The following is a 70,909-nucleotide window of genomic DNA, read 5'->3' on the forward strand; positions in this document are numbered from 1 at the left end:
AAGAAGATGGATGCGTCTTCCATCCATCCTTGTAACAATGCAAAACCTTATCCAAAATAGCTAGACGACACGGGTCGTCACATACTCTTCCGATTAGCCCGTAATCAGCCTTCAATAAATTATGAACCGAGTTCGCTTTGATACCATTTGTAACAACTCAGGGCCTCACTCAAAATGGCTATATAGAAGATATTTTTTGGATTCCTCAGTCCTGTATAAGTATCCAATATCTCTTTAGCAAATAATCAATGTGGGATTAAACACACGCTCGTACGGTCGTCACAATCCTCCGATATGTTTAATAAAATATGGACAGATTGATGGAAATGATTTTCTATTTAGAATAGAATGAATAAAAGGCAGAATGGATGATATTTATATGATATTTTTATTGAACTACTTTATAAAAATATATTATTATTACCATTAATTTATAATATTTATAATAAAGAATTAGGGCAATATATTAACTTATAATCTTTGTAATTTATAATTGTATAAAAAATTATATAAATATATAATTTTAATTTAATTTAATTTAATAAATCATTGCATAAACTAATTATACATGAACTAATTTATTTATATATGTTAATTATATAAATAACTAATAATTTATAATTTAATGAGGGGTAATTTATTTTGGTAAAAGAGTGAAGAAGTGTTACGATTTTGTCAAAAGATTAATGAGAAATAATTTTACAACATAGAAACCCACCCTTCACATACTCCATTCATGCTTCCTTGTATCCTCCAAATTTGAAAGGATACAAATTGGTGAGTCAAGATGGATGGGCGATCCCTCTTTTTTATCCATTTTTTCTAAATTTTATTAAATCAAATGGTGGATCGAGACCATCTATCTTTTTTTTTTCTCCTGTGACCCTAGCCAAACACACGTTACCAAATAAAGGAGTTGGTTCCCCTCCTAACCTTCCATCTTACCAGTGTTAAAGTAGGCCTTAACCTTCAAGGAGTTGGGATTTATGTTTGGCTCGTATGTTTTTGCTTTTTAGTTTTCTTTTTCTTAACCTTTTATCTTTGGATGGTACAAGCACTCCTCTCATTTATCATTGTCAAGAATGGTTAAATGAGGGAGGTAGATTCACGAGAAGTTTTAACTTTCACATGAGATGAGCATTTAGAGTTAAATCCTAGGAAAGTTGTTCCCTCCGACTAAATTGAAGGAGCAATATTTAGTTGATTAGTTTTCGTGATATTTTAGTTTTATGTCCAACTGACAAACCACATACTGCCACTTGGAGGTACTGAAAGATTGCAAATATCAGAAGGATGTTTTCAAAATAATATCTATTCTGAATTTTAAGGAATTAGCAGCTGCATGTGTGCCGTTTATTTGTTCATTATTCTTTCAATGGAGATAATGTTATTGTTTATTTTTATGGCACATGGTCATCATGTAAAATAATAGTCATAATCATATTATAATAGTAGAATTATAATTTTGAAAGTCACCCGCTTGTCGTACTAAAATATTGCACGAGAGAGAGGGAGGAATAAAAACTAAAAAAAAGAGCTGGTATTTCTATAATTTTGTGCAAGAAAAACTAAATAGTACACCATACCAACCATCTCATTCTGTTTCTGCAAATCTTATTCATCATGCACTTGTCTCGATGATTGATCCACAAAAAATGAAATAAAATGATTGACATGATGCATGGCTACGTTAAACAGCACTCGCCGTGCAAGGGATGGAATAGACGTAGGAAATTGAAACAAGCAAAAGCACTTGTTGCACGATTTTATTTAGCATTTATAGAATAGACATAATAATTATGTCATTGCTGCCGCATTAGCATTATCCTATTGCAATGGATGTTGTATAACAGAAATAATTGATGTTATTTGACTTTTTTTGCTGTTCAGTTAGTTTAACTATCATTATTGTAAAGATATGTGTTAATATGTGAATATGACAAACAAATAATTTCATATGCCAACTCACAAAGCTAAGACCGGCTGGCCAATTTCATGTCTATATTAGCAGAAAACGTATACTCATGGACTGCTTTATAATGTGATTATTTCATTGTGCAACCAATGAAGCCAAACCCATGATTATTTCATGGTGCAAGCCAAAAGTAGCCAAATAACCATTTTAAATGAAGAAAACATGAAAATGGAGGAGATATAATATTCTTATAAAGAACCAAAGCATCAGTTTCTTACGGAGGAAACACAGCCAAATGCCATGCATAATACATGGCATGAGAGACAGAAGACTAACTAGACCCTAATTCTCTTGACATCACTCTCTGGTACACTTGTATCATTCCCATTGCCCCTGATCGGATTTGCTGCTTCTTTTGTTACCTACATGAGAATCTTGGTATCCTCAATGATCTGTGATATAACCAAATCAACATAAAGATCTACAGAACAGTTACCGACGCAGTTCAGCAATGTAAAACATCACCGCTAGATAGAATTAAACATCAACAGAATTTGGGTCACATAAGTGTTTGATTTCTCTTTATTTGGATATAATTGAGAGCGATTAAGAATAATCGAACTTACAGTTTCATCAGGAACAACAGCGTATCTTTCAGATGGTGAAATCCAGACTTTGCCTGTCAGATGCAGGAAAGCAGCATGATTAATTCTGTTAGAAGATCTATAGTAAACATCCCAATCTATCAAGAATAAGTAGTACTAAGTATCTCAACCTGTCAAATCCACTTTCGAGGATGCTAAATCCTTGCAACCTGACCCATCCGCACTTAAAACCTCGATCATCTTGGGAATGTTCCTTCAGGTTACCAACAGAAAGTGTCAATGTTACACTTTTCGTATGAAATTGTGGTTCTTAATTGATGTATCATAACTGATCAACTTTTAGTGTAAGTGATAAACTTTTCTACATGGCATTGTGGTTCTTAATTGATGCATCATAACTAACCAATCTTTTTCCATTTTCATAAAGAAACAACATTTAAGGCAGAGTAACAAGTGATGCAAGATGGCATCATTTGTAAACAGATTAGAGTTAAAATCCTAGACATTGAACTTGCTAATCCAGCAGAACATGTCAGATGATATAATGTGTATATACTTACATAGGGAACATAGAAACAAATACAAGCATTGCCTTCGTCATTGGGCTTAGCTAAATTGTTCCCATTTTGCTACATATGTCCTATCCAGAGTCCAGGTTTCTGAAATAGCATTGTCAAAGCATGCAACACTAGCATGATGGGAATCTGCTTTGGTTTCATCTCTACTACCCCAATAAATAAAGCTCCTTATCTCATTGGCACCATCCTGGCCTATGCTATACAAGATCAAACCAACATAAGAGATCTCTCCTCCATCTGTCCATTGATATTACTGCTGACCTTTCTCTTTGTTCCATCGTCTGCCATTTTACCTCTCAACTCCTGAGAATCCTCAATCTGTTATGCCCAAGCTCATGGAACCACTTCATCCCACTTTCAAATCCACAAATACAAAATGCATGTCTTAGTTCCCTTATAATTTTTAGAGTCCTTTCTGACAAAATATATATGTCTGCATCTTCATCTCTGTGATGCTCATACTCATAGGACCATTTCCTTGCCTCAATTTCTTAATCTATATAATAACGCCAAACTTTTTATTGTTTTATCAATATTTTCCCTGCAATGTTTAGCATATTTCCTAATGATTGCAGTTGCATCTCCACTTCATCCATCCAACTTGAGCTTAGCGTGGACATATCACTATTTCTTTATCCATGCTAGAATAGATATAGAATGTCCAAGTGATTTGCCCAAGGAAACTCTTCTCCCTTAGTTCCATTAAATCCTCAACTCCATGTAGATTGCTAGAAAAGTTGCACTGCATTCACTCTATCCTGATCCATCCATAATCTATTAAATGTTCATTCTACGATAGAGACCTCCAAACTAATTTCAACTTCTTTTTAACATGATTAATCAGAACTGCTAGAGTTGAGAGCATGCTCTCCTAGACATCACCAATTAGCACATTCTATAAAGCAAGCATGAAAAAAGGGGCTTCTGCCTTAACTCCCCAGTTTTTCAGAAGAATCCATGTTTTCACCTCTAAAAAGCATGCTTCTTATACTACTAATACACCATGCTCCAATATGATCTTCTCAACAAGCATCATTTGTTGGATTTCATCTTTGCCATTAGATTATCACCTAAATGATTTACCATCCTAGCATATATTTTTTTTTTTAAAAAAATCTTCTAACTAGTTTTGATTTTTATTTTACTAAAGTGTGCTATGAGAAATTTGAAGCATACAAATCTACTTTAATTTCAGTAATGAAGACTATTTGGCATTTTACATCGCCATTTCAAATGTCAAATTCATTTACAAATATAAATTTGGCATTCTGAATGCCAAATGCATCAGTGTGTGCAAATAACAAAATACAGTTGCTGACTTGTCTAGGCATTGACTCTTTCCAGAGCAGCTATATTAGCATGGTAGTCTCAATTCGTCAAAAGATTATTTTTCCCAAAGAAATTTTAAAGCAATACTTTATTCAGTGAGCGATAAAAAGGATCAAGTTGCAACTAACTAGTTATTGATTTTTCTTTAATGTCTTGGTTCAAAAACTATGCTAACATTTGAAATTCAGTGTGGCATTGCTCACTTGCAAATATGATCTTAGATCCTTAAAAAAAGGGCAGAGCTACATTTAACACCAGCACTATCAAAAATGTCAGAAGTCCAACAGCATTATCATCTCTCAACCACCTACAAATAAAACCAGGATTTTAGTTATTACCAAATAATCAAAGGATAACATCGAACCAGGATTTTTAATTATTACTAAATCATCGAAGTATAACACAACTCGCTATTTCAAAAGTTATGACAGCTGCAAATGCAATTACCGGTCAAAAATATCTCCATGGCCAAGCTGTCCACTGGTACCCCTTCCCCATGAAAATACGTTTCTTTTTTCGGTAAGAGCAAGAGTGTGCCTCCATCCACATGAGATTTGGACAACTTTCTGTAGACAGGCCAGCAGAAAATAATTAGGAAATGTAGGAGTTCTAGTCTTGGATAACAAACCCCAAGCTACAACCATAATTAATAATATTTAACCCAATTACTTGGGGCTGACTTTATTAATCTGTCTTCACTTTTATTTTTATTAAAGACTAATACAGCAAGCTATCACTGGAGAAATATTTCCAAGCGCTCAATTTAACATCAAATGAAGATTAGACAAATCAGAGTTTTAAGAAATGACAATATACCTGTTCATCTGGAAATTTAACTTCTACTGGAGAGCAGTGATCAACATTATCACCCACACCAAGTTGTCCAAACTAAGCAAGAGAATATATGGGGACCATAAGTAGCAAATCAAAAGAGACTCTAAAGTTGTTATAATGGTTAGAGTATAAAGAATAAGCTGTAAAAAATTATATGCATCAGTGGTCATTTACAAAGAAGTGAGAAGCCTGGACTCCAACTATCAATCCCCTGTGTTTTTGACACTTTTTGACTCATTTTACTTGCCCATGCGTCATGTAACAGAATTACTATATGTGATGTTAATACTTGTGCATATGAAATGGGACATAGGCAAACATGTGCTATCAATATATGAAATTTTGAATTAGCTAATCAAAGCTCCAGTACTGCATTTTGGTGTAGTATAACTAATATATAGGTTGCAGAACTAGAGGCTGCAAAACTTGTCATACCTGGCTACACCAAAGCACAGAACCACTCATAAATGATTCAGCTTTGGGGTAATAAAGAATGGATTCAGAATTCAGAGTAATGCAGAAAATTCACCAAATTTCTGAAGACTTCATGGGGCAAAATCAGGAAATGCTAAGAGTGAAACATGTAAATTTTGATTTTTTCCTGCTTCTTCTGACGATTGCATTGAGGTCCATAAATTAGTTGACGATGTATAGTGCTTAATATTTGAAAAAAGCTATTTTCAAGTTTTAAACAGGTATAAATCCTGGCAAGAAAATTGTTTCTAAGATTCAAAGATCGTTCATCTAGGTTTTGTTACTAAAAAATCTTGCATTTGTTTGATAAAGCGACTAGAATGAATTTTAAAATCTCTACAGCAAAAATCAAGGGAGGTTACATAAATATCTCAGTATGGAAAACAATTGAGCACCTATTTTAAGTACTCCAACCAGGGTCCGTGAAACCGTCCCGAACCGGACGGTTCTGATCGTACCAAACCGTCCCAACGGTGGACCGGAATGGTTCCGGCAACGGAAACGAAACCCATTGCCGGAGGGAGAGAAGGAGAAGGAAAGAGAGGCAAAGACAGAGCGAGCGGAGGATAGAGGGAGAGAGAAGGAGGGTGGCAGAGGCCGGCAAAGGGCCGTCGGAGGCTAGCGCCTGAGCAAGAGGCAGAGGCCGCGGCTAGGTCCCCTGCTTCGAATCTTCTCTCTCCCTCCCTCTCTCCCTTCTCTCTCTCTCTCTCTCTCTCTCTCTCTCTTCCTCTATCCTGTTCACCTTCTCTTCTGCCTCCTCTACTGTGTAAGTATATGCCCGGCATGGCATGACGTGGGCCCATACCAACCTGCGCCATCAGGCAACCGGTCCGGTGCCCGATACCGGCACAGCAAACCATGACTCCAACAAACAAAAATGGCCTTGTTTCCTGCTTGAGTGATTGAAAATGAAACAATGAACAAGTTATTGGCTCAGTGACCATAAAGCATGCAGGGATACAATCATCTACCTGCTAATAATTATTAACTCCATCTGTATTTTATAAAACAAAAGAAGTAGAAGATTGGCTTTGTTGCAGGACCTAAGCAACTGTCTTTCTGAACCAATAGTTCTTAATAACTAGTTTGATTTAACTTACATATCTGGCATCTTAGGAGTAGAAATAAGCGCAAGTTCAATCATAAGTATCAAGCTAGTTGAAATAAACAAGCTATGACCTCAACATCAAGAAATATTGTTTACTACTTTCTAATATCCATTAAGCTCCACACTATTCATTCTAAAGGTTTTCAGACCTGCATATACATTCATTTCACAAGAAACAGCCAGGAAAATAAAGAATAACATATGGACTAGATAATCAACGACTATAGAACTGATTAGTTACAAAAGAGGAACATAGATTGAGAAATAAGAGAACCTTATTCCATCCCCATCCGTAAAGCCTTCCATCTGATGTGAGTGCCATCGTATGTCTCCATCCACCTGATATCTAAAGACAAACAAACAAAACCACCAATTATTCAGAATTGTGCTAAATTCACTCCAAAATTGATGTTCCATATAGTTTATAACTAAGAAATGAAAACAACTCAGATTAATACTTTCTTCTTCTTTATACCATATTTAGTATAGAACACGAACAATAATAAGTCTAACTGACAAATATGATAATGAATTAGAAATGAACACGAAATACTAAAATACATGAGAAATCAATCTGGCATTTTAATATATCAAATGAAAGACAAGCTTTCCCAATTTTTTACAGATTACTAGGTATCAAGAACTTCAGAAAATGATTAATTCTGGTCAAAAAATGCATTGGCTAGATCTTTAGGGATATAACCATAACCGTGAACTGAGACAGATCACAAGCTGGTGCTAATATGAAAAATGAAACTAATGACATGAATACAATCTTCCTCTTACTGATCAACATATCAGTTCTTATGAAGAATGAAAACTAAGACAAAACAAATTCATCAGCTTCTAGAAAAATAATAGAATGAGAGAGGTACTTGCAAGTTGCAACAAGTATAAGCACTTATTGGCTATCAATTTTCCACACTCCACAAATTCTCAGCATCTAGAGACAAGATTAACAATGTTTTTATTGAATTTTAAATATTCTTTCTAAAGAATATATTTCATTATAGAGACGATAAATGCTAAGCAAAAAGGTTGCGCTTACGTAGAAAGAAACGAGAGTTTTCACTCTCAACAGTTGCACATAAAAAAGTTGGCTTTAATCCATTAACATTTTACAGCTTCATAGATAAACTGGCAAGCATCAACAGAGAAGCCTTGTGGGGCATGCTGAATGAGAATCGTGTAGCAATAATTGGTCAGGGTGGTTAGAGCAGTGTTACAGGCTTAGTATGGACGTGAATGAGTTATGGAATAAGGGTTCAGTGACTAGTGGATCAAAAACATTGTAAGTATATGCAGTTTTAATGGAATTTGATGTCAATGAAACAAGATACATCTTGTTTTGAAGAATAAATAATGAAGGGACTGAAAAACTTGATATTCCATAAATTTTGTAAGTGGCCTTATGAATTTCGCCATTGTCTGATATAATTTTATTATATGGAAGGCACATAGGTCGTAGACTCTAATCATCCTTAAAATAATATTGACTTAGGGCAATAGCTTGCTCTAGAAGACTCACTGAGCTGACTATGTCTTGAAGAATGTCAAGTTTCAAGAAGATATTCTTCATGTAAGCATTTACCACTTAAAAGTATCACCTTTAAAAAACTTAAGAGAGCCCGATAATTCGTGTTAAGGAATTTATTCTCCTTGCACCATAATTGCAATTACCAAAGTGTCAGAAAGCATTAAAAGTAATGGAATATAGGTATAAACAAACAAGAAATACGATGAAAAGCAAGTATAAAGACCAGTATGTTGTAGAGGACAAGAAAGCAATTGAAGGTGAAATTTGTAACAGGTTTTCTCCTTTTAAAGTATCTAGTTACAGGTAATTGACAGCTTACGACTTGACATGGAAGGTTAACTTTACAAGAATCATATTGCAAAAAGTAAGAAAATCTGCAATCCAACTCCTGGCTTGGTGGGTCTAAGTTACTGGTCTTTCCCCTTATTGGATTCAAAAGTCATCGACGAGCAAAGCATGAACTTTCCCCATGACATCCATTCCCTTGCTCAACACCTATAGAATGTGAAATGCCAATAGTAGACTAAAAATCTTCGTTGTGTGTAAACAAGGGTTCCCTTCCTCTAAAACAAGTGTACAAAAGGTTTTTAACATCCTTACAAGTAACTGAAATATTTAATTTTAATTGGGATAAAAAAAAAGATTGAAGAATCACTCTAAATTAATATGTTAATTAGAACCTGAGAAATGCAGCTATCTTTTAATGCCTCCAACTGATGCGGAATAAGGTGATCCTCAAAGTCTCCATGCCCTAGTTGACCATATTTGCTCCATCCAAATGTATATAAGTTTCCAGAGGCAGACGCAGCTATGGTATGACGCCACCCACATGCGACAAGCACCATTTTCTGTCCCTAGATACATAAGATAAATGAAGCCAAAAACATCAGTAACCTCAGAAATCAGCAGGCACAAGAAATTGACATAAAATGATGATGGTGTGACACTAATTCAAATTTCAAAAAATATTGCTAATATAATTTGCCACAGCCATTTGTATATACGATAAGAGAAGCCAAAGCATTTTACAATATGTTATTTTTTCTCACTCTCTTAGAATATTGACTCAAATAGTCATTCAATTGCACAGCCCACAACCAGATCTCTCAGGCCAGGATTATGCAATCAGAAGCTTAGCCATTCATATAACATATGAATACGAAATATTAATAGAATTTTAAGTTTGTGTTCAAGCATCATGATCATATGTCAAGTACAAAAGCTCCAGGCTTCCAGCATTTGTGAAGGAACTTGTCTTATTACAACAAATACGTTATTATATAAAATCCAAAATAAAAATAAATTAGCTAATGGATGGTTTGCCATTTTCACTTTTATAGTAAGAATCTTGTATGTGTTTATAAAAGTAGACAAGCTTTGTGATTTTCTTCAGTCAAGAAACAAAAAAGAAAAGGAAACATAATCCCACTTTGGTTCTTTACCATAACCATACAAACAAATCTTTTACCCATCTCTAAAAATGGAGGTACATATCTACACGAATATAAAAGTGGTATTCAAATACGTCTCGATAGGCACAAAAGGTAGCAAAAAGGTATTCTTAGAGGAAAACTATATGTCACAGATGGTCTTCGAGACGAGAGGAGGGTGAGCTTTGAAAGGGTCCAAAATTAATGCTTGTACTACAAAGGTATTCTACAGGAAAACTATATGTCAGATAAGATCTTCAAGACAAGAGGAGGGTAGACTTAATGTTTGTACTAAATATGCTTTTTCAAAATTTGTTTTGACTTGGTGAAGAAGAGGTTCTGGATTTTGAGGCTTAGATGGTGCATGCCCAAGTAATTGAATAGGTAATTTAATGGTGCATTGCAAAGTATTTGAATCTAGATAATTTGTAGCAGATGATTCTCCCTCCCTTTCTCTTAGAGAGAGAGGGGGGGAGGGAGGGAGGGAGATTTTATATCATATCTTGTAGCATAGTCAGTTTCATGATTCCGCCATAAATATAAATGCAGTCAAGAAACAATAGAGAATTACAGTTACCAACTAGAGCCCCAAAAGGGGAAAATCATCACAGAGTTCCTTACCCTAGCAATAAATTTAACTTGATAGTGTCCAGAAAAATGGGTTGCACATATTCCAGGGAGATCCATTTGAATAAAAAAAATTATATATGAAAAATTCTTAAACAGTAGGCAAAGAAACCTGACGTAAAATAATTGGGTGCAAGCATAATTAGCATCAGATCAAAGATAAGACCTTCAAGTCTGAACAAGGATAAGTAAAATAAAACTCAATGCATGATTAAAACTCTGAAGTAGTAATATGAATCCAGTGCATAAAATATTAAAGAAAAAAAAGCATACCTCTATAGCAGAAACTTTCTCTGGGACTAACCGATCATTACGGTCACCTAAACCCAAATTTCCATACCGGCCCCATCCCCAACCATAGAGCTCACCATCTTCAGTAACTGCAGCAGTATGTTCAGCACCTGCTGCAACCATTTTGACAGCAATTCCCTAGCAATAACCCAAGGATGGATACTCAAATGCATATAAACCATTTCAAAGGAGTACTTCCACCTCAAAAATACAATTAAAATGATATGCACCAGATGTCATTCAATGTTTAGAAAAAAAAATTACACTTCATCCCATTAAAAAAAAGAAAAAAGAAAAAAAAAGAACTATCAGTTATCAGGCTGATTATGGCTTGTTCTATCTTCATCCTTTTATCCAGCGCTGACTATTTCATTATAAACAGAGGAAGAAATGTAGATCTTCTTAAGAAGTAGGAAAATCATCAGAACATGGAGTTGATATGAATGCCCACAAAGAAGAGAACAAAAAGTTTCTCAGTTCTAACAACTTGCAGGAGTTATGTGGAACCATCTTTAAATACAGAAAATATTCCCAAAAAAGTAAGAGAAGCCATGTTTGAAGTGAAAAATATGAGGGCTCACATGGAAATAGTGGGTCAAAATATACAAGATCCAGTAGCATCTGATCAAGTCAGCAGCATTCAAATCAAGCTGTAGGAACTAAATAAAAATATGACAAATAATTTTTCAACCAATATGCAAAAACGAACATTTTCTTGTTATATCAATACAGTCGGCATCTCAAACCCAGAATTAAACATAAAAGCCACATAACTAGTAATGATTTGAGAGACAGAGATTCAACTAAACAAATGTTAGGGCTGACATTTTTTGAGAAGGGCTTTGCTTCGTTTCCTACAGTCAAACTTATCCAAGAGCTTAGTATAGAAACTAGGTTACTATCTTCTTTATCTATTTGAAGTTATAATCATTAATTGATTATATACTCGTAATTTCACAGAGAGATGATTTATCTAGGCAATCATGTCAAACAAATAGACAGCTATAGGACACATTTCATATCATAAATCAAGTCATTAGGACACAAGTAATATCCTTCATGATATGCATTCTGAGCAAGGAATTAGGAAAGATGTATAGCCTATTTTACCTGAAAGGCTTGAATCTTTTGAGGTACAAGAGAATCTTCAGTGGTTCCAAGACCCAGTTGCCCATTTTGGTTCCGCCCCCAACTTCAACAAATAATTATAACAAAATATGCAAATTTAGTGGAGTATAACACATTGAAGAATTTAGTCAACAAAATCCTTCCAAAAATCTAACACAATCCGAGGGATCAAGGACAATAATTCTATTTTCTGTTAGTTATCCCTTCACAGAAAATTAAGTAGAAGAAAATGAACATTAGATCATTCATTAAACATGAGTCACAACATACTAAAAAGGACAAAAAGAGACTCCTTAAATTAGGATGGTTCTTTGAGTTATTAATGTTCAATGCCACATCAAAATGAAATCAAGGTTTGGCTAAGATCATCTAATATGACATAACATATAAATACAAACACGTACATTGAAACATGTTTATGATGCAAAAGATCCTCCATCATGTAATTGTTAGTATCAAAAAAAGACGTGCTCTTGGAATTTTTCAATTTGTAGCATTGTTGACTACAGATTTAATTGTCTGTAGCATTGTGTTTGTCCCAAAATGTTGGGAGCAGCTTGTAGTTGTAGATCAAGAGTATAGCGCACAAAAACTGCAATTAGCAACGAAAGATATTAAAAAGACTGCGACAACATAATAAACTTGATACAGACCTTTGCACCACCCCATCCACAGTCACAGCCAAACAATGGCTATCACCACAAGCAATCTGTTTAATTTTTAATCCTTGTAATGCTTTGATTGGTTGTGGAGTAAAGACATCACTAGAATTTCCATGCCCTAACCTTCCAAAATCACCCCTGCATGTACAAGAAGAGTGCAAATACTAAGAAAAACATTCATACAAGTTTTGCATTATAGATAATTTTAGCAATGCCCCTTGGAATCAAACTGGAAGCTTTGTTCTCAGAAAAACACAAATTTAAAACTGAATAAACGGGGCACCGATAATTTGGTTTCTCAACTTCATATTAATCATATTATCTACTCATCTTCACTGCATGATCAGCTATTAATCTCATTTGACAATTGGTTATAGAAGTTATATTGACAGTTACAATTTGAACTTTTTCCAAGTACATGGTAAAAATGAACAATAGACTAACGAAAAATAGCCCATAACTTTAAACATCTAGTAAAATGTGCATTTCAGGATCACTAGATAATAATCATAATTTATCATGGTCAATTAGGACCACTAATTACTTTCCATGGGTTCTCAGTAAACCTCCAAAATTTTGTAAAACTTCTAAATATATGCTACGAAGCCTCCAACTTAAGTATATAAAAGTGATTGAGCAGCATAGAGAGGAGATAACATCCTAGGCTCCTAGCAAGCTAATATGAAAATTGGGAGCATGAAGAAATAGTTATATACATCTGATGGAGGTTAAAGAGGCTCAAATGAATTAGCAAAGATCAAAAGGTACCTATCATCCATTTGCTGGATGACGATTTATTTATTATTGCCAGGTGAATAGCTGCGGATATAGATGTTTTGCATGCATGTTCTAACTGAGCAAATGAATCACAATATTACTCAAACATCTACCATTTTATAAAACAAATCAAGTAAGCATGTCCTCAGCATATGTAAACAATGAAAAAGTTGATCCGCTTTCTATATTTGACCAGCAGCCAATATGTATAGGACGCCATTCAACAAGTATACAAAACTCGTGAAATTTAACATGGCGAGTGAAATGTAAAGCAATTTTCAAATCAACCCGAAATGTGCAACAGCAAGTAATGACAATTTTATAAACTGGCAACCCATAACAGAAATTGAACATACCATCCCCAGCTGTAAACTTGCAATTCTGATTCAGAATATGCTGTTGTATGATCAGCTCCACAAGTAACAGACACAAAGCCTGGGTTATTCAATGCACTTAATAGTGTCGGAAGATGTCGATCTTCAGCATCTCCATGGCCCAACTGTCCATCTTCACCCCTTCCCCAGGAGCAGACCACATTGTCAGCTGTTACATACCAGTTCACCAGCTAAGAATCTTGTAACTGATGCCACGATATGTGGCGTACTTCCAAGTCAGCAAAAAAAGAACTACCAACAATATGCACGTGATAGCCCAAATAAACAGTAAGGAAACAGTTATAGAACTTATCTGCTATTCAAACAAATGATAACAATAAGAGAAAGAAAACTCTCCAAAATAGCTGTATCCATATTGAAAGGAATGCTTTGTTCCCAACGAGTTGGCCACACAAGTGAAAACTTCAAATTCCAAAAGCCCATACAAGTTTTTTTTTGAGGGAAATATTGGGCTTATGCCCAACCAGAAAACCCATACAAGTTAAATTTTAGATATTTAAAAGATATATATAGATCTGTAAAGAATATCTTTCTATGAACAACTAGCTAAGCAAAATTATATAGCAAAAATCATGTTATGAAATTTTGGACCTTGCAAGGACATATATGACACACATATAAAAAATACATAGGCACATGCATACTATGTGTATGTGTGTATGTATGTGTGCGCACATGCGTCTGTGTCTATGTACGTAAGTAGGTTTATACATCTGTATGCGTATATAAATATGCGTATGTGTCTACATACATAAGTACGTTTGTACATCTATATGCGTATATAAATACATATACATAATCAAATACATAAAGATACACATTAAAATGCATATGTACATATGTATTTATGAATGTATGTACATGTATGCATATAGCATTTAATCATAGATAGATATTAACATGACACGCAGCAGAACAGAGCATATTAAATATGGTTACTGCAGAAGATTCAAAATCACAAATTTAGCATGGAACATTATGTGTAGAAGATTTCAAGCCAATTTCAACAGTGCGAATTGCACAAGTTGTAAAAGAAAATTAGATCTCTTTTACCGAATCTCAACCAGAGTGTTTACTTAAATGGTTGAAAAGGGCCTCTTTTCTTCGAGCTAGCACAATCCAGCCAAGTGCCCTCAGCCCAAGTGGCTTAATTTTTCCTCGATACAATTGAAGACTGATGATAAAATTTGTCAAGGAGAAACTCGAATCAACAGCGTAATACAATATGCGGCCACTTTTTGTCTAATTTGCTAACAACATGAAGCTTCTCTCCACCAAGTATGCAACGAAGTTTCAAGTGTCGCGTAAACTAAGAAGCCTCATGCAAGCTTCATGGGGTTGTTCACTCGGATCAAGGTAAAGTCAAAAGACAGTTTCACAACTGGCTCTCTTATCTAGTATTCACGCTTCATATAAATCGGGTGCTGCGATCCTGGCCAAGACTAGTCCGAAACCTCGAGGAAGCCCTAGCTGTAGTAAAAAAAACTCGAGAATTTTAAAACCCTCATGAAGCAAAGGTAAAACAGGGAATTCAAGAAGCCGGACAAGCAGGCATCTGGGCATATCTAGACCGACAATTCTTGCGCAGTCATCTTCTTGAGGGAAAGAAAAAAGAAAAACACACACACACACACGCTAGTTCCAGAGGAATTTAAAGAATATATATACACACACAAGAACGATAGAATTAATACTAATCGAGCTGAAGAAACGGGTTACTCGGCAAAATGCAGCACATAAAGCTCTCTGATCCACTTCCAAGAAGAAACTCATAGCTTTTCAAGCAACCCTAAGATGAGGGAAACAAAAGAAAGAAAGAAAAGAAGAGAAGAGAGAAGAAATTTGTACTGACAGAGAAGCGCGACGGAGTGGCTGGCTCCGGCGGAGATCAGAACGACCTCGATAGGAGCCGGTGCCGGTGCCGGTGCGGTCATGTCATCGCCGGCGCCTTCTTCTGCCATATCCACCACGACGCCCGAAGATATTCGGGTTGCCGAGAAAGGAGCAGAGGAGTTCGGGTTGGGGAATGGGAGGAAATATCTCAAGAAAGAGAGAAATATATTGAGCACGGATCCTGGGTGGTTGGGTTACGAGAAGGGGAGGGAAGTAGCAGAGCTTCAGGGTTTGCCGGTGGAGACGGCCGGGCGTAGAAAAGAACAGAAGAAGAGACAGATTTGAAGGCCTCCGCATTGAATGAGGGCGGGGGGTGGCCAACCATATTCGTACCTCTCGGTCGCTCTCGCTCTCCCTCCACCTCTCGATTCCCAACCACACCTTAACGCAGAGACTCGTCCTTTTCCGCATCTTCCCCATTCCGGGCGGAGATCCTGTCACCGGTCCCCGGTGAGAACATCCTCAGCGTCGACACGCGGTGCTGGATTTTTTTTTTTTTTTTTGAAAACGATGTGTAATAATTTATGTTATGCTCGCTCCAAAATGAGCATGTCGACCATAACCAGTAAACTGGGTCGTTTCTAGTGGTTTTTGTATTTTTTTGAAAAAAAAATTGGGATGGATGGACAAGTTTTATATATATATATAAGTCGAAGAGACATAAACATCGAATATATCCTATAGTAGAAGAAGATTTAGAGGAGACGGTATAGTCTCATGCTTGCGTCAAAGAGTACCGAAGCAGCAGAAATTTTCACACGGTATTCTATAGTGACTCTAGATCCACTAAATCACCACAGTAGAGTCGCCTTCAAGCTAAATACGGTCCCTCCCCAAAAATGATTCTAGCATAGATAATACTCTTCTAGACTGCCCTCAATTTCGCATTAGGAACAATGACATCAAAAGTACGGTTACCATCAGTCAGTCGCTAGCAATCTAAAGTCAGAGCCTCTGATCACAAATCTGGCTCCAATTTTGAATAAATTATATATATATAATTATATATGTATACATGTATATGTATGTGTGTGTATGATTGTTATATTTTGTATAGACTGGGATCCTCTACCGTTTAGTGGGGAGAGTCCGTCTTCCGGTCAGGATCATTGGTGATTCACAACATCATCATCAGACAGAATCTATTAGTATATACGAACTGTTGTTGGATCCCATTCTATCCGTACGGCAACAATTATAAATGGCTGTGATTGAAAGACATATCCTCTTCAATCCTAGTGAAGATAGAATAGAAATCCATACTTTCTTGGCTCAAACTTCAGCCTTGGATGAATGATATAAAGAGCCCTTACTAATAAAGTCCTAATTATGACTTCTTCTTTGTATAGGCCGTTTATATATATATATATATATAATAAAAATCTATTTTTACAGCAGTGAACATAGAAAAATGTATCCACACGTAAAAAGTATATCTTATAGTTTCAAAGTAAATTAACTGACAATGGACGTGTGAGAGTAAGCAGTAATAGCTACAGATGCATCAAATAAATACTCTCATTTTTTAACTAGCATGTTATTTGAAGAAAAGTAATGTGATTAAAATTTTCTGTTTAATAAGAAAATTATTTATTTGGGTAAGAAAATTGGAAATATAATGAATGGGATGGACAGGAGGAAGGCTCAACAAATTGGGTGGCACGAGGGATTTTTCCGCTTGAAGCCTCCACACGACATGATGTCAAGACACAGGAATCCACCTCAAGGTGACGGGACCCGGCCCAGTCCCCTTCTTCCTCCCCTGTTTTTCTCCCCCATCGTGAGGTTATTCCACATTAAGGTCATTCAAATCCATTTATTGTGGGGTCCGGGTTCAATTAAACTTTGAACGCGATGCCTCACGGCGTGGAAAGGCTCACAGCCTGCAATCCCCGCCTGTAAGTCGTACATGGGCTCACCTCACCCACCATAGTCTTAGAGCCTTCTTCTTCTTCTTCTTCTTCTTCTTCTTTTTCTTCTTCTTCTTCTTCTTTTTTTTTTTTTTTTTTTTGACGGGTCTTCATACAATGCGCGTATGAATACATCCAAAAAAATCAAAAAATACAAATGCGCGTATGAATACATCCAAGAAAATCAAAAAATATAAGCTCGCGGAGTGCTAGTGACAGTTCCCCTCTTCTGACCACAGGGCGTATCCTGAGTGGTAGGCCGCGTAAGCAGCCACCGAGTCAGCCGTCCCGTTGGCCTATCTGAATACATGCTTGGCCTCGAATGCCACATCATCCCTTACCATCATCCCAATATCCCGGATCAGGGGATGGTCTGTGCTCTCACCACTCGAACCCCTCCAAATCCACCCAATGACCGTAGCCGAATCGCCCTCTAGAATGATCGAACCAGCCTTCAGCACCTGCCGCGCATGGCGAAGTTAGAGCCTTCCTTCCATGATCAAATGTAGTAACATAATTGGAACAAAGGTTAATTAGCAGACCCATGTAAAAGTGATCATCCATCAAAAGATAAATATATCTTCTTTCATCTCCTACATCTCATTATCCTACAGTGGCAATAGACATGAATCAAACTTGATTAAGTCGATTCCTTTACTGCAAGGAAGTCGTATGCTTCACTCTGCAATAGCTTCGAAGCATGGCCGTGTATTAATACAAGGTGCAGGTCATGAGGTAGAGTTGTCAATTATGGAAATAACACTCCAATCGAGCATGCTTTGGTAGATTTTTTGAGGCCCATGGATGTGAACCTAAAGTTTAGAATTGTCTCTATGATAGCCTTGTAGGGCTCGACTACTTGAAGGACAAGAGTGGGAAAAAAAAAAAAGCAACAAGGAAAATGTATGGTCTAGGATTTCGGTGCACATGAATTTGCGTAGATTGGCAAATTCATATCTAACCATGACTCGAGCTGATTTAGACCTAAATAACAACAATAACAGTTAATAAGGAAGGCAGAATCCATTAACATAGACCTGGTTTCAGATGCTAGTGATTCATCAAAGTTAGGATTGAATCAGTCCTGCTTTCATGCCCATTTTGTAGCCTATTAATTTATTAACAAAATCTAGGCTTAATTTTTTATCAGGCTTAATTGCCTAGAAGATCTAAGGCCTACTTAAGATAATTATATGCTTAATAAAAAGTCCAGTCACCATCTAACCTAAAGGATGTCCGAGGCCAGAATTGGCAGGAACCTTGCTACATGGATCTTGTGACAGAGACATTGTAAAACTAAATGTGAGCTTGCTTCACTATTGTTACACCTTTGGTATATAAGAAAATATAAAATATATAAATAAATATATCTCATTCTATAAGCTTAAACTTTCAGGACAATTGGTGATTTTAACGTGGCATCAAAACAAAGGCCTTGAGTTCGAACCCCCAAACCCGGTCCATTGCTTTGTCTCAGCCAGATGTCCAAAGATCAGACCCTAGCCTTGATTCTTTGATGGTAGCAAGATGACAAGGTAGGCTGCTGTGAGACCTCCCTCATGAATCAAACACTCCTTCTCACCTTACCGCTATTAGAACCGTCAAGAAAAAAAGTTTGGTGATTATTAATTAATAATTCGAATGCATGAATGTTTTTTATTAAGCCAGAATGATTCATTCCCTGAAAATCCAAGATGTGATTCACTTTAGTCTCCTTTCTTTCAAGTAACATATTGACAGTGCAGGGGAAGAAACTGCGTTCTTAATTTCTTTAAACTTTTGGACAGAAAAAAATTACTACGTATCACCGGTATGGAGCTTCCGAATTGTTCCTTCTATATTTATGCTGTTTAGTCTGTGAGGCAGAGCAATAACATAGCTGTAAATTGGTTAACTTATCTGATCAATGGTTCTAAATTACTTAAGCAATTAATGTGAATAAATTACTCGACCAACTACACATATTAAAGCATATCTCCCCAATCCCCACTAACAAAAAAAAAACAGACACACCAATGGGGGACAACAATTTAAGATATAAGTTTCCATCAAATATCGAATACGACAGGTAACATTTGGGTTGTCTTTTCCCAGAGATAAAGGATGGATGGGGCCTAGCCCATAAGTGTTGATGCCATTATAGATAAGGCTGCAATTTTAAATCTGACCCAACCAATTAGCTATTTTGGAGGACCCATGAAGCTGGGTTGGGTCCTAAAATTGGACCCATTCTATTTTCAAGGTCGGATCTGGGTTTATTGAATTTAGACCTGATCCGACCCATTTGAAATTTGAGTAATTTTGGATTTTCAATCCTACGACCCGACTCGAATCTATAAAATTATTTCAGCCCACGGAAGTGCAAACAAGTTCTGAAGCCATAGATGAGTTGATCTGAATCGGACTCGAACTGAATCTGAATTTTTTGGATTGGGTCCGAGTTATACATGGACCCAACCCGAATGACCCGTTGGGTGAAAAATTGTAGCGGTGGATCCGACCCGATTTTCTATTAAATTGGGTTTGAGTCCATATTAGAACCCGAACAAAGAATCGGGCTGGGTCAGAGACACTCAAATCACCCAACCCAACCTATTTGCACCCGTAATTACACATGAACAACGAACATCCCCACCCGAAATCAGGTATCAAACATGTCTTTTAAATTGCACATGAAGACATACTGCGTGTGAAAAATTTTCAAAGATCAGATGCATTTTCTTGAAGAGTTGAAATATTCCATCCGCAGCGCTCAACCTCTTGAATGGTAAACAGTTGACAACCACCACCACCAGCCGAGGATAACTGGAAAAGGTTGGTGGTAATTTAAAATGGAAAGTTTAATAAAGGCTATTTCTCCAATATATCTTTAAATCCGCAAGCAGCGAGCCTTAACCGGTGAGCCCATCATCATCTTTGCAGCACCGGCAAATATAATTCAAGAGATTTACATAACATTATTTTGTTACATTATCTAGAACTGCAACTGTACATGGAAATCAGTAATAGATCCGAGGTTGACATTTAGGAGGAGGAGAAAGAAGTATATATCAAGGGAGAAATCAAGGCGCCATTGGCAAACCTAAGTTCAACTGCAGAACTTTCCATTCTTCCACCCAGAGAGTGTAACTCGAACGTGGAGCCAGCACGTCTATGGAGACCTCTTTCCTTTCGACCATTTGCTTCGCGTAACACTCGAATCCTTTCAAGCTCTCCAAAAGTTGTGGCAGTTTTGCAGGGTCGCTCTCAGTCCCAGCGTCCTCCAGCCATTCTTTCGCCATCTCGACCTTCGCCCAGAAGCACGAGTCCTGCGTCAATCCTGCGAACTTGCTCCTCTTGGCATTATCTCCCTCGCGAGAATCTTTCTTCCTGTCTCTCCACCACCCTTCGAAGACTTGATGCCTCCTCTCCCTCCCATGAATCAAGTAGTGGCCATTCTTCTTGTGCTTCTGGACCCTGTAGTACTCCGCGATGTCTAATGGTTCGACGAGGAGCCTGTAGAAGTGAGCTGCGTTGACCCACTTGCCTCGCCTGTTGAAGTCATGAGGCAGTTGATTGCTTTGGAGCATGTCGATGAGATCGTCCCAGAACTGGGCTAGCCGATGGCGATTCATGTTCGTCCTGGAGTCTTTCTTGGGGGCCTTCCTGAGCTTGAAGGAGTCGTAGTAGCCCATGTCGTCATCGCAGGAGGCCTTGTACCATTCAATCTGGGCACGCCATGGCGTTATCTTGGCCAGCTTCATTGCTAGACCGGCGCTGTTCAAATTCGGATTGCGTCCCATTCTCTTCGACATCTTCAAGCATTCACGTGCCTCCTTCGTAGCTCCCATGTCCTGTCGATCCTCTCAGAAAGAAATGGATGACAAATTAATTCTCCTCTTCTTTCTTTCATCGGTCTAGCATTCAAAGTACTCCATTCAATTTGAGTTAGGCAAGATATCAGTACCGAATCAAAACGGTATAGTATGACATAGATTGAAGAATTAGAATATTAGACTACCTGGATTCCGATCCCAGATGCCTCGAGTGCCAGCGAAATTCCTGCACAAAAACTAGACTCCGGCGCCTCTTCAATGGCGATTCTCTTCTTTAGCAGCAGGTTTTCGAGTATTTTCACGAGAACATCGCCGTACGAGAGATGCTCCTCCTCAATGCTAGAGCTTGCGGACCCTGTGATGAATGTGGAGTAGAGCATTCGTACCACGAGGAGTGGATCATCGAAGCAGACAACCCCTTCCCCCGAGCACAACGCATAGTTCCCGAATGGCCAATATGAGCTCCTTCGCTGAGCTGCATCAGATATCTCTTGCTCGACTGCTGCTGCTGCTGCTGCTGCTGCATCGATGTGCCTTGAGATAAGTATGTGCAAGTGTGCCTCCTCCTGATCGGACAACACTGATGCAGGCCTTGCAACCTGAGGACGCTGCAGCAGGAGTTGCCATGGCTGCAGTAAATGGGTCACTAACTGAGGAGGGAGCAGGTTGAGTGGGCAAAAGAGGAGCCTCGGTACAACGTCGCGCCGAGTAACGACATGGCAGAAGTTACCACACCATCTCTCCCTCTGAACAGCTCGAGATAGAGCTTCATTTCCGAGCAACGGACTTCCGAATGTGATGCAGAGAAGAGTAGAAGGTGATGGATAAGTAGAGCTGGATGATGAGCAAAGGAAGTGAAGGGCAGCGAGAGAAGCGAGGGTGCCTCCGATGGAGTGGCCTGTGAATATAGCTGCCTTGTTTTTGATCTCTCTTGCCAGCATCTAACCATGTTGAGAAGAAGGTTACATTTTAGACCAACTATATGAATACTTTGTTATCAGGTTCCGTGAGTTGCAGGGATAAATGCTGATGCTGTTTTATGTATATATATATATATATATATATATATATATATATATATATATATATATATATATATATATATATATATATATATATATATATATATATATATATATATATATATGGTTCCAGAATGGTTTTAGTGTTAATTTGGGCTTACAATCAAAGAACAAAGGGGCTCATAGCCGTAGAGTGTAGGCAATATCTTCATCAACCAATGTGGATTGATGTATGGAATTTATGATGGCAGATGCAAAAGAGCTGAACCTGAACCTGAAGTAGAAATTCTCAGCCAAGTGATCAAATAGGGCTGCTGCCTTGGGCTTTTGAATCACACAGTAGTAGTTAAATGTCTTCATCTGGGCAGACTGCAATGTTTGTCTAAGATATTGATCACAATGGAAGAGTAGGTATGGGTCTAAAATTCCGTGGGTCCTGTGAAGTAAAGATCACATGCTTTGAGAAATGTGGAGCAGAACAGAGACCAAACCTATTCAAAGTCTTACCCATAGAAACTTTTTGAGAGGGAGACTCCGTATGGATGCAACTCTTACTCAAACGAAGTACAAAAAATACGAAGTTTTTTTTCCTTTATAGAACAAACACATATCTTAATTAAAGCGATAAAGATCAAATATGTGTATCAAAATGCTTCTCTGATTGCTCAGACATCTATGTTTAACCGAGGAACAATTAAATCTCATTTCGTTCTTTCCTTTAGATCCTCTTTTGCTTGTAGAAGATTCTAACCCTGAATACGAAGAAGCGAAAGAAGCTTTTCCTTCATATGCTCCATAAGACTTAATTACTATGCCTTTTTTTTCAAGTGGCAGGTCAGAATGAAGCTGGTGAAATCTTTGACCCCAAGGTGGGGATGCCTTGTGAACTCCTGCACTTGTGGCTGGAGCATTTGTTTGACCCAAGCTACAAATTATCATTGAACTTGACTGAAAATTAAATTAGGACTTCTCTTTCACTTATCTTACAGCACGGAATTTGATGATATTGATGAGATTTAGAAGTATGTGAAAAATTTCCAATTTCATCTTCTTCTCAATGTGTTTCTGATAATGATGAATTTTGGATCCCTTAATGTGTAACTGCACTCTCCCCATTTTGGTGTTGATAGATGTTGGTGTGTCAAGTACATCCTTAATATAAGTTAATTACTTTGTATGAACTTTCAATTTTACCTCATATATCATCACATTTTCGCAAATATTTGTCCTCAAACTTTGAAATGGTAGATAGATGACTAAAAAAAAAATTGTTTTAGAGCAATATGGATGGCAGATCAGACATCCACATGGGAGGAGCCTTTAGGCATGCCTCCAAATTAAATCTTGACCAAGATACACCTAGGGCTGTTAATGAGCCGAGCTGCTCGGGCTCGGCTCGGGTTCGGCTTGGTAAAAGCTCGGCTCGGGCTCGACTCGTTAGTCAAACGAGCCCGAGCCCGAGCCCAATATGAGGCTCGTTTACACCTGAGCTCGAGCCCGAGCAGCTCACGAGCCCAAACGAGCTCTAGTCTCCCACTGAAAAATTTTTATTTTAGCACCATAATTCATAAAAATCTGACCACATAGAGAAAAATAGCTTGTTATCGAGCCCGAGCTCGAGCCCGAGCCCGATTACAAGCCCGAGCTCGGGCTCGTTCTGGAGCTCGTAATTGAAACGAGCTTTACGAGCTCAAGCCCGAGCCTTTGCTTTGCCAAGCAAGCCCGAGCTCGAGCCCAATATAAAGCTCGTTACCGAGCCCGAGCCCGAGCTTCTGTGAAACGAGCCAAGCCGAGCTTTCCCAGGCTCGGGCTCGGCTCGGCTCGTTAACAGCCCTAGATACACCCATGGAACGTGTGTCATCATTTTCTTTCTCACGCAATCCCGTGCAGGACTAGCCATTCCCACTAAACGCCATTAGAGATATATAACGAAAAAAAAAAAAAACAAAGAGAGAGAGAATTAAAAGTGGGCAAGCGGAGAGTCAACACTCACCTGGAATTCATTGGTGTGAAACAGAGCAAGAAAGAAATGAAGGATGGCGGCGTGGACGAGCACCGGCTCGCCACCATTCCCCTCGCCACCCACCAACGGCGAGAAGAGCCCATGCCCGCCCCCGCCGATCGGGATCAGGCTATGGGTCACCGGCACCCCGGTCTGCACACCGGAGAACGCGACGTAGACCGCGTCATCGCACCGCTCGAGCGTAAAGCTCGAGCCGCCGGCGTTGGCACGCATGCACTGACTCCAGGCTTGGGTGAGCGGAAGGGAGGATGCCAAGAGAGCCCCCAGCACATGGCTCGTCTCAAACCTTTAAACACAATAAGAAGAGCCAAATTATAGTTTCTCTCTCTGTGTGTGTCTCTCTATCTCTCTCTCTCTATATATATATTGGTTGTAATTGAGTTTGTAAATGAGATAATAAATCAAATATGGAAAGGAGAAGGAAAGAGAGGAGATGGAGCTACTTACATGGAGTTCTCTTCTTCCTTTCTTCCTTCCATCGTTTCAAAGGTGAAGCGGGTTGGCTCTTGGGGATGCCGTTGAAGGGTTGGGGGGGGCGGCGTTTACTCCCATTCCCCGTTTTATTATGTGTTGGACGAAGACCTGGTGGACCCCGTGGCATGTAATGCTTTACTATGTAATGCATGCATTCGTCCGAAAGACCATGAATCACACGCCTCGTGCTAAATCTAGAGCCAAACCATCCTGACCCACTTACGATCGCCATGGTGGTAAGAGGGAAGCCCAAACATCGGCATGCATCATAAAAAACAGAAAGACCGTGACTCTCATGAGTCATGTCTCGTGCCCAACTCACGAGCTAAAAAGGTCGAGTCCACAATTCCCGTCCCTCGTGTTAGACCAAGTCTCAATTTGACCCGCCCACTTGCGATCATCGCGGATAGAGAATGGGGCAATAATTTTGTCTAAAAGACCAGACCGTGAGTCCCACGCTTAAAGAGCATTTGCATGGTGACCAAGACCCTTGTTCGGGTTTCCAATACCATCCCTTAGAATGGGCTAGAAAAGGGAGCAAGGTTGAACCATTAGTTCGGTTCACGAATCCAGCTAATGGCCGTGACCCCACGCAAGTTCTCAAGATGGACTAGAGCTCGACACTTTGACGAAAGCCTTGTCCTCTCCGTGGGTGTAGCCGAAGGGCGAGTCAATAGCCAAACAAGTCACGCAACAAGGTGGCTTTCTTCACCATTTAATACGCCAATACGGACCTCCTAATAGACAGGTGTAGCATAGAATATGATCCTCCCCTCAAAAGACCACATAGCAGAAAAGACGTCGAGTGAAGGGAGTCCTGGCTCGATGTCGTACTTAAGCTTCAGAAAAGGGAAAATGGTTCATAGAGAGAGAATTTAAAGGGATTCAAACAAGAGAAGACCCACTTGGAGACCCCTACTCATTAACTCAAATATTTGAAGTGGAATTTCTATTCTGATGCCAGGATGATCGACTTGCAAAGCAAAACGTTTATGGTTCAACAATGCGACATGACGCATTCGGGAAGGGGAAAGAACACCTATATCACAAATAAATTACATAAACTTTATGCTACTACATTCCTCGCCAAAATTGTACGAGATCAGCAAATGAGAAGCAGGAACATCTTGTTTTGGCAATAGAAACAGGAACAAATTTGGAAGGTTGCTTACAAGGAGATTGATATTCTAATATATGCTGTCACAAACACCTTTTCTCAACAGCATTTCTATCACCGTCATTCGCTCTGCAGGAACCAAGTAATACCATATATTATCATTTTTTTTTGGGGGGGGCTTCAGTCAACAACAAACAATTTATTTCTCAACTAACGCTTGCATAATTGCAGCATCTTGCAAAATTATGAAAAATTCTACACAAGTTGAATGCATTTATTCAATCATGCCAACCTTCCAACCAGAAAGTCTCACTTGGTTGAACTATAGTCTCCAGAAGCGACCAAGATACAAGATGCTTAACCATGATACCTAACAATAATTTCTCATGAAGAACCTGAAAATTCAAGGGATTTGCTTCATTCAAGAAAAGATGATTTTGCATTCCAACGTTCACTAGCTTTGAAATTTGAACAATCCTTAGGAGACCACATAAAAAAGTAGGCACGCACAGTTCATTCTTTGTGAGACCTATTACAATATTTACAACATCATCTGCTATAATCATGAAACTAGCAGTCCAGCGCCTTTAGTATAAACCGTATAAAGTAATCAACTACCTTGGTGTAAAGTCAGCTATCTGTACTAAATTGATGACTAAAAGATGCTACTGTGAAGCCTAAATTTAAGTAGGGATGCACATCAGACAGGTCTTGCAGAATATTGAAAATCCCAAAGATGAAAGAAACGCATGCTAACCATGCCAAATCCAAGTGACTATATTCGGACCGAAATGGTACCAGTGAAGGTTATATAATAGTTCTTTCCACAATGACATGACAGAATTCTGTGGAAATAGCAAAAACAGAAGCATCCTCTTACAGATAATTAAAAGTAGCAAAAGACCAATACAGAGGGAGAATGTGCTATAGGTTAGGGCGCTTCCAAGAGCAATTAGCTCCAAATGCTTCCTAGTTAAAAACAATTAAGCACCTCCCAAGAAAACATCAGCACCATCGATCATAATCTACGATATTTGAACCATGTACAAACAAAAAAAACACATATTTTGTCCTCTACCCATACATCATATGAAACAATACCAACTATTTCTAACAGTATGACAAATTAGTCTGATCTATAGTTTAAAAATATCCAAATTTGCTAAAATTTGATATGTAAATACTTTAAAATATTTAGATGAAGATCAGCAATTTGGAATTGCATATTCTATAGGTTATACTATATTTTTGCTCACTAATTATATTTTTACCATTCATTTTTTTTCCTGGATTGATGAATAGGTAAAAAAACTCAAAAATAATAAAAAATATTGTTCAAGTATTTTATATATCTTAGATCATGATCATCAATAATGATTTTCGACTTTGAGAGATTCCTCATTATTTTTAACTAGGAAGCCTTTGGAACCAAATATTTTCAGAAGTAACCCAGCCTAACCCTTTCTGTATAAAACTAAAGATAGTGGAGAGGCCGATGATAGCCTGTCAGGTAAGGCAGCTGCTTTATCTCTAACTATTAATAACCCCTCTTTGTTGGCTGGGAAGTCAGCCACCGTCTTTATCACACACACACACACACACACACACACAGAGAGAGAGAGAGGTTTTTGTAAGTCACATGATTCCCACTTCTATAAATATATAGCTAATAGAACACACCAATGTTGATTTCTCAGAGCTTAGATGAGAGAAACTACAATTAAAAGTAGAATTTCTTATCTATCAATTTACCTAAATAGAAGTCTTTTGAAGAAAATCTAGGCCCGAACATTTTGTTGGTTGATGGTATTGCCGCCATCTATCATCATCCACTTGAAACAATCATGCAGATCACAACCATCCATCAAATACTCCTTCCACTCGCATCGGTTAAAGACATTCTGAAAACTTGCAAGGGCACAGCAATATCTTCCACCAGAAGGGTCATATCAATCACATGTGCCAAGTGTTTGTACATGATCATGTGCTGCCTGTAAAATAAAACATTAACAGTCAATGAAAAAGAAACCAACCAAAACAGTCAAGTGACACTAAAGTTTCTAAATGATTCCAAAGACAAACTAAATTTCATGCGCTGAAGAAATAACAGTTAACCAAAAAAAACAAAAGAAATAAGGCAGAGTAAGATTAAAAGACTTGCCGAAACAGATGGGGTTTGGCCTGAAACAATCTGAAACAGACTGAAACTTTTGGTTTTTGTTAATTTCAGCTGGTTTCAGTTTGATTATGACCAGTTCTAGCAATTTCAACCGAAACCAATCAGAAGTGCCAAAACTCTAGAAATGGGCTTTTATTGCTATTTGGGGACTGACCCCGTGACTCTTTCTTAGTATATGGAATTTTAAGAGCAATGAAGCATTGTTGATGTCACCACAATGATCCACTTGTTTCCTTTTGACAGTTGCTGATGGAAGATGCCATGGACATTCGCCCCTCCCTAACAAGTCACTGAACACCCACCTCTAGCAAGTGCACTCTCTCTAACAACAATTTGAAGGAGGAATTGACCAAAACTCCACCACCTCTAGTAATTGCTCCCTCTCTCTCTCTCTGACCAAAATTCCACCATATTGAGACAGTGATGATGATGCCACGACCTTTGTTTATTTGAATGACCCACCTCATAAAAGTATGGTACTAATAGATAGGTGCAACTTATTTTATCCCCAATAATGTCTATGCTTAATTACGTGATATTTTACATTGATTCACAACAGATTGGCACATTCCTATAAATGTATTTAGCTTCAATAGAGTTTAGTTTTAGTCTAAAGCGACCCAAACTACACAAATCATGATCAAAGATAACTCAAAATACAATCAAATGATGTAATTAACTTTCATCTCTCTTAATTTTTCTTTTTTTTATGGATTTTATTCAGACTTTTTGGACTAAAGGTGAATCCACTGAAACTAAAATGACCCAAACTCTACCCAAGGGGGCCAAAACCGAATTCATGAAGAATCCAGATATAACACAGAGAAATGATATTTTATACCTATGCGTTTGATTTTTATGGTGCATATAATTCTTCAGAGTCCATAGGGGATGACCAATAATGAAGTAATGATTCCACTGTCAATCGTCGTGTTGCACTAAGCATTGAGATGAAAAAGCGACACCCATCTATTTTGTATTCTTCCAGAGGATCTCTATGACCGAAGCTCCGAACATTGACCTGTAAACAACTTGTGCAGTTTTCTTGTTTAAAATGTCTGGCTGAATAGAACAAAATATATGAGACCATGCTCGGATGCACAAAGATGTATGGAATTTACCGCTGAACTGAGCCTGTTCATATTAACCAAATGGTCCCTCCAGAAACAATCTAGTGTCTTCACAATTACTTCTCTCTGTAATCCAACAACAAAACGAAACAGCAATAAGTGTTTCCATGCACATGCATTATAGTGGAACTGCATAAGTTGTCTCCTGCTGTCCTCATTGTAAGAAGTTTCAACAGACAGATACAGCAGCCTATTTGAATTGAAATGAGATAAAAGGCAATATAACAGCAGTCACAGCTAAACTACTGAAACATCAATTCAGCCTACCCTGAAATCTTAAACTGGTGTCAATAGTTCCAGTTCCAGGCTTTTGCCTATCACAATGGCACTATGGCAGCGAATGCTGCTGAGCACAAATATGCGCATGTACCAAAGAAAGAAAAACAGGCATATCTTATTTCTCATTGTTGATAAAAATGTCAGACAACACAATCTTAGGCAGCAGTCAAGTGCACAATCAGATGCCCGCATTAGTTTATATGGTAATTATTGTGTTTTCATCATTCCCCAGGATTTACTAATGTGACCTGAGCAGTTCATACTTTGATTTCTTTTTCTTTAGCTGCTACCTTGTTATCCAAGAAAATAGATAAGGCCATTAAGTTTCTCAAATTAATTCTCAAAAATGGAGGAAAGAAATACATATGAATTAAAATTCATAAATGTACCGGAATAACTTTTTAAATATCAAAATATATTAAAAGGTTTAATTAGGTCCATCTGGTCATCCACCAAAAGCTTCTCAAATTAATTTTCCAAAATAATATCTATAGTCACATCCTAAGCTATCTTATTTTTAAAAAAGAAGATGATCACGGGCAGCTGCTGCATCACTTATTGCTTATAATATACATCTCATGAAAAATTTAATAAAAAGGGTGCATCCAGGGAATTTTCACTTTTCCAGTTTTCAACAATTGACTTTAAAGTTCTGTATAGTTATATTTTAATACCCAGAGACACTTTTATACATTATTATGTCCACAATGGAGTTTAGCATTCAGGACTATTTATGGCGAAAAAAGTCAGAGATTAAGATACTCTTCTCTTAAATTGGAAAGTCGTCACATACAAAAGTGAGATGCAAATATTATATGCTAGCTTTAACTCAAATACATACAAGACAAAAGAAAATATATTCATACTCCAAAATCAGTGAGGCAAGGTTCGCCGTACCGGTACCGAACCCCGTACCGATGCCGCACTAGTATAGGCGTACCAAGTGTCGGTACGATACGGTACGGTATGTGGTACGCCAGACGTACCGACATTGGTGTACCGATACCGGTACCCATCAGTACGGGTACAGTACGCTCGGTACAGCGAACCTTGCAGTGAGGTTTACAAAATTTAAATATATATTGAACCTATATAAATATCCAAAGTTGTAACAAGTGAAGGTGAAGAATGCCAACAAAAGAGCCCTAAACCAGAGACATATGCATCAAGCTTGTTTTGATATATTGACTAAATAAGCTTCTCTTATGAAGCCAATAATTCTTTTACATCAAGTATTAGAAAAACATATTTCATTGGAAGACATCTCAGATAAATATGTAGAGGCTCAAAGTTTAATAACTAATGTTTTTTGGTTACATTCAACGACTAACATTAGGAAGCAGTTGAACTATACCTATGGTAATTTTGGTCCATTTTCATGCAGCAGAATTACTGTACTGGTACTTACTGGGTGAAAAACCTACATATGCATGCTAGTAAAATACTGGAACAACATGTGCCTAGAATCGAAGAAAGAAATAAAATTGACATTCAAAATAGAGAAGGAAAGAAGCTACTGATGAACACCTACCTTATCATGAGATGACTAAAATTCTTTGTCGCTCAATGTTTTCCATTAAAAAAAGGAGTAAATTATAGGCCATCCTAACTAGGCAGCAGTAGTTGCTTAAATTTTGGTTTATAACTAACCTAAAACGATCATCATAAACACGTGAATTTTGCAAAGCACTCTATACTCTCTTCTCGCAAATTGAACATCAGCCAAATATTATTTATTAATCAATTTTCTTTCAAGAATATCAAATTTCTGCATCATGGATTTTTATTGTTTCATTGCTCATAATGTATCAAAGAGCTAATTGGGAGCAGCAAACAAAAAAGATGTTAAAAAATAAAAAATTCACAAACTATTGTATCCAAGGTACGCCAAACCGGTACCGGTCGGCATACCGGTGAAGATCCAGACCGGTTTAGTACTAGTCGCCGTACCGGTGGAGACCCGCACCGGTACACCTTTGTACCGCTCAATTCCGGCCCTAAAAGCATACCAGTGGAGATCCGGACCGGTTCGGTACCCGTCGCCGTACCGGTGGAGACCTACACTGGTACACCTTTGTACCGCTCAGTTCCAGCCCCTTTAGGGCCGGAACCGTTTTCCACCGTTGTACCGAACCGGTCAGGAACCGGACCGGTCCGGTACGGGCCGGTACGGCATACCATGATTGTAGCACTGCTCTTTATAGTGCTGAATAATGCAGTAATACCTACAGATGATAAATGGAAATATACAACTTACATGAAGAATGAGAGAAATGAAACAACCCATAAATGTATGTTACCTCAATTTCTTGAACATATGTATCATCATAACCAGAATCTTGTACAACTTCTAAATAGGAAGCAATTAAGAAGTCCCCAAGATACTTGCGAATAAGGTTGCAAGTCCCTTGGTACCTTCCTTTCCTACATTTTGTGAACCATAAAACTCTCAGGTTAGAAGAGTATGTGCACATGTACACACATGCACATAAATAGTAATATACAATTGAATGGAACTCACTTTGTTGTATCATCAGTACAGATAGCAAGCCAACGTTTCAAAGAAGAATTTTTCTTGCAAATTCCCCTGAATGTACTTGGAGGTATCGGCAAGTTTGGAAGAGAAAAAGTGTCAACCTTTATAGAGCCTAATCCACTAATCTGCTCAATTGATGATAATATAACCTGCTCCCTGATCCCTGCAAATGATTCTGGAACACCATTATGTGACGTCTGTTAGATGTTTTTTATTGCAGGATTACTGGCAAAGCAAAATGACAGGCACTTAAGATAATACAAAGATATTGCTTTGCAGTGGTAATTACCAGCCAATATCTTTCCACCAATTCCGACAAACTCATTAAAGAGCTTTCCAAGTCTCCAGTTGCTTGGATGCTATAGAACAGAGAGAAGCTATATGAGAAAACACGAAATGTTAAGAAATGTCCAAACTAGACATTTCAAAGAAGATTAGGTACCTTAAGTGGATCAATATTTCCGAAAACAATTTCATCTACTACTGCTTGCATGTACCTACAAGCAAATTTTTCTTCAGCAACTTTTCACAGGGGAAGCAACAGGCAACAAGAAGAACTTACCTTGAAACCAACATTTTGAAACTAGAAACATGTATACAAAGTCTGAAAGAGAGCAAGTAAAATTTGGCCTTCAATTTTTAGAAGTCTTCTTTTTGTGCAACATTGAAGGAAATATATGATCAAGTTAACATATTGCATTCACTGTACCTAGAACCTAGTAGATCAAATAACATCACAACACTATTTCCAGTTGTTGGTGCACTAAATTACAGCAAATAGACAAATGTAATATTGAATTTTCAACCTACTTGCAAGACACCATATTTATTTTTACATCCACTTGAAACAAATTTAACCATCATGAAATCCTAGAATGTCTCAGTAATTTAGTGAACTACATATTGTCTAGTCTTTACAACTTTAAGAATTAGTATATATTATAAATATTGCATTGTTTACAATAGTCATATAAGAGTTGGACAACAACCAATGAAACTGGGAATAACTAGAAACTGGGAGGACAGATCATTGGCATCCACTGCAATATGGTTTTCTTGAACTGCCTGAGGTTTCGTGTCAAAATATGAGCAAGTGTATGGTATACTTTTAAATTTCACGGACTTGCACAAACAAGATTTTCAAATTTATGATAATCTTATTTTTCAATCCCCTCCGCTGCAAAGAGTCAATTCAGTGATGAGTTAACACTTAGCACCTAAGACAAATGCATGCACGCATGTATGCAAACATATACAGCTATAACAAACCCACAACAAAGGATAAGTCAACATGGTTAATTGAAGTACCCAACCCAGTACCAAATGCCATATTGTAGGCCCACAATAATATCAGCCTGATGTTGTGAGAATTTAGAGACGCCTGAAAATTTAAAAAAATTCTGCTATTTCTAGATAAACGTAAAGCCTGAAATCCACATATTCTGAGATCTAAGTGCAAACCCACATTATTTCTTGAGCAAGCTGAATGAGTTGATTATCCGACAAACAGATCTGACCACCAAGCTGATTTTCTTGCAGGGAGCTAGTCCCAGAAATGATAAGGCTCTAGACAGATCTGACCATGAACTAAAAATTATAGGAATTGCCAGTACATTTGATTACTAGATTCTGCCAACAGCAGAATCTACAAACTGTATAATCATCTAGGTACCCTCTCCTCCATGTTATTTTAAACAAGCAATGTATCCTTGTTTTACACCGACAGAGAAAACTAACCCTTGGGCAAACACCCTTCCAGATGAAACTACCCATCTAACAAGGATCCCCAAGATCCAAAAAGTGTGTGCAACATGAGGAAACCATAAAATCACGAGCAGATTTGGTTTACCAGACCCTTTTTTTTTGCAAAAGATGTTAAAAAGAGACTCAACTTGCTTGTTCATCAAGGTACAGATTAATAAGGATGGAACTGTACAAGATGCAAGAGAATGCTAATAAAGAGTCAGTCATGGAAGTTTTGTATGACTTTTGACTATATACAAAATGTCTCAGATATTGATTGGAAAAAAATAGTTAAAGACCACCAAATTATATTTCTAGTGCATACTGCAGGAGATGATAAAATTTCTACAATACAATGACCTTTTCTTGCAATCTATTCATGCGCTAACTAATGCACATCAACATGTTTTCATGGACGTGTCCTCATAATACAGATAAACATCAAATTTCAGAACTTACTGAAATATTTGTTCACGGCAGCTTTCAGAATCACCTGTTAAAATCAACTGCCTAAGGTTGTAGACATGCTTTCTTTGGACCTGATGAAACTAGGAAATTTTTAGTTAGAAGACCTAAATTACCAGTAACAAGACATTCTGAACATAAGAATAGTTAATCATGGGGAAGAAAAAATGGAATTGCTTAAAAAACAGAACCAATTGTTGAATTTTGAAGGTAGTAATTGATATGATAATTCAAAAAAAAATATGCTAAAATGCACAAGAGACAAGTATGATTCTACTGTTACAGGCTTACAGCTCCAGAACCAATCACAACTTCCCTTTGTGTTCATAGATTAAAAACCCATTAACATTTGCTGAATCAGATTAGATTAGTACATAAGCAGCATATTAGATGTATATGCAGACCATATACATCTAATATGCTTCTGATGGAACTGCCACCTATCGTCTGACCAGCTTTTTATTTTTGAGTGCCGCACATCTATGATTTAGAATGGGTTCACAGATATATTGACTCCATTCAAGGATTCATATACCCCAGGTTATTAGTTGCTGCAATACTTGAAGGATAGCTTGTTCCATTGGCCAAGCAACCATCAAGCTTTAAAAAAGAAATTGCAGCATCCTCGTTAATTGATTTGCCAAATATTTTATTTTTAATATCAGATTTCAGTTTCTTACAGTTAATGAAGAAATGCATAAAGTTTCTTATTTCTTATGCCTTGCAGGATTCGTGGGAACCTAAGCAGATCAATTGAATAATAATAGACCCAATCATCAGCTTAACCAGCACAAGCCTCATAAAGGGGATAGAGGAAAGCACAAGTCACTTCTTTTGAAGGACAGAGAACAAGAATGTGGTTGGCATTTATTGCAGTATCTTTGTTAATTTCACCACCATGGTATTAACAATACAAACATGAAACTTCCTTTTACTTCTGCTATATTCATCCGCTTGAGCACATCTGTGTCAATGTTCTCTGCATCCAGTATCCTGCCCAGTAGGACAATATTACTCCTCTTGTGACTTCATTTTTATCACTATATAAGAACTTTGCAAAGAATGATCTTCCAGCAACAATGAGTCCATCATGGTGGCTTATTTAGAGTACATGGTAGCAGAATATGGCAACTAATGACAATCAATATAAGTAACAAAACCAATTCAATGAAATTAAAATTCTGTCACCAGTGAAACAATTATATCATGGCTACCTCCAGGACTTCATCAAACTCAACAAGACTCTTCCTTATTCCAAAAAAGTACTTCTCTGCATTTATTTGAAGTGCCAAAAGCTGCATATTCATAAATAAGTTCAGCAGAGCATTGAAAAACATATATTGATCAGGAAAAAAGGAACAAGATGGTATCACTAAGAAGACCTGTTTTACAATGGTATGGCCCTCAATTGGTATGTCTTCATTATTTGTAATCTTTGATATGAGTTTCACTGCCCACTCAGTATCAAAATTGAACTTCTGAAACATCTCATCCTGTAGGCTGTTCCATTAGAACATGATTCAGTTTCTTTGTCACAAAAAAACAAACAGGCCGAACTGAATATGTACAGATGTCGTAGACTTCTTTAGTCTGAATATGTCAAAATGACTTTATGGTATAAGAAACAACATCATAGAAAGACAGTATCTCTGAAAGAGATGAGAAACGGGAGCAAAGGAATACAGTTTCCAACTATGGATAGAACATACTGTCCACCATTCTAATAATAATTCTAATTTCAAAAATCTAGTCTCAAAATAGATCTTAGACTGCTAACAATTATTATGCCTACAAGCAATTTGAAAAATAAATAATTAAAGATTTACACTGCAGTCATGCTATGGTTGTATGTGATAACAAACCCATGTGACATTAAAAAAAACACACAAATAGCATTAAACAAGGAAAGATCATATGAAGGGTGAGATCAATACTTGAGCCGGTAGGACTGTAGGAGCATATAAATGACAAGGGAAATGAGAACAAGAGTAACGCAAGTCACACACCATCAATGCAGCCATCTTAATGGACTATAGTGTGGCATGATGAGTATTTATCATTCAATAAATGGCAATAGGATTAAATCCAGCTTGGTTAAAATGAAATGAAGCTGATAAACCTGTAGTGTAGGTTGAAATATATGCAATTTGGATCAGGCTTAGGTCAAGAGGGGAAAAATCAATGTAGTTCTACAATGGAACTCCCAAACTTAAAAGTTTAGTTCATTATCAAATAGAAATTTAACTTTTTAAAGGTTTCAGATGTGCTATCTTCTGAACAGACTCTCTTTTAGGAAGTTTACTTGATTACCTGCATCAATTGCCTTCTTATGTATTAGTATACTTTGTTCTATCTTCTTTCATCCATCACATCCTTAAATGGTGCATGGTGCAATGAATTGACTAAATGTTCGGTAGGGATTCAGTTCACAGAGAGCATCTAGCAAGATAGCCATTCCTTACTAATGTCCTAGCTTTTGGTTAGCACACTCATGCAGAACGAACACCATTTCATTTTTAGTATAGCACACAACTAATTCAACCCCTCTTTCTACTTTCCATTCTTTTTCACCACTTCCCCTTTGTAAGCTGAATTCCTGACCAGAAGTTATTCAGCTCGGAGGCTGACCAACCACAAGAAAATCGAGACTGCTTTGAAGAAAAAGTGCTGGACGCATACTTCCCCCTTGTAACCAACTAACTAATCCTGCTATCGGCCTAGCAAACTTGAATTTGTGAAGTTATAACTCCTACTTCCTTTTTCTTGAGTCTCTCTTATAGTGGCACTTAAATATAGCCAGCAACTCCAGTAATGTAGTACTTCTTATCGATATCTAATACTATACTATATTAAAATGAGTGAGGAGAAGCTTTTCGGTTTGTCAAATTTACTCTTGGGTGGAATTTCAAATATTCTCATATAAAACTTTAGTATATATCATGGTATGCCGTACTGGCCCGAACAGGACAATACGGGGCATATCGTACCATACTGATTCGGTACCGATATCCGATATAGATGTATACCCAAAAAATAAAATCTATACTGTATCATACCGACACTGTGCTAGTGTGGCACTGGTACGGGGTCCAATACCGAGATGGTGAACCTTTGTATATATGACAGCTATGTGGTATGGGCAGTTTTGGATAGAAAATTAGTTGAAAAGATGAACTCCAGCCAAATTTGTCTTTTCGCAAATTCTCTCTCCCCAAAACTATTTGATTTGTCAATCTAAACATGCATTTGCACATGCTTGTCTACTAGTGAAGAGAAAAACAGGGGGCAGGGGATAGCTACATTCTTCTTATTGAAGCCACAAATATAACAAATATATTTTGAGGGTAGCAACATCTATGGCCAAAGCACATTCAATATTCGAGAGATCAAACTGCTACCGCATTTTGTTGATAAAAAAAAGGGCAGCCCAGTGCATGACGCACAAATCATTGCGAGGTCTACGGAGGGTCAGATGTACAAAGCCTTACCCCTACGTGCAGAGGGGCTATTTCTATGTTTTGAATATGTGAACTTCGGCTCACAATGGAGCAACCATACTATTGCATTGATTGAGGCTGACCCTCACCACATTTTGTTGATAAACTTTTCTAAATCGGTAGTGAAATAGTACCTTACCATAAACCTTGTAGATCCAGGATCACCTTGTCTAGCTGCTCTCCCACGAAGCTGAAAAGAAAACAATATGAGCTTGGGTGACTCAACAACAATGGCTTCCATGAAATTTCTGGCATGACAAGAGATATGGTTCTCTAAAGATTAAAAAAAAATAACATAGCAGGACTACGTTTTCAGTCAACAAAAAAAAATTACCTTCACTAGATAAGCTTCTATAAATTCCACTAGATGAATATAATATTTACAAAATGCAGAATCATTACTAGAGGGAAGAACTCGGTTTTGCTAACAGTTTGATGATAGTACACAAAAAAAATCCAAAATTAAAAAACTCCACTAAAAAGACAGGTCATAGATATGCTTTACTATCATAATAATAAGAGTATAACACATATTACCTAATGTTTCATCCCAGCAAAGGGATCTCTTGATGGCATATCTCAATAACCCAATTATAGGTTCATTTCAAAAAAATTTGTAAAAGAATGCACAATTCACATGCATTAACATAAGAAACAGAAAACTGGAATTCAGATTCTTAATTGAAAACACAAGCCTCTAGCAGCTACTTAAGGGTAAAGACAAGACAGCACATGAAAATGATTAGTTTTCCTTTAGTGCCAGCTTCTGAAAGTACTACCACTATGACATGTTGTCATTACAGAGCTGAAGAGAATCACCACCTACATCAGATTTTTAGGAAAGACAACTGACAGAAGATCCCAACAATTACGTCAGAACATTTTTTTAAGGATATTAAATTTTGCGCCTACAAATACAATTTGATGGAAGTAAGTTAATTGAAGTAGATCATTCCATAGGCATACTTGTATCACACTCAATCCATAATGGCTACTAGAAACATAATTAGGCATAAGAATCAAATATCATTTAACCATATTAAAACCAGAATACTAGTGTAATTTTCAAACCATCAATGTAGCAGTGGTGGAAACAAAATACGTTGCAATAATCATACATAAGCTGAATTTGCATAGCTATAAGCTAGCTTATATTAGAGCTAATGACATGATGGTAACTCACCTGATTATCTATTCGCCTAGACTCATGTAAGGATGTCCCAATCACATGAAGCCCACCCAACCTTTTCACTTCAGCCCCTTCGTTCGAACAATGTACTTCACAATCTTTCAAGACCGTGAGAAAAGCAACCGCAATTACAGGCTTAAGGGGATACATCCCAGGGTCCTCAGCCAACTGCTTCTCTAGTTCTTCCATTTCAACTGTCTGACTCATTTGTATGGACTCCGATATAACAGACTTTGCCTTTCTATACGACCAATCATTTCCCTCGCTTTTGCATACATATTTTGCTACAGAATTTATACTCAGGATAAATGAAAGGACACAATATAGCAATTTTTTTCTTGCAAGACTGGTTTATAAACAACTCCAGTATTATATTTAAGCAGGATGACAAACAGATTGATCTTAAATGAACAATCAATACTTGAGAAAAGATTTCTAACCCATAAGCGCAGCCTTTGCAAGCAATGCTAAGGAGGATGGTCCCACCTTTATCTTTGACAAACCCTATACAAAAGATTGGACCCAAAAGAATTAGAACAGAATACATACTTGAAGATAAAAGATAAAACCCGTGGGTACCTTTTGAGAAATTGGCTCCCCATCAGTTTCAACATTAGGAGCTTCATGTGTCATAAATGGGAGCAAGCTATCTTCTATAACTTCTTTTGCAAGCATCTTTAGAAAGTAAAACATACATATACATGTAAATAAGTAAGAAAAATTGAGCTTCTAAAATGAAAAAAAAAAAAAGATGGATATCCTGCATTAGGTAATCACTGAAAGGAGAATTGATATAATTCATAATTACTACAATGTGCTCATGCAAAGCCAAAGAGAATTTAATATCCACCTACTAAATGATCTTCGGGAGGACTACTTATTAATCCTCTATAATCGCCGATAAAAATGACTTATAAGTAAGTTTTTTCTCCAGGAGGCAAAATAATCTAGGCCCCATTTGGGGGAGCTTTTGGAGGGCCAAAAAGCACTTTTTGGCCCTCCGAAAGCACTTTTAGATAAAATAAGGATGTTTGATAAAAATTTCAGAAAACCGTTTTAGTTTTTTCAGAAAGCTAAAAATAGCTTTTTGGCAGAAGCTCCATTTTGGAGCTTTCCGGAAAAGCACTTTTAAGCCCGATCGAAAAGCTATTTTTTTAACCAAAACACCCGTGATAAAATATAACAATTACACAAAATGTTCCTTTAATAATTGTTTAACCAATTTTATCACCTAGCTAGAAAATTTGTTATATTATAGAAAATTAATTTACGATAATAACTATAATATTTTATATCTTTATTATTGTATTATACTATAAATATAATATTATATTACATTATATCATAATACATTGATATGTTATGTTAAATAATTTAATATTATATTAAATTATTATGCTATAGTATACAATATTATATTACTATATTATAATAATAATATTTTATATTACAGTAATATTATATTATATCATGTATTTATGTATTAATATATATTTTATTTTATTATGCTCTGTTGTATAATACTATGCAATATCCTTTATGGTCATTTTATCATACCAAAAATACTTGCTAGTTTGTTTACCAAACATGTTAAAGTGCCACAATACTTAGAAATATAGTTATCAAACAGCAAACAGCTTTTTTATAAAAGCTCTACTGCCAATAGCTCCCCCAAACGGGGCCTTAATATGATATAAGGGAGCGATATAAAGTGGACAGACCTTTGGGTTACCACCCAAGATTATATCGGTGCCTCTGCCAGCCATGTTGGTAGAAATTGTAATTGCATATTTTCGACCTGCTTGAGCAACAATTTCAGCTTCTCTTGCAGCATACTGCAAACAAATGAGAAAATGAAAGCTACAGCAATACGTAGAGAGGAGTATGGAAAAGGTGTTGCCAAATAAAAACAGATTTAAGGACAAGTTATGAGATTCAGATAATGTTGGAGAACCTTAGGCCTTGCATTGAGGACGTTATGGGGAATATTTCGATCTTTCAGTAGATCAGATAAATACTCAGAATTCTCAACACTGTAACAAAAGGAGAAAACAGATATGATTGCAAGTGAAATATTACGCAAGAAAGAAAAAAGACAAAGCAGAGATAAATGCACATCATCCTTCATCATCGAAGCCATGGTTGGATACTACAAACTTAATAATTCTCAATAAATTGAACAGAATAGCGACAAGATTAAGCCAATCATTTAGGAGTTCACTACATGATCTACACACTATCTGATAGTATGTAGAATAGCACAATCACTCGCAGAATAAGATCGGCCAGCCCAAAGATCACCACAAACAAGCACCACAATTTAGTTGATATGCAAGAACATAAAAATTGGGAAGAACAAAATTTCCTTTTTTTAATTCAAAGGTAAGTGTAAAGCCAAAACAATAAGACTCGCCCTCTCGCGCGCGGGCGCAGACATCTCAAATAAAACTTTTTCGCTCCGTCAGGACCCAAGATAACTGATCACTACTACAGGACACCTCTCTCTTCAACATAAGGGCAAGCTCTCTGAAAGGTGTGTTAAGGTATTTTGCTACTTCCATCTCAGTCTTATTTTGTTCTCCTTTATGTTTGTTACTCTTTGACAAGCATCTAGAAGCCCTCCTCACATCTCAGTTTCTGACTAACACTGCACATGTCTGCATCATCTGAAAAAGGTTCGCCGTACCGGTACCGAACCCGTACCGGTGCCGCACTAGCATAAGCGTACCGAATGTCGGTACGGTACGGTATGCGGTACGTCAGGCATACCGACGCTGGCATACCGATACCGGTATCCATCGGTACGGGTACGGTACGCCCGGTACCGACCTGTACCGATCGGTACAGCATACCATGTCTGAAATGATGTTCACTTCAACATCTACTATTTGGAAAACTTCCAAGATCCCTCCCTATGTAGATGTTCTTACCAATAACCATGACCGAGCACTATGCATTAACCATTAACATTTGCCACATAACAGTATCTCATTTTCTAAATGCTTAGATCCTAAAATCAAGAACTCATACATGACAAACAAAGCATTTGCCCATTTTCGAGGATGTAGAAGTATACAAATATAGAGAAGACAGATATTTTGTGCAAATTACAAAACTATCACTGACAATGTAGAGGCAGTAATACTCATATGATGATAAACAAAAATGTAATCATGTACGCAGATCTGTTTGTACCTGTTTTATTGATAAGTTGAAATTCAAAACTAATGAAACAAGATACAGTTGTTAACTGTTGGGATGCGCCAACACTACAAACAAAAGTCCCAGAAGCCTCTCTTTTCTAATTCCTTTGAGAAACTTCAATCTCTAGGCCAGCTAACTGCCAATTAACTAAATAATTGACTATGCTTTTGAGTAGGGATATCAATACTATAATTCAAAACCAATGATCTCATTAATTAACCTACAAGACTGAAGAAGGGTGCATTGATAAACTTCAAAATATAATGGAGTGGTAAAAGTACTTTTTAGGTATGTCAAATGAAAGCCGATTTTCCATATACAAAAGTCATGAATTGTCAGCCTTAACAAGGGTGTGGACAGTTTCCATGACGCATCCAGACAATTTTGCTGAATTAGCAGATTTTCCTGAAAACATAAGGGGTTTTTAATATGGTCACCACATGGATATGTGTCAACCGTCTGGAAAGGTGGTTCCTTTGGTTTCAATACAAGCTCAACCTTGTGATGATTTATGAGATGGCTGCTTGATCCTTGACAGTGCAAAATTTAATGTATATTTGATCTGACAAAAATTAAAACAAGGAACTGACTACAGCAGTATCACAATTTTCCATTAGCTTAAGTTTCGCATTTCAAAATCTTAATTGACATGCTCATGTCTGCATCTCCAATATGCACTGCTGAAGCCAATTACACGTGATTCGTGTGTTGAAGGATCCCAAACATGTCAGAGTCACAATGTCATGAGCCTACTGCTTGAATTATGCTCCTGCATATGGCAGCCAAGCAATTGATATTGCTTCTATGCTGTCCATCTTTCTGATTTCCTTGCAGAATAAAAAGGCTTCGAGGTGACTTCCATTATCACATGCCCGCTGCACATGACAGACTATACATGTAGACCATTCTAAGATTGAACTTTTGTTATAAAAATGAAATAGGAAACCTTTGTTAGTGTTGTAAAGAATAAGGAACATGCAGGAAACTGAACTATTACACTGCAAGTAGTAATGAACCCAAAAAAGGAGAATCTACCTGTCTCAGTAAGCTTGTGTGCAATTCAAAAGCATATTCTAGCACAAAATTTTGTGAACTTTCCATCTTTCTAACCCCGAACAACAAACCTACCTCACACCCAAGATTGAGTTACCTGATCAATCTTCCATGGGTAGTACAAAAACCCATCCAGGCCACAGAAACCTATCCAGGCCTCCCAAGTTTCCTCATTACAAGATAGCCAATTACTACATATTTATGGAAAAAATATAAGCATAATGTCAACACTCAGCAGTGTGATACGACACCCACAATACAAAGAAGAGGCCAGGTATCCAAAATGTCATATGCGGTAAGGTTTTTTTTAATACATGTTCAAAAAATTTAATCTGATGAACCAAATTGGTTACTATAGGCATGTATGATGATTCCTCTGCATGGAGGTTTACTAGACATTAGAACAATTAATTAGCAAGGTAGCTATCACAAGTCATGAAAGCCACCTTATTTTTTATGTGACAGTACCATTATCGCTAACAAAATAAATAGCTATTCTTGAAGCAATAGGAAGGCATTAGCAGCTAATTTAGATGCAACAAAGTCAAAGAGTAACAGTGGAACCACTTCTGTAAATAGGATTCAAGACAAATGGAAAGAACATATCTGCAATGCAAATCATGCTTCATGCAGTGCTCAACAATTAAATGTCATTAAGGATGAACCAAAAATAAGAGGATCCAGATGCCTATCTTAGATGCACTCCAAAAGAACAAACTAGCTAAATACAAGTAACAAATCTTAGTCCATTTAGTGGTCACATAATGTGAACACGATCTTGGTGAAATGTTGCATGAAATATGAGAATATAGATGTTCAGTGGAAGAATATAGTTTGACTAATCATTATTACACATTTACTTTCCATAAAAACTTATATGTGAAGCCAATAAGCTGACCATCATGTACCTGCCTGATGATATTTCAATTGTTCAAAATATTACCTTGTGGTTCCAACTAAAACAGGGCGACCCAATTGAAACATTGATTCAATTTCTGCCCGAACATACTCCCACTTCCCACGTGCAGTCTGATAAATCATTCAAAGCACATCCAAAGCATGCTAAACTGTAAGCTTTTTTCACCATAGGAAAGGGAACAATTATAATAAAGTTTTGCACTTGATGCTTGTAAGGAACCTACTGCAAAAGCTTGAATAGGTAAGTCACACCGGATATTTGGTAAATTTGTAGGGACTTCAAGAACTGGCGTATGAAACATTTTCAGGAATTCCTTCTCCTACATACACAAATAATGGAACATCAGCTTTAAAAAGGACCGTATGAAAGCCAGAGCTATAAAATCACCTGGAACTAAGCATTATGTCAACCATACTTCAGTTTTTGCAGTTCCTGTCATCCCTGAAAGCTTTGGATAAAGCTTGAAAAGTGATTGATATGTTATTTGGGCAACAACAATTGAATCAGCCTGATAAAATCAAAATTGGCATTACATCAAATCTTCCAAGCAAATTGCATATAGATTAAAAGAATATAAATTTTGTCTATGAGAAACTTTTTAAGATAAAAGAGACCAACAAATACCTGGATTTTTAGGCCCTCTTTAGCTTCTACTGCTTGATGAATACCTTCAGACCATCTCCTTTTCTCTTCAACTCTCCCTGTAAGCTAGAGAGAATCAAAACTTTAGTAATACTCATATGGAAAAATATAGAAAAATCCTGTCTTTTTTTAAACAATTGGCCCAAACAATTAAATCTTGAAATGATGAAAAGCAACCATACATTTAAATTACTATTGACAAGTAGGCTGAGAGATAAGGGCTATTATTGTACTGCTTATCCACCAAAAGTAAGAATACAAGAGAAGGCCAGACTTCAACTCAATACTTCCAGCCCATTGGTATTAGACCTCATTTGGATGAGTAGAATATAGTATCAAGTTTCTTCACTATAAAGCATATACCACCTATTGGTCACATTAAGAAGAAGAAGATTCTCTAAAAAATATTCATACACACTGATTATTTGAGTGTATGGTTGAAGTTATTAAAAAGTATTGCCCCCCAAGCAATTCACCATGCCCAATTTAAGTTAAAAATGAATTGTTGGATCAACAAACTCAGTAAAATTGTTCCCATATTTCAATTATTACAAAAAGTATAAAGGAACATGATTTAAATTAAATGAGCAGTAAGCAGTGAATTTTGCATCTACAAAACAATAATAAGATAATCAGTTAACTTCCAATTGACATAATCAATTTGCTATGATGAAATTATTGTGATAAACAATATATATAAAGGGTATCCCCAGGATGGTACATGCCTCCACATACCTTTGGATTCATACAAACAAACTAAAATGGCTTGGGTTCATTAGTTTGCCTGCTGCGCATGGTTTACTTGCTTCCATAGGATCAAAAAAATAGCATTTCTACTCAGAAGACATAAGTGTTAAAATTTGTCTTGGAACAATAATTTAAGAAAGGTGAGTATAGTGTTTCTTCTATCAGATTATGTTCCAAAAAGGCAAAAAAAACATTCATTTTTGAAATAAAATTTATTGCACAACAGATTTATGAATAACCCATAGAGTGAATAAAACCGAAACAATGGTGTCTCTCTTAATCTTGTAGTTGCTCTCTCTCTCTCTCTCTCTCTCTCTCTCTCTCTCTCTCTCTCTCTCTCTCTCTCTCTTTGTGTGTGTGTGTGTGTCCCCCATGTTTGCTCTTGAAAGCCTATGTCACCCACGCCCCTAACTCCTCTATATAATTAGTTTTCTTATCGGCTCACTTTTCTCTCTCCTAGTCCTTACCACTTCGGGCTCGTTTGGTTCGCGGGAAGCATTTTTCCTCCTAAGAATATGATTCCTAGGAAGAAGATTCCTAAGAACAAAATGCCTGGAAATGTACTTTTGGCATGTTTGGTTAAACAAGAAAAAGTGACAGATTTTGAGAGTGCTTATGTTTGGTTGACCATCCACTTTTCTGAAAAAATTATATGTAATTTCTATTATACCCTTAATAAAAATTAGGTTTTTAATGCCTCTTTAATGCTGAAGCGCCTTTCTGGAAAAAAATAAAGATGGAGTGATTCCCACCTCATGAGAAAGTAATTTTTCCATGTTTCTCATGGAAAAGACTTTTCCATGAAATGTGGGAATCATATTTTCATGGGAATACAACTTTCCTATCTCTCTCCTTTGAAAACTCCAACCAAACAAGAGGCATCTCATTACTTTCCCGTTGACCACACTTTCCCCCCTTCTTTTCCTGCGAACCAAACGAGCCCTTCAAGACTAAGCTAATCTAAACCCTCACTAATTTTTCTTGTCTTCTAATTTCTTATAAAACAGTAACAGCTACCACCAACTACCATAACAACTATTCAATCCTCACATCCCTCTTAAAGTCAAACACTTTACTAAGTTAATTAAATAAACAACATTCGACTAATTTTAGTCTCTCCAATTTGCAATGTACATCCCACACACTATGTCTCTCTAAGCTTAAAAAAGTGATGTTAGCTATTCATTACTGCCTTTATTATTAATAGTTGTCTGCAATAAAAAATGCAAAAAAACTGTCTTTTTTGTTTAAAAAAAAAAATCATTGTTGTTCATGGTAATTGCAACTGATGTCAGGATTACAACTGATATCAGGATTATTCAAAGCCCATTTTCATAGACTAGAAAACCATTAGATAATAAATACTGCCATTTTCACTTTTTATACCATATCAAACCTTCTAATAAATGTTTTGAAAGAAAGTTTCTTTAATTTGCACATCATGAGTATGAAATAGATATATAAAAAAAATTATCAAGCATTTAGCGATACTACTTTCGCAAACTACCTCATTAATTATGAGTGCCTTTCCATTCCTAACAATGTATTGGACATCACGGCGGTAAAACTCTTTGGCCTTCAAGGCATTTATTAGAAATCTGCAAAATCAGAATGTGATTTAGTATGAAAACGGTACAAGTGAAACAAACATAATTAATGAGCCTTGTCTTATTAATCTAAATAAAACTTTACATACTTTTGTATCAAGGTTATCAGGGCTTAAACGAGAGAATGATTTCTGAGCAAGAACTCATTTTACCAGTTTACTTAAGAGAAAGCAATAACAAAATACTGCTCGCAACTTGCAGTTGTAGCAATCATACAGGAACCACAACATCAATAAATAGTTAAATGAAATTAAAGAAAGAAATCTTGCACCTTGCCCAAGGATCATTTTCATCCCATAAATCATCTGTTTCAAGAACCATCTCAGCAAGAGCAACTCCTTCCTCGGTCAAATTCACAGAATTATCCTTAAGTTCCACGTTGTAATGCTGTAATGCGAAGTCATTCCATCATGAAAAAACAAATGAGATAAGAAGGATGCTGTCGAGCATATGACGACATAAGGACCAACTTGCAAAATATTAAATACTGAACTTACAATGCCTCGTCCAAGCAGCTCAGCTACTTTGGCAGCAACTGGATATCGTGCAGCATCCTTACTATCCTAGTGGCAAAGGAATAATAAAAAGTGCTACCAATGATCATATGCTTAAATCACTTATAATGAAAGTGACATGGTATAAAGAAAAATGGAAGTGGAACAGCATAACACAGGATTACCTCACCACTAATCAATAAAGGGTTCCTTCCCTCATCAATAAGGACTGAGTCGACTTCATCAACAATTGCAAAATGAAATGGCTTTGGCCTGTTTTTCAGAATCTTGTTTGCTAGTAATTATATAAACAAAGAAATAACAACTTATATGATGCTAGCAAATGTACCATCTCATAACAAGTTTCTCTCTGTTTCCAGACAAATTGTCCCGGAGGTAGTCAAAGCCAAGTTCCTGCAAGACATGTACAACTACTGCAAAGTCAAAAAGAACCAAGTCCATTGTCTTAACACTAGCAAAAATCAAGCTTTCTAAGGTAAAAAGCGTAGCTAAACTGATGATATCCACTTCTCAAAAGAAACTACCAATCAAGTCTTCCCGAGTTTTAAAAGACCACAAGGCAGGATGATAACAACACATGGAAATGATACAAATTCTCTTTATTAGCAACTTGCAAATAGACTAAAAGCAATAGTAAGAACAACGTATTGAGCAATTTACCGAGTTATTGGTGTATGTTATGTCACAGCTATAGTTGGATCTGCGTTCATCGGCTGTCATGCCCCCCTACGAATGCAAGCAACATCAGAATAAGGCCAATAAATAAGTTAATGCCAACATAATATAATCAAGGTAAAAACTCAGTTCATACGATGAGCATGGCCTTACATTAGAAGTTGAAACTAAATCAGAAAAGATAGTTTGGAACCTGTATGAGACCAATAGAAAGACCAAGAAAACGATGAATGCGGCCCATCCACTCAGCATCACGCTGAGCCAAGTAATCATTAACAGTCACCACTGTAAACAAAAGTAATCTCAATGCTAGAAAATGCAGATGGTATAATCAAAATAATAAATGACTACAACTTAATATGGACACAATAAAAAAACTAGCAACTTCTAGTAGACTGCTCTATACGTTGTTGTTGAATAGAACATGCTGATGCACTCTTCAAGGTAGATCTTGCTAGGTTTACAGTAGACACAAATTTGCATCTCTTCAATGTTAATTCCAGAGAAACACAACCCAGTTCCTTTTCTTTTGGCTTTTGACCACTGAACATAGCAAAACAGTTACTGTATATGAATGTTATAAAGATGCAAGGAGGATAGAATTCTTTTAACAACATAATAACTCTATTCCAATGACAAAAGTAAGATGCACTGAAAACATTTATAACTTGTAAGTATATTTGTTAAACTATGGGAACACATTGCAGATTTAGCAAATATAATGGGCAGTGCAGAGACTATTTAATGCTTTAAAATGAGGGGGGCAAAAACTTGATTCAGCGCTTATCAATATGCTGTGTTTTTTTTTGACCGCATCAACGTCTGATTGATGCAGAAACAGTGTTAAATACATTAGACAATAAATAACTAAGAGAAATATCATGATTCCATGAGATATTGGAGTAATACTGCAAGGCATTTCTACTGTCTACAACGAGAACACAGAGAAAATATTAGTGGCTAAATAATTGCATTAGAATTCGCTAAAAAAATTCATCATAACCCAAAAAAAGATAAAAGAACATCATAAACATCTTTAAGAACAAAAATACTTTAAGATAAGGCAATCAAGGACTGAGTAAGCGCCCTGTACATGCCTCATTGCTTCAACATTCAAGACTTCCCATAAACACATATGGAAGAATTCATCGGCTGCAACTACTTAAAATTAAGCATACCATGAACTCCATTTCCAGCGAGTGCATTGAGATACGCAGCTAGCGTCGAAACAAGTGTTTTTCCTTCACCAGTCTTCATCTCTGCTATGCACCCATCATGAAGCACAGCTCCACCAATGATCTGATAGTCTTAAGCCATAAGCACAAAAAACCCGAACCTGAATTTGTTCACCATGTTGTAACGAAATACCTGAACATCGAAATGCCGCATCCCCAGTTTCCTTCGGGCAGCTTCTCGAACTACGGCAAATGCCTCTGTAGCCAACAACAAAAAGAACAAGGGGAAGAAAAAAAACTTCAAAGTTATGAACTTCGAAAAAAGAAAGAGAAAAGGGATAAATAAAAAAATAAAGATATTAAAAAAAATCCAATTTATGAACTTTAAAAAAAGGAAAAAGAAAAGGGAGAGATAAGAAAATAAAGATATAAAGAAAAGAGAGAATTGAAGGACAAACCTGCCTGTATATCAGAAAGCGTTTCCCCTTGACTCAACCGAAGACGGAATTCCACAGTCTTTCCCCTCAGCTGACCAAAAATTAATCAAGAAAACAAAAAACCTAAGAAAAATAAACCAAGCTCAAACCTTTTCTCTAATTCCATCACCTACTTTTCCTTTCTCTTCCCAGTAAATAAAAGCAGATTACCTGTTCGTCAGAAAGCCTCTGAATGCGGGGCTCAAGAGCATTCACAGCATTCACAAGCCGGTAGTAATCCCGAACGACCCAGTTGTTCAGGCTCCAGAGGTCGCTCCACTTGGTGCCCTTCAAGCTGCCCAACTTCTCCTGAAACCCAGAAGAAAGAATCAAAAAAACTATCCCATTCTCCTCCTGAAATCGAGGTCATGGGTTCAAGAAATGGCTAAACCTTTAAAGAAACGATGAGGGGTTTAGGAGAAGCAATCGTAGCGGAAGCAGAGGAAACGAAGCGCCTTCTCCTAACCCGAGAAAAATGGAGAGTGCGAAGAGGAGGATAGAGAGGAATGGAAGGGGAGGAGGAGAAAGAGGGCTCGGAGGCGCAGGAGAGGGAGAGGTGAGGGGGAGAGGAGAGAAGGAGGAGATGAGCCATGGAAAGGGTTTTAGGGCTTAAGCTTCTTGGAATTTTTCCTCCTCCGTCGCCGGAGACGCTTCAGACCTCCTCCAAGCACGAGGAACTTCTAGAGGAAAAAAGAGCGCGATTTTATATGTTTGGCGACGAGATTTCCGTCGCCGTTGCTTGCAAACGAAGGCATCTAAGATGCACGCCACGTGTCGTGGAGAAGATCTAACGGTCTACGTGGACTCGATAATGTAGTAGATCGTGATGCGGTCGCCGCCGGATGCGACGTTAAAGGTTTGCGTGTAAAATAAGCGTGATATAGAAACTCTCTATTTTGTTATGTTCGCGCCCAGCCTGTCGGGAATAAGCTTGCGGGCTTTGTGTTCGGTGGGTCCTTATGTGGACACGCGGCGATTTGTTGTTGGAAAATACTGTGTGTGGTAGGCATGGGGGTAGTGTTACCCCACGAACGGCGAGAATTTTGGATAGTGGATCCTCAAAACCGTCACGTTGACTCATTGGTGCCGGTCAAGGCGTCGTCGTCAAGCGCTCGTTCCTTGTTGATATCCTCGGAGAAAAAGAGGTGAAATAATAATAGAAGAAGAAAGGCAGCTAAAAGAGACTCACTTGGAAGCAAAAAGAAAGGAAAAAAAAGGCAAACTTTCTCGTACCGCAAAGGCAAACTTTCTCGAAGTATCTCCTCCTCCTCTTCTTCCTCCTCCTCCTAATTTCCTTTTTCTGTTCAATTATGAATTCTGTTGGTAATTTTCTAGGAAAACTACGGAGAAGAAACGATTTCTTGGATGTTTTATCTGAAGAAAGAAACTTTGTTTTGGTGTAATCTTTTGTTATATGGATGAATTGTATGTTGGAAATTTTAATACCTCAGCGATTAATTGCTAAATCTGTAAAAGGCAAAGCTAACTGTAACTGTTGTACAAAGAATGATCTTTTATTTTTTTTGTGTGTCAGAGCTTAGCTTCTTTTTGACAAGAATAGCGATTAACTTTAGAAGAATTATCAGATTCCTTTGATGTTTCTAGTTCTGGGTTCTCTATGCTTAGGCTTTGTGAAAGCCCTGCAGTAATTAGATATAGTCCTGTTTTCCTGAAGAAATGTGAGTTTTGATGACTAATGGATCGAATTAGTGTTAAGTATAATATTTTTTCTAGCTTTTTTTGTTGTTGATGATTTGAAATTAGCAACGTGGAATGGAAATGTTTTGGATTGTAGGATGAAATATGATTAAGAGATATATCTAAAGCTCTGAATGATCGGGATAATTTCTCAAGGGCAAAGTTTGTGTCTTATACTAAGGAGCAAAAAGAGTGCCCTTCTGGTCTTGTCCTGATTCTGGAGTTAAATCGTGCAAGCAGTGTAAATTTCAAGCATTGCAGTTGGAAGATTTAATGAAGAATAGGCTTTGCTACATACCCTATATGAGTGGTGATGGATTATCCCATCTTTTAAATAAAAAGTACAACTAAAAAAAAGGAAAAATAATAAAGAAAGTAGAGGCTTTCTTTTATGGGATGCATCATGATTATACTTGTTCCTGCAAGCTGCAGTCTTATTTACAGCATCAGAGTTACTCTGAAGACTTTTTGAGGAGTATAAACTCACTTGTATCTCATGTTGTTTCTTAGAAATATGGCAGTGACTATCACAAGATCTTTCCTCAATGAAGGTGGCCAATTTGCATGCTTTGTGAATATAATTTGTGGTTGGTCTTATAAGAGTAAAAAGAAATGCTTATATTCCAAGAGATCTCTCCAAGTACTTTAAACAGCCTCTCATAGGATATCTAGATATCCTCTACAGTATTTATTGCCTTAAGGATGCAAAATTCAAGAAGCAGATGCCCCTTCGACATTTTTAGCAGTTAGATTTAGTTATGTTTGGTGCTGGACATGTCGAATCCTGTCTAGTTTTTATGCTCTGCTCACAAGACACCTTTTTCTTTCATCTAGTTATAATGCATGTGCAGATGGACATGGTTGTTAAAGATTTTAGATTTGAACTAATTTAATTAACATTTAAATTTTAAAAAGATCTGAAATAAATAAATCATAATTAACATTTTTCTTTTAATGCATTATCTCCCTTTCTTCCTTGGTTCATATTTTCTTTAACATGTTGGTTTAGAAGTTAGTATGAGTGGATCTTTTCCTACATGCTGTCTCTAGTGTTTCTTTTTCTCATTCTCAAAAGTGGAGCAATGTTAGAATCCCTTCATCTATAGAAATCTGGCATGTTTGAGACCTTTCGAAAAAGAAATCTAATTAGAGTTATTATTATTCTCAAAGTCCAGCAACATTAGAACCAATCCGTCTCTAGAAGTTTATCATGTTTTAAACCTTTTCAAGAAAGAGATATAATTAGAGTTACTATATTAATATTTTTAGAATTAGAACTTTGGGAAATTAAGCCACATTTGTATAGTTTCAAGATGTGCTCATGGCTGATGATGGTGCTTCTACTATTGTCCATTTGATGAAGCATGCTTTACACCATGTACCTTGAGTTGCTTATCTTGAGGTAGTTCCTATTGCAAGAAGATTTTACCATTAATTTGATCATGTGGGGTCTCTTCAATATTACATTTAAAAAACTAATATTAAATTCTTCAATATTAATTGTTGGTGATCACATAGCTTCATCCAAAGTTTCATTATCTCGTATAGTTGATTGTTTCCTTGACTTGTTTGCTTAGGTGTTATGCATGCTTATCCTTCTGGAGATCACGATTTCGAATGCTGGACTCTATCGGTCATTACGAAGCATATTGACTTGTGTCTGTAAGGAACCAATACTTAATACGTCCCTCTTTTTGAGTATCAATACCAAGAACTTGACCATATTGGCACTATACTTCCAGTTGCAAGGTTTCAAATATCATCACCGAACTCCATGCTGAATGGTGTGGTACTGATGTGCTATCGGTACCGAGGCCCCAATCACCTCACGAAATGAAGAGCAATCAGTAGAATTACTACATTATCATTATAGATTGTCATTACATATGGGTACAGGTGCTACATATCAATGTAGTCAGTTTTTGAATCCTAAGCCCCATACCGTTGTCAGTTTTCTGTTGGAATGATATAATACCAATGGTACCATCTCATTTTGATAATATTTCAAATCCTAACTAATTGGATACCAGTACCGGTACTAAAAACCTTGATGGTAGTCAAATTTCTTATTGATTCTTGCTCCCCCATCTATAGCATTATCTACATAATTTAGTACTTTCTTACCTCTGATAATCAATTATTTTCTTAACCTTCTTATTTAAGTTTCCAAGTCCTTTTCTATGCCCCTAGTTTTGTCAACCTATTTATCATGTTCTTAGCAGCTTCAAGATTTTCTTGGTGTTTCTTTCTCTTGAGAAGAGTAAGAAACAAGATACATCCCTCCTTCAACATTATGACTTGTGGTGGATGAGATTAATTTTCCTACTAGCATTATATCCAACTTTGGCATTATAATCTCTACCATTGTAAATTCCATTCTCATGAATATCCAAGCAGACTGATCTAGATTATCTCCTTGTTTGCAATTTTCCCCATATGTTGTAGCACCAAAAAGCTAGCTGACTTATTTACCAAGACTTGGCTTTCCAAAGTGGTACTACCACCGGGCATACTCTGTCTAAAATATGATACGATTTGAGGAAGGATGGATGAGGTGTTGTGTGTGGTTGGCTTATGCAAAGGCATATTTTCTATGTGTAATATAATATAGGAGTATGATATTTGAGGTTTCTAATTCTATAGAAAAAGTTTATAAGAGCGAGATCCGCTACATTGGAATGCTAAGTCACAGACCAAACTTTAGGAGGCCATAATTTGGTCATACGATGCCTGACTGAGATGATTTTTTTTTGAAATTGGGTTATCTTTTCGAGATCTACAATTTTGGGCCAATCTTCTAAGAGGTTGAATCGGGCCGAAATTCTATCGTTTCGGCTCCGAAACAGGCGGGTCAAACTGTAAGTTTCCTTTCGGGATAAGATTTTGACCGAGCGTAGCTCTCTATCCGATAAAAATTCGGCGGAGCGACAGAAGACAGAGTTGATGTAAAAATCGAGATCTATCTCCTCGAGATTTTTAGCTTTTTTTAACTAAAGATGTCTACTTAAGAAAAAAAGAGTCCTATTAGAATTAGAAAGAGAAATCCGACCCAAATTGTGTTATGGCGGACCTCACATTATAAATAGAGGCTATGTAGCTCATTTTTTGAGGATCAATGAAAGAAAAGGGGCTTTAAGTCCTACTTTCGCGATTTCTTCCATCTTCTTCTACTTTCTTTTGAGATTCGAGTTGATTGGGTTGAAGAAAATCTTTTTTTTCCCGATCAGATCATATAAGGAGAAAAAGATTAAAAAAATAGGATTTAAAAGAAGATTTGATGCCTAGAATAAATTGTATTGATTTGGATGTAGAAAAAAAAAATTCAGAGAAACATCATTATTTTTCTACAAGGCACAAACAATATATTCATTTATAGTCTTACATCATAAATTTACATAAATTGTATCAAGCTGTTTAAAAGTAACCAAAAACTAATAAGAACCCAGTTGTTGATAAAGACTCCTAAGTCCTAACCAACTGCAACAAAGAACGAGTTAAGGAAACTCCTGACGACCATATACTGCAGAATGGGTGTGCAACTTCCAATGTTTTGATAGCAGAGGCCTTATTAGAAACAGTTTGGGGCCCATATAATGCATCAGTCTCAAATTTAGAATTTGACTTTGTTGTACTACTGAATTTCCTGTTAGTTGTTGTAATAATCATCAGTCAATGTTTTTTTAGCCCCCCAAAAAGAATCTAAAAACTTCAAATTATATCAGTCATGTTAGTTGTTGTTACCAAACACTAATTGAAAATCCAATTTGTATTCAAAGTAGTGTCCTATTTATAGCTATACCTCTTTAGAGCAAATATAAATATGATTAATATCTAATTAGTATTGTATCCATTTTGAACAAACGCAGATACAAACTTCAGTATCTATTTGATATCTGCATCCATATTCATATCTACCGAATAAATATGGAATACGGGTATCTGATCCATATCCAATCTGTTCTCAGCCCTACCATCTTTTCTTTTTGCCATCATCAGCTTTAGCATATGGCAGCAGATTGACTTTACATTACATTGACTCGACCTTGTTATTAGTTAAGTGGTAGTGGTCGCAAAAAGAAAAAAAAACTAATTTTGATTAAAATAATATGCTCACTCTTCAGTATAATGTTTTTGAAGGAACAGTAGTAATCCAATTTTTTGAATTTTGATAGAGTCATGCAGCTATATCATCATCCATTCTCAATGGACAGCCAGAAAGTGCGGCTAGTATTGGAAGAGAAAGGGATTGATTATACATCATACCATGTTAATCCTCTGACAGGAAAGAACATGGATGCCTCATTCTTTCGCATGAACCCAACCGCAAAACTTCCTGTCTTCCAAAATGGTGCCCACATCATTTTTCGAGCCATTGATATAATTCAGTAAGTTTCTTAAACTTTCTCTACTTCGACTGTCATTTTGCCAATGAGATGTAATGAGGGAGCCATCATCTCTTATGTGCCTCCTGATTCTATAGGTACATCCACAGACTCACCGTCTCTCTAAATGGAGAGGATAAACCCATCAGTAATGAGGTTATGGAATGGATGCAAAAGATTGAAGGCTGGAGTTCCAAGATTTTTACCCTCTCTCATGTCCCAGACAAGTATCGCCTATTCGTTTCGAAATTTATTCGACGAGTAGCGATTGCTCGGATGGCCGAAGCTCCAGATATGGCCAGTGTGTATCATGGGAAGCTTCGAGAGGCCTACGATACAGAGGACAAATTGAAGGATCCTGATATTGTGAAACAGAGCGAGGAAAAACTGGCTAGACTCCTTGATGATGCAGAAATGCAGCTGAATGAAACGAAATATCTTGCTGGTGATGAGTTCACCATAGCTGATACAATGTTTGTTCCAGTGCTGGCTCGTATAACTCTTCTTGGTCTGGAAGAAGAGTTAATCAATTCCAGACCCAAGATAGCAGAGTACTATAACTTCATTAAGCACAGACCCAGTTATAAAGTAGTCATTGGAAAGTATTTCTCGGGATGGAGGAGGCACCAAACATTTCTGAAGACTATGTTCTTTCTTGGCATAAGAAGCTTGTTTAGAAGGTACTAGAGGTTCATACTGCCAATGGTGGTTTAAGGATTTGAAGGGCTCAATGTACTGTAGTGACTAAATGCAGAAGGAATGTATGATAGGAGCAACAGGTGGAATATCAGTGAGACTTGTTCCTTCATTATTTTTTAAGGGAGGAACCTTACAAATAATAAACCAAAATTGTGCTTGATGAGGTCAGATCCAGTTGATTAGATTGAGTGGCTCTTTGGTGATTGCATGGTTTGGCGCTTCTCTCTTGAACCATGCATATATCTTCTATGCGGTGGATAAGAAAAGTCATCCTTTTGTACAATGGCAACTTCTCTTCTACTACAAGCTCTCTGTTACGAGCTATGTATATGTTGCAAGGTGGAAACAATGTTCCCATCTATTTCCTTGGACTCTGTTCTTTGATTTACTGCTGAGATGTACAGTGCTTCATCTGTAATGAGTATTTATTTATTGTTATACAGTGCTTCATCTGTTCTTAGTCCATGGTATCTATGGATTGAGTTCTCTTTTCCAGAGCCGCATGTTGATAGTTGTTGGTGTCGCATTGCCAGTGGACAAGTGTTTTGTAATGTGCCCAGATGCTAATCCATTCTACATGCATCGTCTGAATTATTCCATCTAAATTTCTGTTTGCTTTGACATTGTTAAATGAGTTAGAAAGTGTTTTTGTTATGAAGTGATATGTTTGTGTGGTATAAAATATGCAGCTATTTCTGCATATAATGGACCGTAGGTCAGCCAAAGCAAAGAGCAAGATTTTCTTCTTTTCCTATATCTCGGTTTGTATCGATATGGGGCGTATAAATCTCAGCACTATTTTATTGACTGATATAAATCAACAAAATCTAATATATCAGCTGAAATAGTTATTCATAATGAGTGATTTTTTACGATCACTTTATTTCTTAAATAACTTTTTATTAATAAATTTTGAAATCAAAGCTTAAATATAGTTCTTAGTTTCAGAAGTATTATATTGACCGAAAATTCAGTATCTCAGACAGAAACATATTTGCTGAGATCTCAAAAATCTCGATTTCTTAAAATTTTCTCATTTACCATATCGGCTAAGATAAACTAAGATCTCGATTCAGCTCAGCCTACACTACTCGCCGAGATAACTAACGTCTTGGGATTTTAAAACCTTGGCGAAGTCTTATGTAATTTTGATCTAATAATTTGTTAATTTTACGATGCTTCAGACTTTATTAACAAACAGTTATCCTGTACTTTCCATGAGCTAAGCAGCCAGGAATATCTTTCCCTTGAGCTTCAGGTGGGAAACATCATAAGTGAGGCCTAATATCTTAAGCCCATGGCATGCCCGCCTAATTAATACCTTTGCCCAACCCATCTAAAATATAGATCAGGTGACAAATTGTAGGTTGATCCTGCCTAACGTTGCTGTATCAAATTAGTACCTGTTCCATCACCAATTCTCTTGAAGCCCGTAGGCAATGGATTATATAACAAAGGATAGCCTTCCTCCAAAAACTCGTAATCCCCTTAAACTCTGATAAAAATAGGATTCAATCCCATGTCATTTGGTGCAATTGCCAAAAAAAATTTCTCTCTCTCTGTTTGTATTTTTATTTTTATTTTTTTGAAAGAAAAGCTAGTGACAAGAAAATCATGAACAGCCAGTGAATGACAGATGAATGGTTAGTTTACACATGCAAAAAAATCCAGTCCATGACCACTCTCTAAAACTTGTTCAGATTTCTTGCCACCGTTTTACTCCAAAAAGAAAAGGCAAAAACTTGTTTTAATCCTCATGCTGGCTTCATCTCCCTGCCCACAGGACTCCTACCTGCATGTCAAATATCATCAGAAATCGCATCGAAGACAGGTTACTTAAAAGAAAAAGAAAAGGAAAAAGATAGAGGGAGATGATGGAGATAACCATTTGGAGATAGGGACACTCGGATAGAATTCCTTGGCCACAAGGCTGGACAAAAGAACAACTAACCAATAAAGAGATACTAATTTCAAGATATTCTGGCTAGCTTGATCAGCACCTAGCCATAGTAGAATCAACTAACCATGTTTTCGTTGGATCCCCCTTGGAAGGGGATACTTATCTCATTGAGGATATTTTGACCCCATCCACCAACATGGTCCCTTGAAAGTGGACCCAAAGTTTCACACCTGCAGGGGCCAAAGAACCAAAAGGCATACTTGGAATGGATTCCTGAAGGTACAATTCCATAATGGCATCAGGAATTGCATCATAGCAAAGGTCCATAGCCATATTAAACAACAAGGCATTATCTGGAATTGTTTGTTGGGGTGGCTATTCATTGCAATGCCATCATCTTTCTCTCATGCCTGATATCATAAATGAAAGGAAGATATTAAAAGTAGGCGTGCTCGTCACATCTCTTTCGGCAGGACATGATTTGGTCCAGTGGATGGATAGTGGGAATTAGGCATCTCATGACTAAAGTAGAGGGTTATCTACTTTGATAAGGACTTGGATCAGCACTCAACAGCAGTAAGGGGACTGTTGAAGACTTCAACTGCAAATGGTTAGAACGAATATGTGTACTGTAGAATTAGGATCAATTTACGTCAGGTTTTATCGCTTGGAAGGGTGAGGTTAAAAGGCATTTTAGTGCGCTTTTATAGCGGTGTTAACCCAATAAATTAATTTTGACGGGGACAAAATATTTGAGTATAATACTAATGATTTTAATTTTTTGATATAGTCAAATTATTTTATAGAAAGTTGAAAGATTAAAGAAGTGTAGACAAACTTAAAAGAGTACATGTGAAAATTGGAAAAATATTTAAAGTGTTCTATAAGCTTTTATAGTGGAGAGTCGACTCCAGAAAGTCATAGGCCGAAAACAAAAAACAGTTATTTTCAGACACTTTAGGAGTCGACCTCGGAATTTCAGATATCGACCACAGGATTCAAAAGCCGATCACAGGATTTTAGGAGTTGATCTCAATACTTCCGGAGCTGACTCCTCTATACGTGATAGCTTTAACGGCTAATTTTTTTGCTAGCACAGAATATACTACACAGTCCCAACGACTAGTTTCTTCTCTCTAATAGCTAAAAATGGCTCTCTAGCAAATTTTCAAGCTATAAATGTTTTCAAATTGAATTAAAAATGAAAAAAGATTTAGGAGATTGAGTGGATAAGATAAAAAAAAAAGAATACAAAGATGCACCACTTCTAGAGAATCACAAAAAAAAAAAAAAAAAAAATTGAGCATGGAGATTGTATAGAGGCCTAACATCCAAGATATGGTTAGGATTTGAGTAAGAGGAAAGCAAAAAGTTAATATTTGTGTTATTAGACAGGACAAGAGGCGGATGAATGTTCTATAAATGAAGCATATACTCTAGGTGACAATGTGGAAAGAATAGATTTGATGGATCTTCGTACATTTTGCATGCAGCAACTGCTCACTATTGTTACCTATTCTCTAGATGATTAGCAATCCTCTCCTCCTCCTCGGACGGGTTGAAAATTCAAACTATTATGGTGACATCTCCATTATAATTTTCTTTTGATAAAAAGAATCAAAACAATGGGCCACATAACAGAAGATAACCCTCCCAAAATTAACATTCTACCGTCCAGATCCTTATAAAGATGAGATTTGATTTCAAATCATTAGGCACAACTATCAAATACTTTATCAGCTTAGATTAGCTTGCACCTTCTCATCTCCACTCTATTTTTCCAAAAAAGTTTCGTCTACTGTTCCTTCCCCACCGAGCTGTCTTCTCTCTGTTGACCCTGCTGGCTATACTTACGTAAGATTAGTGTGAACAGCCGATATACCCAAAAAAAGAAATAGCCATTGCAAGAAGATTCAACACCATAATCATTTCGAGTGGTGCATGGCCCTCTGAGTCTCGACCTGGATCTCAATTAAACTATCATTTATTTTTATATAAAGTGCAATCTAGTATTTCAGTTTTGGCAAGATATAATTACCTGCACAAATGTGCACACCAATGTGTCTAAATGACCTTGACTTGAGATAGCTCATAAACTTTGCATGCCTAAATGTTGCCTAAAAGGCAACTTACCAAGATGCTATCATGATGGCTTATTGGGTAGTAGAATGCCAAGCGGGCTAAAACTCTCACTCCTAACCTTCACTCACGAGGTCAATGGGTTGCCGGCTTATCCCATCCATCAGTTTCAACCTGCTAGGGCACTGAATCTAACGTAAGAAACAAGATTTGACCAATGATGGATTTGGCGGTATCCTCGGAAGCGACATCCATCACGGGTTTTACGTCCCGCCGGGGTTGTCGACCGCCGGCTTCTCGTGACACCGAATCCTGAACGTCATAGGCCGGACATCACAGGTTTTAAAAACACAAGTGCACCTCCAACTCTCTTTAGCTCGGTTCGATTTAAAAGCTCTTTCTGATCTCTATATAATCTCTTTTCTTTTAGTTTCTGTCAGATTCTTGCTGCCCTCTGTCTTTCCAAATCACTGCATGAAGTCTGTCCCCAACCTGTCATTTCTCCACCTGGATCTTTCCATGAAAAATTTAAGAACTTATGGGAGAGCGACTGAATCCATTAGTTCATAAAAGGGTAAGACGTCCAAAGATTTTGCAACGACATCCCAGTCTTGTCGTTCTGCCTCGTTTAGGACAGGGTTGGTGCAGAAACCCCATTATGCTTTGTGGAAAAATATATATATAATTTTTAGTTATTAAAAATTACTATTCAAATATATTAACTAATACACTTGGAAAAATTACTAGAGTTTGTTATTGATGATCTAGTTCTAAGTCTTGCTCTCTCTTTTTTTTTTTTTTTTTTTTTTTTGCTGATAACTTCCCATGTTTTGGATGGATTGCTTTTTCTTTTTTTTCTTTTGTTATTTGGCACTCCTCTCAATAGTGGTTTGCAGATAAACTTCTTATTGTATTTCTTAAGGAAAAAAATGCTATCGCATGATTTTCTTTTCTTTTTTTTTGATGAGCTTTTAAATCTCTTCCATCTAGCAACTTAGCTAGATGCATCTGTCAGCTCGTTTATTGTAATTTTGTGACTGTTGAATCTTGTTTAGCACCTATACCTTGTCATACCAAATCTAAATGTTCATGCTCCAGCGTAGTGAATCTTGTTTGTGATTTATTTTCATCCATATAAGCTCTTTAGTTTTGGTTTTGGCAAGTCCAATTAGTATTTATATAAAATTAGGTTAACCCATATAAACTTCCAAAAAGAAGCTAGATGAATGGTTTTGTTTTTGAGAGGATTTTAGCCACTAGTGATGATACCTTGGACAATAAAACTAAAGAGCTTAGTTATACCTAAATCGCTAGCTTCTGCATGAAACTTTGCTTCTTGTATAACATTTGGCTTCATTAAGATACTACTTAGGATACGTTGCTCTTGCAAGGTAATACCATATAACTTCTTAAAATCTTGTTGCATATTAATTGTCAAGGTTGAAAAAAAAAATCTATGTTATCATAAAACAAAAATCAAGGACCTTTTCCTACAGTTTGCAGATGTCTCTGTGAAAATTTTGCAGCCATTTTGAGACCAATTTCATCAACTCCTTGTTGTATTAATTTTTCCAAGACACATAACGTCCCTACCCTGCATGAGCTTCTTTAAAAGATTAGGCAAAGTCATCTACATCAAACCGGGATGCTATCATAGCCATCCATCTAATAAGTTCTATTTGTATTAAACACATTCAATGTGGGGGTTGGATACTAGTGAGAGGTAAACTTGGAAGTTCCAGTAGAGTAACAGAATTTATAGAGCAATTAGATGCCTTAATTGCATGATATATTTAGGTCACACTTCTCTATGTAGTTATATCATAATTCTCAATACATCTTAGTTTCAACTAGTGGGCATTCTATATGTATTGGTTTGGCATAGCATATACCATGTTGGTTGGTGATAGACAACAAAAAATTTTTCACCTCCTCTCGACTTTTGATAAAGATCTAGACACCCCTCTTTATTGATTTTATTATATAACATATTTATGATATAATTAGATAATCAATTTAATATGTTTATTGCTATTTACATTTGAACTATTTTTTACTTAATTTGATCCAAAATATTACATAAATTTATAAAATCAATATTAAATCCGATCAATCCAACTCAAAAAGAATCAGATTAGATTTGGATTTAATTTTTCAACCCGATTCAAATATGGATTGAATCTAGGTTGCGTCGAACATGCTTGCAACCCTAATAGTTAGTTCAATTTTTTTTAAAAAAATACAAATAATAAAGACATAGTGATAATAAAAATTATTATTGAGTGTACGGATCAATTAGTCGAAAAGTCTCTCATGCTTAACTATCAAGTCATTTAGGTTCCATCTTGCCCTGCATTCATTTTTTTTTTTTTTTTGACTAGCTATAAACATGCACTCCTATGGGTACCATGGATGATGACATGCTCTCATGTGAGGATGAGCGGAGAATCGGGAAACCAAAATGGCCGCTTGGTTAATTAACCAAAATGGCAGCATCCCACGTTCTTCAAGGATATGGTCGCATCAAGAAACCCCTTTGGATTTTTGTGGAGATCCCGACATCGCATGTGATAACGATAAGTCTATTGCTTTTTTTTTTTTTTCTCCCCCTTCCTTCCCACCTTTGGATTTAGATTGCAGAAATAATTAACGCACTCATCCCGGACATACCCAGTGCGACACCCACAGAAGACACGCAGGTCCAAATCAACGTATGGCCCACGTTACTCGTGCTCCTAACGGTTTCATTTGTGCGAGTCACCTGCGAAAGCACGTAAAGCACCGGGTATTGACCGCTCTCCAAGGGGTATTGCACCCTGACCATGAGTTAGTTCTAAGGATGTATCACTTGGAATCGTGAACAAAGTAGCTTGAATCTTTGAGTTTTTTAATTAATTGACGACTTTAAGATTTCGGATAAATAATTGGCGAGGATGTATTAATTATGCCTAGATGCATCACATGATAGAAAGTAGGGTTTGACTGGCGAATGACCTCGAGCTCTTCATTGGTTGGGAAAAACTCCTCAATCAAAATTGTGAAAAAAACAAAACCTTCTATGCCCGAAAGCCTTCTATCTTCTTTTTCCGTTATCGCTAATAAGAGAAAGTGCTTTTCAACTCTAAATAGCGGACAAGTGCAGAAAAGATGAAATAATTAATTGTTTAATGTGTTCATGATAAGACCGAATTTCTTAATCCCTATCAATCTATTTTATGGTCTATTTTTTTACTTTTTCTATTTATTTTTGGTCGTGAAGAATTTAATGAATTAGAAGAAAAAATCATGCTCCATCTTATGGATTCCACTACATTAACCTAGCTGATCAACCAGGTTGTACTTGAATCATGTTAAAGTATTTAAACTTACATTGGATCTTTTTTTTTTATATATTATGTACTGAGACATAACTAAAGATATATCAGTTAGATTTACTCAATGCATCCTACCTATAGCAAACATGAGGCTAAGAAACCACAGACAAACATGTGATAAAAATTTAGTCTAAGTGGCTGTTTAGCAACCACGTAAATAACAATAATCTAATGCTGCGGAAACATCATTCTTAAGAGCAAGATAAGCTAAAATGGAAATATATCTCGCGAAATGTCATGTTGGGCTGCCCTACCTGCATTGATATATATATTGCGCTAAAACCCGCAATTATTTCAGCATGATATACGCAGGTGCAAGAACTTGTTTTCAAATAATTAGAGGAATATAGGATATGAAGAATAACATGACATGATCCATAGAAATGTAATTGTGTTACCCTAGGCAAGGAACATTATTTAATACAAGCATCTTCAAGTAACATGTCTAGATACTGTCTTGTTTTTAACACCCCTAGAAATATTATTGAATGGTGGACGAGAAGGAAGGCAAGGCTGAGAGCATTTAGCTTTGTTTGAAGGGAAAGCAGGCAGAGTTTGAGGCAGAGAACGTGGAAAAGCGCTTGGGTCCTATGATCCCACCTCTTTCAACTTTGCATTCTTGTACGAACTTTGAAGGCGTCGCAATATATTAATACCTGCTCACATGAGCAAGTGAACGTAGGGCCTACGCTCTCGTGAATACGCGATCATGGAGGCAAATGGCGCGTTCCCTTGGACCGCGGGAAAGGCCCTCGGCGGTGCAACCCCACCTCCCATGACATTTTTGTGTGAAGAGTTTGTTAAATAGGCTCCTGCCGTGGCGAGAAGGTAGGGTGCCTTTGGTTTGAAGGGAAATCAAAAAGGTTATATTGTTTAATATATTTAACTCCTCATCGAAATTAAAATTGAAATCAAAATAAAATTTGAATGTTAGAAAAATAATAAAAATTGAATTTTGAAGAATTGAAGCGTTACCATTTCTCTATAAAATTCGAAATAGAATTGAAGTCCGATTTTCTCCGACTAAATATACCCTTGGTGGTTGGATGTCGAGAAATAATTTAGCTTGAGACGAACATACCATTTACTTGTCTTATGTGATTAACTAAAATCTACTAGGATTGCCACCGGGTTATATTTGATCCCCGTAGCAATTCACATTTCGTGGAACTTGATGGATATATTTTACTCACTGATTTATTTATTGTAGTCCTTCATCTTCTAACTATGTGAAAAAAGAGAGGAACATATGGTTTAATTTGTTGGAAAAAACACCTCAAAAGAACTCAAATAAACCATAAGTAATTTAATTTTTACTGAAACAACCAGTTGCGATGCGTACTTCACGTCGTTTTCTTTTGATTCACAACAAAATAAATAGTACCTGTAGTCAATCCGAGGCATGTAGTCACTGTTTTTGAAAGAGATTTGCCTCCTTACATGCACCGGATTCTGGCGATCCCTTTCCAAGATACAACGGACCGTTGATTTTATAGACGTGTACAGTACTACAAAATCTCTTGAACTCAATAGGATTTTTTATATATGTTCGTATGCAATTGATTCAGAGCCAAAGGACGAAGAGAGATTGATGAAGAAGAGACCAACAGCAAGATAACCCCTCTTCTCTTCTCTCCTCACCGCTTGAAAAAAATTGAAAAAAAAAAAGAAAAGACCCAAGAAGGTAAAAGCCCCCTAACAGATATGAAGAGAAGGAATTAAATGAGAGTGAGAGGGCTCTCCTCTCTCTTCCCTCTGGAGTAAAGTTGGAGCCCAACGTCTCTATTGCATTTAGGATGGGTTTCAAATGAGTTTAAATGAGGAGGGACGGTTCACAACCATTTCAAATTTCAAAACCTCTTACATAATTAACTTGTGTTCAATTTGTACATCCTTTGCCTACTAAATTTTGAATATTTATAGCTTGTGTGGCTCGCGTGGCTTAAATTTTTAGTTCGTTAATTGGATATCTCAAATTGCAATTTATCTAATCTTGCTCAGTAGGTTTTTTTGCAAAATATTTTTTGAGAGAAAGGAAGGGAGGACCTGTGATATAATTGTTCAAGTCTGAATTTTTGGAAATGCACCGTTCAAAAATCAAATGCATAATCTTTTATTATTGAGTAGAGGGGTCTAGCTGGTTGGTAGGTTTTGGAACTATATTACCTTGAATATCACAATGAAGAGCTAATTATCGTATCCTAGAATCCAAACTAAGAATAATTATCTCTCGGATCCATGCAGGACCCATTTATTCTCAAAATGAGAATTTTGGATCTATCAAACTACATAATGTGTGATATTTCCTTTAAATTTCATAACATTTACAAGCCCATAATTTTTTTCAAGTGAATAATACATCAATAAGCTCGCTAGCAGAACATCTATATCACATATCTCAAAAGAAAACAATGTGCTCTACTTTGAGCGTGTCTCATGGTTCAGCTTGAAGTCAACCACTGTACAATATCGAACACATTCTCTCCAGCATGGAATATGAAAAATAGTTGGGCCACTAGGAATGCAAATTGGAACCCGAGGTCACATTATTGGGTTCTCATTTGAGTTGAACTAGTTTTTCTTGTTTATAATGATAGTATTGCGAATCTAACGACCTGGCGAACGGTCCATTAAGGTGGCAACCTCATCAACTTTTGACTTTTAAAATTTTAACAAAAAAATAAATTATAAAAATTCTTCCAAAATTATAAAAAAAATATACTTATATTTAATAATCTAAAAAATCTACGGCTACTCTTTTTTTTAAGATTCATCGTACATTAATTCATAACTTAATAAAATAATAGTCAAACTATTAATCTTAAACATAAGCCAAATATCATATTAGAAGAGATCCAAGAATAAAAGAAATAGGTGCATCCTCCTCATTATTTAAAAATAATTTTAATTTTTTATATGAGATAAATGATTTTACTAACATCATCAATTTAATTGAATGTAACCGTAAATTCTCTAAATAATTGAAAGTCAAGATAATAAATATAAAGAATAAAAACTATAAAGAAAGAGAGGAGGGCATGAAATGAGGAGTCGCGTAAAGCATGAGGTCAGGCTCCTGTAATTTATTGAGTAACCGGAAAGCAGCCTTCGTCCAAGTTGAGGGTTGAGCGGATGGAGAGAAGCAAAGGCCGCTTACGTCCCGAATAAACAAGGGGACGTAAACGTATACCATGGGATTACGCCACTTGTAATTTAAGAATAACAAGATAAGATCGTGCAGGTTTTTTTTTTTTAAAAAAAATAAGTAAGTTGATTATTGTATCAGATAAACTGGCTTAGTGACCACTAATTACGTTTTTTTTTTCCTTTTTTTTTTTTGGTTTATGACCATCTCGTGTGTCCAATTAGTTTCGACAAACAAAATAAAATCATTTCCAACTATCGCTATTTTCCTTTTTCTTTTTATGAAAAAGGAAAAAGTATGTTTTTATGATTTGACATGTATTTTTTTTTTTGATGTTTTATGGGTTTGTTTTAGATGTGAGGGTTGTCCTTTGCTATTTTTGATTGCATAAATTGTTAGATGTATGTGAGACAAAAAAATAAATTGGCAGTAGGCAAAAATAGTGACATGCTCGAAGAACAGAAGATCCGATGGCAAAGATAGTGAATAAAAAATAAATATAATTTTTGAAAAAAATAACCGCAGTGAAGATAGTTAACTAATTTTATTAATAGTTAATTAAGCTCATTCGCCAACTGTCTGCCGCCCAAAGGCGAGTTGATTGACACCAAGATGGTAGTACGGTTGGAACAGGGCTAAGATTTTACCGGAGTGACTTATGTTTGAAACACGCAGGTGTCGATTAAATGTGGAGACCAGATGCCTCCTGCGTAGTTTGTTCTATGGAGTTGCCATTTGATCTGTCGGTACTGAAGTGGCGTTGGGGTGACATACTCACACGTGGGGCAATCTACGTGTCGGAGAGGGCATGCGGAAACCTGCGACCTGCATTGAACATTTTTTGATGGAAGGAGGGCCCAGTGGAGGCTGCTACGTGGATGGGTTCGTCCCTCCCCCCTCCTAGTTTTTATCCAAAAAAATGGCAAGTTGATTTATTTCATCTAAAGATGGATAGGTCAAGGGAGATGAAATCAATTTATTAAGGAAGCTAAAAAAAAATAGCGTTTGGCATTGATGCCTTTCTTTTTCAAAAAAATTAGAAATATAAATTTTATTTTTAGTTTATCGAAAGACGAATGGTAAAATCTATTTTTTTTAAAAATAAAAGTATATATTTTTATTTTTATTTTTATTTTTCAGAAATAATAAAAATATTAAAAGAATTAAAAATAGATAACTAAATATAATTTCTACATCAAATTTCCTATTTTTTATTTTAAAAAAATACTACCAATTTGGATTTTTTTTTGGATTGATGGTGATGACACTTATGCTCCTATCCTTTCAGATGAAAAAGAGGAAAGCTGATTTTTTACAAGATAAGGATAATTACATAAATTGCAGAAGACATTACCAATTTCGGAATCTAGACAACAATAAAAGCCCGGCAGCCTTCCCCTCAGAAAAAAAAAAAAAAGGACTTCAGGGGCCGCTCCCTACTGATTTATATTTAAGGAAGCGGGAAGAATAATATATAGCCAGTTTTCAATTATAAAATAGACTATTGAGGCTTGGGAGGGTGTTGGAAACTAAATTTTGTCCAAAAGACAGCGTAAGATCTATTTATCGGCAACGAATAAAACCCACCGAGATTTCAGAGAGCGTCTCCCATAATCCCTCCGTCGAATCCTGAGACGGAAAGAATCGGAGAAGAGAAGGAGAGAAGAAAACAGAAGGATGAAGCTGAGAAAAGAGGAGGAGAAGAAAGATGGCATCTTGGTGCAATCCAATGGCGGCGGAAGAAGGAAAGAAGAAGAAGAAGAAGAAGAGAAGGAGGAGAGTAAGAAGGGGGAAGAAGGAAAGACGGTGGTGGTTGGGATTAAGATGGACGCCGAGAGCCGGGAGCTCCTCACGTGGGCCCTCGTCAAGGTCGCCTCCCCCGGCGATCGTGTCCTCGCCCTCCACGTCCTCCCCTCCTCCGCCGCCGGTACCAATCTTCGTAGCCTCGACCTCTCCGCCGCTTCTACTCTTAAAAATTCTAATTTTGCTTCTTCTTTCATGATTTTCTTCATGAAAAATCTAATCTTGCTCTTCTTTTCTTAATTCTTCTCGCAAATATATTTATATGTCTATATTTTTCCGCAGATGTTTCGCATCATAATGAAAATTCGCCCTCTTCTCTGCTCTCTCTCGTGAAGGCCTTCGACTCCATGCTCGCTGTCTATGAAGGCTTCTGCAATCTCAAACAAGTTGTCACTTTTGTTCTTTTTCATCGATTTCTTCGCCATATTTAGTTGATTTTTGATGCTGCATAAGTTAACTTTTTTTTTATTTATTTGTTTTGATAGATTGATCTGAAACTGAAGCTAAGCCGTGGTTCATCAATCCGCAAAGATTTGGTTCGAGAGGTGAATTCCTCTGCGGCAAGTAAACTAATTCTAGGGATTACAAAGAACAACCGTTCTTTCGGGTATTCCAGTGAATCTTAGACCGTCTCTCTATCTTTTCTTCTTTTTTTTTTTCGACGACCAATGTTGTATGGTTTGTATGTAATCAATTGATTTCAATAGGTCTTCCTCTACCTCAATTGCCAAGTACTGCGCAAAGAAACTCTCCCGGGATTGCTCGGTGTTGGCAGTGAACAACGGCAAGATTGTCTTCCGAAGAGAGCCACTGCCAGCTTCTCAATCCACAGGTTGGTTGGTCGTTCCTAAACTTCACTTCCTGCTTCAATTCTGCTCATTTTTGGCCCCTTGTGCTCAAAATTCCATTCTGAAAGCAGCGAACAACAGTGTCGGTGACCATGTCCGAAGTTCTAGTTCAGCCCTCGTGCCCTGGCAGGAATCAAAAAATTACTCCAAGCGATCCAATCGCGGGGATGACAAGTTGGCGATTAAAAGCCATGCAGGAAGGAACACCAATACTTCGAGCACATTGCTTCCCTGTTTGCCAGTTGTATCTAAAAGAAGGTTGAGTTGTGTCAGCCTTGGTGCAGACAACGTCTTACCATCATTGGATGACACAAAAAGGCAAAACTCTGGCGTTTGTTCCCCTGTTTCCCTTCCCTTGTGCTCTGAATTGGAGAAAGATGAGTCCTTGGCTCTGGTTCCTGGGAAGAAACCGGAGGCTCCCTCGAGCTCCGTCTCTCACTTGATCAAGGACTCGCCGCAAGCAAGACCTGGCTGGCCCCTGCTCAGAAAGTCGGTCTTGCCCAATCAGAAAACCACTTCTGCAGAGAGATCCAAGACCTCTGTGGTTCAATGGGCCATGCGGCTTCCCAGCCGGCACTCAGCAGTATCGACAGTTCATCCAGATCAAAAGCCTGCAAAATTAGAAGCAAATGCCACCTCCGGTGTTGATGGGAAAAGAGGGGCCATAGTTCCTTTCGAAACTGATTCATGTAGTCCATCGCCTACAATTGACAATGGTGAAAAGAAAATTCCAAAGGAGTTGGAATCTCTTAGGGAGAAGTATTCATCAGTTTGCAGATTGTTCAGCTATAAGGAACTTGTGCAGTTGACCTCTAACTTCTCACCAGGTCAATTTCCATGACTTTTAATTCTCATGCTATCTGTGTATGATCTGGCTGAGCTTTCGTCTGTTGCTGTTTTGATGTGCACTACAGAGAAGTTCATTGGGAGGGGAGGTAGCAGCCATGTCTACAGGTGCTGCCTTTCTGATGGCAAGGAATTGGCAGTGAAAATTCTGAAGCCCTCT

At 37.0% G+C, this 70,909-nt stretch overlaps 5 protein-coding genes across 29 annotated transcripts in view; 2 read left to right on the plus strand and 3 right to left on the minus strand.

Moving 5' to 3' along the window:
• Positions 1 to 2,144: 2,144 nt before the first annotated feature.
• Positions 2,145 to 16,118, minus strand: UVR8 (Regulator of chromosome condensation (RCC1) family protein). Of its 7 annotated transcripts, none has more exons than XR_016400359.1 (13): positions 15,543 to 16,063; positions 13,652 to 13,838; positions 12,510 to 12,656; positions 11,839 to 11,920; positions 10,711 to 10,866; positions 9,061 to 9,228; positions 7,118 to 7,189; positions 5,244 to 5,315; positions 4,875 to 4,993; positions 4,631 to 4,734; positions 2,691 to 2,773; positions 2,542 to 2,594; positions 2,145 to 2,337 (listed from the first exon to the last, which is right to left on the minus strand). XR_016400359.1 is itself a non-coding variant. In XM_039133517.3 (12 exons), exons 1-12 carry the CDS (start codon positions 15,649 to 15,651, stop codon positions 2,338 to 2,340), a joined length of 1,284 nt encoding a protein of 427 aa, XP_038989445.3. In that variant the 5' UTR covers positions 15,652 to 16,118; the 3' UTR covers positions 2,145 to 2,337. The 7 variants fall into 7 exon arrangements, 4 of the variants coding, with proteins under 4 accessions (XP_038989445.3, XP_038989443.3, XP_089786387.1 ...); XR_005514790.3 differs by having other exon boundaries at positions 9,061 to 9,234; XR_015977353.2 differs by having other exon boundaries at positions 2,145 to 2,367; positions 9,061 to 9,234.
• Positions 16,119 to 20,408: 4,290 nt separating this feature from the next.
• Positions 20,409 to 25,039, minus strand: LOC103701366 (lipase-like PAD4). Of its 5 annotated transcripts, XM_008783406.6 has the most exons (4): positions 24,801 to 25,039; positions 24,324 to 24,639; positions 21,494 to 22,249; positions 20,409 to 21,326 (listed from the first exon to the last, which is right to left on the minus strand). In XM_008783406.6, exons 1-4 carry the CDS (start codon positions 24,830 to 24,832, stop codon positions 20,556 to 20,558), a joined length of 1,875 nt encoding a protein of 624 aa, XP_008781628.5. In that variant the 5' UTR covers positions 24,833 to 25,039; the 3' UTR covers positions 20,409 to 20,555. The 5 variants fall into 5 exon arrangements, with proteins under 5 accessions (XP_008781628.5, XP_089786392.1, XP_089786389.1 ...); XM_089930266.1 differs by lacking the exon at positions 24,324 to 24,639 and having other exon boundaries at positions 24,801 to 24,884; XM_089930263.1 differs by lacking the exons at positions 24,324 to 24,639; positions 24,801 to 25,039 and adding an exon at positions 22,492 to 22,766.
• A 710-nt stretch (positions 25,040 to 25,749) lies between these two features.
• Positions 25,750 to 50,694, minus strand: SECA2 (Preprotein translocase SecA family protein). 12 transcript variants are annotated; one of them, XR_015977358.2, is made up of 34 exons: positions 50,367 to 50,653; positions 50,147 to 50,284; positions 49,958 to 50,027; positions 49,693 to 49,757; positions 49,503 to 49,623; positions 48,518 to 48,609; positions 48,310 to 48,375; positions 47,978 to 48,042; positions 47,814 to 47,901; positions 47,632 to 47,697; positions 47,406 to 47,521; positions 47,035 to 47,125; positions 44,763 to 44,846; positions 44,554 to 44,646; positions 44,362 to 44,457; positions 44,163 to 44,248; positions 40,917 to 40,995; positions 40,684 to 40,797; positions 39,542 to 39,637; positions 39,403 to 39,466; positions 38,957 to 39,246; positions 37,908 to 37,963; positions 35,659 to 35,776; positions 35,491 to 35,571; positions 34,271 to 34,350; positions 32,511 to 32,565; positions 32,358 to 32,427; positions 32,054 to 32,243; positions 31,833 to 31,956; positions 29,245 to 29,319; positions 28,965 to 29,144; positions 27,697 to 27,935; positions 26,000 to 26,073; positions 25,750 to 25,866 (listed from the first exon to the last, which is right to left on the minus strand). XR_015977358.2 is itself a non-coding variant. In XM_008783452.5 (32 exons), the coding sequence occupies exons 1-31, from the start codon at positions 50,565 to 50,567 to the stop codon at positions 28,980 to 28,982; spliced, it is 3,195 nt and encodes a 1,064-aa protein (XP_008781674.3). In that variant the 5' UTR covers positions 50,568 to 50,694; the 3' UTR covers positions 27,570 to 27,935; positions 28,965 to 28,979. The 12 variants fall into 12 exon arrangements, 7 of the variants coding, with proteins under 7 accessions (XP_008781674.3, XP_017696885.3, XP_088576542.1 ...); XR_015977355.2 differs by having other exon boundaries at positions 34,271 to 34,359; XR_015977357.2 differs by having other exon boundaries at positions 25,750 to 26,073.
• Positions 50,695 to 51,098: 404 nt separating this feature from the next.
• LOC103701365 (Glutathione S-transferase family protein) lies at positions 51,099 to 57,257 on the plus strand. Of its 4 annotated transcripts, none has more exons than XM_017841362.5 (4): positions 51,100 to 51,230; positions 53,251 to 53,335; positions 55,846 to 56,058; positions 56,154 to 57,257. In XM_017841362.5, the coding sequence occupies exons 2-4, from the start codon at positions 53,256 to 53,258 to the stop codon at positions 56,740 to 56,742; spliced, it is 882 nt and encodes a 293-aa protein (XP_017696851.3). In that variant the 5' UTR covers positions 51,100 to 51,230; positions 53,251 to 53,255; the 3' UTR covers positions 56,743 to 57,257. The 4 variants fall into 4 exon arrangements, with proteins under 4 accessions (XP_008781627.3, XP_017696851.3, XP_088576547.2 ...); XM_088720421.2 differs by having other exon boundaries at positions 51,112 to 51,230; positions 53,416 to 56,058; XM_008783405.5 differs by lacking the exon at positions 53,251 to 53,335 and having other exon boundaries at positions 51,099 to 51,230.
• Positions 57,258 to 68,728: 11,471 nt separating this feature from the next.
• The window catches only part of LOC103701364 (protein kinase STUNTED-like), a 4,448-nt gene continuing 2,267 nt past the window's right edge, over positions 68,729 to 70,909 (plus strand). The window contains exons 1-6 of the mRNA XM_039133513.3: positions 68,729 to 69,179; positions 69,338 to 69,441; positions 69,541 to 69,662; positions 69,763 to 69,887; positions 69,975 to 70,730; positions 70,818 to 70,909. The exon at positions 70,818 to 70,909 is cut by the window's right edge and continues 157 nt beyond it. Coding sequence (XP_038989441.3) covers positions 68,930 to 69,179; positions 69,338 to 69,441; positions 69,541 to 69,662; positions 69,763 to 69,887; positions 69,975 to 70,730; positions 70,818 to 70,909 — 1,449 coding nt within the window. The 5' untranslated portion in view covers positions 68,729 to 68,929. The remainder of the gene's footprint in view (positions 69,180 to 69,337; positions 69,442 to 69,540; positions 69,663 to 69,762; positions 69,888 to 69,974; positions 70,731 to 70,817) is intronic.

The sequence above is a fragment of the Phoenix dactylifera genome, chromosome 4 (assembly GCF_051530095.1).
Source record: "Phoenix dactylifera cultivar Ajwa chromosome 4, Ajwa_hap1_PhDact_Kaust_v1.1, whole genome shotgun sequence".
NCBI lineage: Eukaryota > Viridiplantae > Streptophyta > Magnoliopsida > Arecales > Arecaceae > Phoenix > Phoenix dactylifera.

What these genes read in the sequence shown, in the direction of transcription:
- SECA2 (XM_017841396.4), bottom strand. Translation starts at nt 50,567, where the DNA reads ATGGCTCATCTCCTCCTTCTCTCCTCTCCCCCTCACCTCTCCCTCTCC. An exon ending in TCTTGGGTGGTAACCCAAAG is followed by an intron (nt 39,638 to 40,683) that starts GTCTGTCCACTT and finishes TACTTTCTAAAG; the next exon opens with ATGCTTGCAAAAGAAGTTAT. An exon ending in TGTACTGATGATACAACAAA is followed by an intron (nt 31,957 to 32,053) that starts GTGAGTTCCATT and finishes CACAAAATGTAG; the next exon opens with GAAAGGAAGGTACCAAGGGA.
- LOC103701366 (XM_008783406.6), bottom strand. Translation starts at nt 24,832, where the DNA reads ATGGAAGGAAGAAAGGAAGAAGAGAACTCCAT. An exon ending in AAGGAAGAAGAGAACTCCAT is followed by an intron (nt 24,640 to 24,800) that starts GTAAGTAGCTCC and finishes TTGTGTTTAAAG; the next exon opens with GTTTGAGACGAGCCATGTGC. An exon ending in CATCTGGGATCGGAATCCAG is followed by an intron (nt 21,327 to 21,493) that starts GTAGTCTAATAT and finishes GAGGATCGACAG; the next exon opens with GACATGGGAGCTACGAAGGA.
- UVR8 (XM_039133515.3), bottom strand. Translation starts at nt 15,651, where the DNA reads ATGGCAGAAGAAGGCGCCGGCGATGACATGACCGCACCGGCACCGGCA. An exon ending in AAGATAGCTGCATTTCTCAG is followed by an intron (nt 7,190 to 9,060) that starts GTTCTAATTAAC and finishes GTTTGTCTTTAG; the next exon opens with ATATCAGGTGGATGGAGACA. An exon ending in ACGGATGGGGATGGAATAAG is followed by an intron (nt 5,316 to 7,117) that starts GTTCTCTTATTT and finishes TCTCTTGCTTAG; the next exon opens with TTTGGACAACTTGGTGTGGG.
- LOC103701365 (XM_017841362.5), top strand. Translation starts at nt 53,256, where the DNA reads ATGCATGCTTATCCTTCTGGAGATCACGATTTCGAATGCTGGACTCTA. An exon ending in AAGCATATTGACTTGTGTCT is followed by an intron (nt 53,336 to 55,845) that starts GTAAGGAACCAA and finishes GAATTTTGATAG; the next exon opens with AGTCATGCAGCTATATCATC. An exon ending in CGAGCCATTGATATAATTCA is followed by an intron (nt 56,059 to 56,153) that starts GTAAGTTTCTTA and finishes CTGATTCTATAG; the next exon opens with GTACATCCACAGACTCACCG.